The sequence below is a fragment of the Cryptomeria japonica genome, chromosome 3 (assembly GCF_030272615.1).
Source record: "Cryptomeria japonica chromosome 3, Sugi_1.0, whole genome shotgun sequence".
Classification (NCBI taxonomy): Eukaryota; Viridiplantae; Streptophyta; class Pinopsida; order Cupressales; family Cupressaceae; genus Cryptomeria; species Cryptomeria japonica.
Window position 1 is genome coordinate 555,788,879 of NC_081407.1, and position 72,089 is coordinate 555,860,967.

Sequence of the window (72,089 nt, forward strand, 5' to 3'; positions counted from 1 at the left end):
CATACATTGAAACTCAAATTAAAGTATAACACATCATAGCATAATATCTAAGTAAAATATCACCATATAATGTATCCACTAATATCCACTGAAAAAGTCAACTATAGTAAAAAAAAGTATCTAAAAAGTTTGATCGAGGGAGGGGTACTACATATTCAATATTATTATTATGCATATTCCCTTTTAAGCTGATTGTTATTCCACTTATAATGAATTTATTGTTGATCATGAATGTTGGTCTTATTTAACACATTAATTCAAATATACCTCTTCCTATATTTGATAGATATTATAGACCTTAGTGTAGTCACTTTCTCTAATTTATCTCCTTATAGATATGTGAATAAATGTATATCCAAGTCATTAATCAAAGTGTTTCCATTCTTAAACATAATCATTGTTATTAACAAAGTAGTCTCTACTCTCCATAATCACTATTGTTTATGACTTGATAAAGTATAGGATTTATTTATTACTAACAAATTAACCATTATAAAGTGTTATCTCAAAAGACTTCTAATTAAATTCAAAAAATCATGACAAATGTTGCCTTTGTGAATGTTTAATCACCACTTCTCATTCAAATATTATTTTTATATAATACATTTTCAATACTATTGCTCTGAAGCATGTTTTTAATCACTGCATATTAATTTGTTTAGCTATAACCAATAACCATTTTGATTGCTCCTTAAATTATATCATTGCCTTATTGATATTAATTATAAAGATATTGTTGCATATTATAATGAGTTTTTGTAATATTAATCACTCAAAAAATAAAGTTTTCATAATAATTGCATCCTCCAAAAACTTCCATCAAATGAAATAATTGAAACCTGCGTTTGTAACCTACCTTTGAAACAATTAGTGGCCTTTAGCCTTTATGCTTCTTTGTTAAGCAATAGGGTTATCACATTTTCCCACTTTAAGTAAGTGGATAAGTTATCACTTTATGTATTAAATCATAAGATTAAGACACGTTTCATAGCCTTATGCTATCATATGTATTATCTTGTGTTGAACACTACCAGATGTTGAGAGGGGGAGTGAATTAGTGTGCACTAAAACTTAATCAAATTCAACCTTTTACTTAACTTTTATTCCATACCATAAGAATGAAATTAAACAACTGAAACCACAAAAGCAACCACACAAAAACACCATTTTTTAATGTGGAAAACAAAAAATAGCAAGACTAAGGCACACAACCTTAGGGAAAGATATAATAAGGACTCTCTAAAACTAAAGAGCACTTCTTCAAGGAAAGATGCAAACTTTTGATAAAATTAAATTAGTAGGATTGAACTGCAAAGAACCACATCTATTGAAATGCTAATCACACTTCACTATTTAGAACACATCAAACATTGCCTCCACATTCAATTTTCACAACTCACACAACTTGTATATTTGTTTTTGCAATGATTCCATCCATTGTATATCATCTGAAATCTCAACAACATCAATTAGCTTGGCCTAATTAGATGTAACATGCAAACGAAAAATGGTCGGCCCAAAAAAAACTCCCATGCAATGCAGAAGACGAATGAGACATGTGAGGAACCACACCATGTTGACACACCTTCTTGTCAATCCTAAATCATCACCTATATATCTACATACAATTGCATGAACTGAAACATTATAGGCAATGTGCAAAAGATAACACTTTGAATGCACACCAACACATCTTGATCAAATTGCAATGTGGACCACCAAGGATACTTGCAAATTCCTAAGATAGCATCAACAAATATCCACAATGCTAAATAGTTGAGATACATCACCAAAATACTAGTGGACATAGGAATGCAACGTATTCGTGTACATAAACATTGGAACAATCATGCATGACTAAACTTAAACTATGGATCCAAAAAATCAACACCAAAGATTTGGAAACTTCATGATACATCTTTATAAATATTTTGAAGAAAACACAAATAGATTTCACACATATGCATGCTCATAGAGCTAACCCACTATAATATTTTTTATAATAGACCACATCCTAACTAGAGAACACTACTAAGTTACTCATCTAGATCAAAAAGTCTAACATCAAAGACAACAAGGAGTCATATTTGCAACAATATCTTTGTTTGCCATTGATGGAACCACTTGTGCCAAATACAAAATCATTCCTTGTTTGACATCAAAGACAAAGGGTGGCTTCTTACAACTAGAATTTAATTGTCTATATACAACTCCCCCCTTCTACAAAACCTCCTCAAAACTATACCAACATGTTTTAAAATGTACAAAATCAAAATTATACCGAAAAAAATACTTAACCACTTCACTAAGCCAAGGGTATGATATTTTAATGGTGTCATGCCCAAACTCTTGGGCACAAACGGGATAAAAAAAAAATTTAAATACTTAACTTAATATGACTAACTTAATTAAATTAATGCAAACTAGTTTGGTCTTAACTATGTTTTGAATAAATCAACAATTAAATTCATCGGCCGATAATTAATACAAGTTATAAGCGAGCTAATATTTCCCCAAAAAGTTATCACTAATCTCCATTATTAAATAATTAATTTTTCCGTAACAATTAATCTCACACGTAATACATGATCTTTAATTTAATTGACCTATAATTTCTTATAGATCTTCAACTATCTAAGGTCTAAATTTAATTGTCCTAGTTATTAAATTTAACATCCCCATTAAATAAAATATTCATTAACGAAGAAGTGCCTAATAATTTTCAAGATAAATGGACCAACAGGGCACTACATAAATCATTATGTTTTCCCAAGGGTTTATCCTACCCAACGTTTTAAATTTTTCTCACTAAATGCTCCTACATCCATTCTTTTTTTTTATTATTTAAAAGAACATTCCTTATCTCACAAAAAAAACATTTGATCCCAAGTACATATGGAAATTAAACTACTTAAATATATATATATATATATATATACCTATAATTTCTATACATATGCTTATGATTATATTCAAAAAGGAAGGTGGTTTTTTTTATTTTATTGTATTATTTAACCCCTTTTAATACATCCCACTCACACACATACCTTATTTCAAAATTCTAAGTATGTTTGCCCTAACCCAAAACTAGGGTTAGGGCTAGTGTGTTATAACATACACATCCTTTTTTTTTTTTTAAACTAATGGCATTTTGCCCTAACCCGAAAATTGGGTTAGGGCTTGTGAGTGTGTGTGTGTGTGAATGCAGGTTGGTGGCCAAAGGAGGAGCGGCGTCCATGATTTTTTCTAACCACGGCGGCGCACGGGGCCGAACCGAAGCGGGTTTATTATCTTTTTTTGGCATGGCGGAGGGTGGAAGGAAGCGGAGGAAGGGAGAAGGCAGAGCGGGGGTGCCGGCAGTGCGAGGTACCGCGGGCTGCAGACAGCGCCGCCCGCAGTCTGCGGCTCCCGCAGGCTGCAGACTGCGTCGCCCACAGTCTGCGGGTTCCGCAGCCTGTGGATGGCGCCGCCCACAGCTGCGGGCTCCCGCAAACTGTGGGCGCCGCCGCCCAAGGCTGCGGCCCCCTACACACAGTGCGATATTTTTTTTAAAACCCCTTTTTTTGGGTTAAAATAAAATGCGAAATTTCTTTTTTTTTATTATTATTATTATATTTATTTATTTATATATATATATATGTATATATATATATATATATAAATATAAGGGTATGACAATATATACAATTTTATTTTGAAATATACAGATTTCATAAATAATGAATGATATATATATATATAAAAATATATATATATTAATGAGCGCGATATATATATATATATATATATATTTGAATGGCTTGATTTACAAGTTTATTAGTTTTTCCCCCTTTTTTTTTTTTTTATAAATAGGTTTTCAGAATGAACACTTAAATGGAGTAATATATATATATATATATATATATATATATATATATATATATATATATATATTTTTTTTTTAAATTATAACTCACTTAGGCATTCTTGAGTTCATTATTGTTTTGTATAACCTTAGAATGAATGCAGGGATTTTACTAATGTTATTTGTAGTTTGATTAATGGGAAAGAGTATATTTATCTTTTTCTTTTTTTTTTGAACAAATTTGAAGAAATATATATGTTGAATATTCTATTTTTTTTTTGTCTAAAAACAGCATTCTACTTCTAGTATTTACAATGCATCCTAAACAACAAACTTAAAATATAACCATTCTTTTTGTAATCAAATTAAATCTAAGAACTAAATGCTAATCTTTCCTTTTGATTCGATAAGCTACTATCTTACGATTTGTTTTCTGCATTTAATGGAAAAATAATGACAGTTTTCTTTTATTTGCAGCAGCATTAATATAGCTAAATGAACATGTAGAAACAGAAATAAATTTTCATTTGCCCAACAAACATAAATGCAACAACATCTTTTTTTTTTGAAGATTTAAATACAAACTAATTCCTTTCCTCTTCCTTTTGCAAAACTAACCAAGTAGGAGAAATATTTATATTTCTATAGCAAATGTAAATACAAAGTATATATGAATACAAATGGGTTTAAAAACCCAAGAATATTTTTTTTCTTTTCATGGTAATATGAATAAAATGACTACACTTCCTTTCTTGAAAATGATTACAACATAGCTCACATTCTTTTTTTTTTATATACAAGCTACAACATTGAATACATTCTTTTTTTTTCAACACTTTCTGCAACACAAAATAGCAACAAGCTCTTTATTCCTTCTTTTCCCATCCCAAGCAACCTACAATAAAATACAACTTTGACCATGGAGAGCTCACCTCCCAGCCTAGGCTTACTAGAAGCCACCCCTGAGCTTGGAGAACCAAACACTAGACGGGTTACAAACAAGCAAACAACACTACAAAATAAGGCAAACACTCAACACACATCTTCCCTTCCCAAGCTACACTTTCACCACATTTTGTGATGATCAATTCCATGGGTGGAAGTGGACCAAGTACCATTGGGGAGATTGCAAGCCAAAATTTTACAATACAAGCCACCTCATGGCAATACAAAATACAACAAAAGATGCATCCACATACCTTATGCCCCCCAAAGGCTCAAAGGCCATATTTTCTCCCCTTATGACCCCCAAATGCATACACAAGGCTATGTAGCAAGGGTCACAAAGGACACCCTTGAGATCACTCTCCATAAGGAGAGCCTCTCACCCAAGGCTGTCATACTCCTTCCACCCCAAGACCATCCTACTCCCCCAAGAGTAGGAGGTCTTGGACACTCCCAAAACAAGAACACATAAACAAAAACATAGAAATGAAAGCTTGCACTTTTTTTTTTCAACAACAATTTACATAAACACATCTCTTTCAACAAGCATTTCTTTCCTTCAACAAAACAACATAAACAACATAAATAAGAGGAAATCAAACCAACCTTATCCTGCCAATAGGTATGTTAGATTTAGTTGGGGATGAGTTGCCCAATTCCACACAAACTTTTTTCCAATCTTTCCCAAAATTCTATTCTACTACTAATTTTCAAAACAAAAGCATAATCTCCAAAAATGGAGAGTGGGTGATTACTCACTAAGTCTCCAATTCTTGCCTAAGAAGGCCTCTCACACACTTCCCAACCCCTTAGGTGAGATGAGAGTTCCCATTGGTTGTTCTTCCCAAACTCTTACACATTACTAAAACTGGAAAGGGAAAAAGGTGAGAGAAGATGGGGAAGAGAGTTTGACATCAAAAGGGAAGGTTGTCTATCCTAGGAGGAACTTTCTAAGTTGAATTTTCGCTCACCTTGGAAAAACCACTTTTTGAGGTGACTAAACAGTCACATGGGAGTAGTCACATGTTTCAAAATACCCCTAACCCATAGGTATACCCTTTGGACCTTTGGAAAATCCCTAAAACTGACCCTAGGAGTCCTTTTAACCCCTTAGAAACCCAACTGAAGTTTACCTACGGGTCAAACCTGAGTTGACCACTCCCAAGACTCCCTACCCAAGGCAAATTTGGGACCACACTCATGTTTTTGAATGGCTTTGGTAGAAACAAAACTCCCTCCAAGAGACAAGTCAAAATCAATAACACTAATCAGCACATGTGTCAAGTGACACAATAAAAATACAATATAAAAATCACACATGGAATTTGTCTCTTGTAGGATTACACATATACATAAAAATTAATTTTAACACTCAAGCATCATACACTTCACAAATAAAATACATTACAAACGGGGTGTTGTCTCTCCAAATAGACAACCCCTGGCTTAACAAACGTACATTGGTCTAGGTTTGGTTCTCCATATAAATTCCATGGTCACATGGATAATTTTCCTACGCATCTCAATTAACACATTAGTAATTCCAAATAATCCCAATTATGCATAATTAAATACATGGATTTCATTGCACATCAAACACTCATACATTTGGCAACCATAATTCAATATCTCATTCATTCAAATTCGGTTCCACATAATTCACAAAATTGAACCATTCATAAAACAAGCATCATTTTTCTATCATCAAAATGAAGTCCTGCAATTCCAATAATGACATTCTCCATTTCAAAATAATTCTATTCTAGCAACATATATAGTTTCATAATCATCATGCATAAAATAAAGCATCAACATATGTCAATGTGATCCAAATCATGGAATCATATAAGTTCTAAATCCATAAAGCATAAAGTAAAGCACCCATAATAGTCTCAATATGCAAATAACTGAAAAATGTCAAACTGAGTCGGGGTAGGGCCTCACAAATGGATGAACTTTAGTTGAGCCCAAACAATATTCCAATCAACTCATGCATAGACCAAAATGTTATGTTGACTCTCCATCTTCAAAATAAGATTCTCTACCTCTTCACAACTTGTGAGAACCTTTGTGATTTTTCTTAGCTCCTGAGAGTCTTTACGAATATTCACCATACTAGTGAGGTTCATATCTACAATATCTCTCAGTCGATAAAAATCATTCTCGATTTGATCCTTCTAATTGATTAGTAGATTAATATTTATATACATATTCTTGAACTAATCTCTTCCTATATCATCTCCATCTTCATTAAAATTCACTAACTTGGACAAATCTACAATCTAAGTTTCAATTTTTTTTTATCTAATTTTGTATCTCTTAAGTTGAATCAGGCCAATTGTGGCAAAATTCATATACTACTATAATACTATCTACATTATTTTCAAAAATACTTATACTTTCTTGTAGTCAGGTGTGTGCATCTTCTCCTCTATCTTCTTCTCAACGTCCTTAAAAAATGTAGCTTCCAAATTAAGAGCATGATCTTTTATTTTCTTAAGTAGCACCTATAGATTCTCTACATCACTTAGTGATTCATATAAGGTAGCCTCTAGAAGTCTCTCATTGGAAAACTTCAGTGTATCATTAACCAACTTAGTGCACTCCACCTAAGATATAGTAAGCTTATTTCTCATAGTATGATGAAGGACATCAATCAAATGTAGTATATGAAAACGTGACAACTAACAAAGGTAAATTTGACATTGAGACATAGGTAGATGTAGTACCTCTCTAGTGACAACTGATATGAACTTCACTTGCAACTACATCAAATCTAATGTAGAATCTCTAGATAGTCCAAAGGATTCTCCAACAAAAAACCTTCTATTTTCACCTTCTACATCCTTCTCTTTCTCCTTATCTGTAGTACCCCTACCCTAATCAGACCCTTTTTTACCTCGTTGACCAAGGTTGACTTTTCAGTGGCTTACGTGGATGGTCGATTCATTATGATTGTGATGTATTATTCTGGTATGATGCCTTCGAGTGTGATTGGTGAATATGATTATGCATTATTTCTCATTGAGGAGTAGATATTGATTAGGCGTTATTTCTTTAAATTAGTTGTTAACTCTACTTATGCATTGTATTTTATAAATGATGAAATGTTAATTTAATTTACGTGTTACTAACGATGGACTAACACATTTACTTCATATGTGAGTTGCACTGTGTATATGTCATTATGTATGTGTGGAAAGTGTATGGGGTGCGAGGAGATGATTTCTCGTCACTCATTTTGGTGAGACACGGGAAGTCACGATTCTCCTTCATTGATGTGTTTACCGTCTTTGTACATATATGCATTTGTGGTTCGGTGATGCAAGAATTGCAGGTACAAGGTACCGACTCCACCTGGATCCACAGGTCTGAGCATACCTAATTAAACCGATGGAATTGGAGGAGATGGTTCTAAGGCCCCAATGTTAACCCTATCCTTTCTCGATTGTGAGCGTCGTCAGTCCTTTGTCAACCCTGTCGGATCGCCAAGTAGGTCATCATTCTGACGTTGGTATGTGGGTCATGTCTTAATTTTGTTTAAGTTGAGTGTTGCATGTTATGTGTTTTGTGTATTTAATTATTTTCTTCTTGTGTTAGTTAATGAGTAAATTAATTATTAATGTCATATGGTTATTAATAATTAATGTGTGACGTGTTTATTAAATTGAATTAAGAATTAAATTAAATTAAGAATAAATTAGATAATAGATTATTCTTAGTTTTCTAGTTAGAGTGATTGTTGAATTATTAGTGGAAAATTATATTATGGCTTGAGTATTTGTTTTTAAAAAAAAAGAGAGAGAAAAAATCAATTTTTACTTATTAGTTATTAAAATATCTATTGGCTTTTGTGTTAAAAGAATAATAGAATTGTTAAATATGTAATGTGAATGTTTTAAATAAAATTAGATTTTAAATTTTTATAAAAAATGAATTTGTGCCCTAAAATAGATTTTTAGGTGAATGGCTTTATAATTTGGAAATTTTTGAGAAAGAGGGATTCTTTCTCATGCTGGAGAAATTGTTCCTCTCTGCTGGTTATTGGGGTTTGGTGTGAACTATGACAATTTTGGGAGGATTGGGATGGCTCTTCCTCAAATTTCCTCAAGGAAAGCTTTTGCAGGTTGGTTGCTTGCTTCTTTTGCTTTGTTTTTCTTTTTAAAATTTGCATGTGATTGTGTGATTGTTTATTTTCTTCCTTTGTCTAGTTAAAAGAATTTGTTGTTGAGGATGCTCTTATAGCCGGGTTTTTATCAAACTTAGTGAAATTGGAAGAAGTGATTCCTTCCCTTTTTGGGCAAAAATTGGTTTTTGGGGTTTTGAAATTTCTCAATTTTCTGTTTGGGAAGAAAAAAATTTGACTTTGAAATGTCTTTAAAATTTTGGTATTTGAATCTTGGATTCAGACTATTAAATTAATATTCTGAATGTTTTACCATTCAATTTGTTGGAAAAATTTTATACTCTATTTCTTGACAGAGGACTGGGTTTTTTTTTATTTGATGTTGGAAATTTCATTTTGAAATTTTGGTTTAAAAAAAAAAGGATTATTAAAAAAAAAAAATCTCTGTTATATATCACAGAGGAGAAGTTTTTTTTTGTTAAAAAAAATTTGGGGTGGGGTTGTGTGGAGCCAAACGCCATGGCTGTGGGGAGAGGCTACCCACAATAGTGGGTGCCTCTCTACCCACAACAGTGGGGAGAGGCGGCCACGACTATGGGCGCCCCTTCCTCCACAACCATGGGGAGAGGCGTCCACAACGTGGGCACCTCTCTTCCCCACACTTTGGGGGGGGTAAACCCTCCCCAGTGTGGACTGCACGCCATGAAAAAAATGTTGTTCAACTTTTTTTTTTTATTCACCGTTAATATTAAAACTGTTGGCCAGTGCATAATTCGATATGTATAAAATGCGATATGTGTATGTGTGTAAATTTGTATTTTTAAATGGGAAATGGTGTTTAGTGGAATTATGAAGATTATTAGTTTTAAATAGTTGACTAAATATAAAGGTTTTAATATTTATATCTATATATGTATATATATACATATATACATATATATATACATATATATACATATATATATATGTATATCCATATATATATGTATATACATATATATATATATATATATGTATATATATATGTATATATATGTATATATATGTATATATGTATATATGTACATGCATATATGTATATATTTATAAACGTGAATTTTGGAATTTAGAAAATATCAAATGAATGTTAAAGATTGATTGGATATAATCGCAATTTATTTTGTGAAAATAAAATTTATATTGATACCCATCAATTACATTTTGTTAATATGATTTTTAATTGGAAAGATCTATTTGATTTAAATAATGATTTTAGTTTCCAAATGTATTTAATTGTTATTTCATTAATTAGAAATTTGAATGCAAATGGAATTTGTTTATAGCCAGATTGGCTTCAATTGAAAAGATTTATATTTGTTTTAATGATGGATTATTTAGTCTACGAGTTGCTTTTATAGGGTGTATGGTTTTTAAATCAAGCATTGTGCAAGTCTATTTGGGTGTATGTGTACTTAGACCCTTTTTATGCGTTATTCCCTATTGTGGATTTTCTTATCATGAAGGAGTCAATTTATTGAAAGAGCTGCAATTAGATATTATTAGTTTTTAATTATATTTGGAGTGATCATTATGATTCCTTAACATGGACGTGTTTATAGTGCAAGTGTACCCTTTTGAGTATTTACTCTGATTGGTGGATTATGGTGTTGATTTGAAAGAGTTATTCTTGTGTCTATGTTGGTATATTTTTTAATGCAATTCAATCATGCAAATTAAGTGTTTAAGTGTTAAGTGTGGTTGTACTTGCTTTATTTTGGTTGTGGTCTTGTTTTGTGAATAGACCAGTTGTCAGTTTCACACCTCCTATTGGTATAACCTTGGTAGAAGGTTTGTATAACCAAGTTGTTCTTCGGTTTTGTTTTTGAACTCCTTGTGCTAGTTGGATTTTGTGATTTTCCTTGGGGTTCTTTGGAGGTTATGTAGTGTCATAAGGAAGAGTGTCTTCTAAGTGGGGGTCGGGGCCCAGAGTGGCTGCCAGGATAACCTCTTGGAAGTTGAGTAATAAGTGATAACTTAATTAATAAATTGGGTTTGGGTTTCAAACATTAATCAAGATTAATTGTTCCCTGCTCATGGTTGAGTGCTAGTACAGACTCAAGATGCAATGGGAAGGACTAAAATGGTAAACCAACTACCTTGTCTTTATGAAAGGTTTGTTGGGTCCACATGAGTCATGGATGGGAGCCGGGGGTTTGGGAAAGGCTACTTGGATAACCCAAGATGGGGTCAGGTCTATGGAGGCCTGCTAGGATAACCCATACCATCTATGCAATGACACTCTTCCCTTATGTTAACTAGTGAGAAGTCACATCTTAGCTTTACTTGGAGTACTCTTGTGGAAGTCTTATTTGTATGCTTATGCCGTGTGTGAGTACCTGATGTACATGTTATACCATGTGATTATTTGTTGTGGCTTGCTTGAGGGCCTTATTACTATCTCCTAGCACAAAGGGGTGGTTCCTTTTTGGGCCACATGGTCGGGTGGTAGTGCCACTTTCCATTGGGTATTTTGTTTGTGCTTTCTCGAAAGGGATTAGCTTCGCAGGTGCTTCCGATGTTCTCTTGGATTTGCTTCATTCCCTTGCACCAATTGGATCCTTCTTATTCTTCTTGGATCATATTTTTATCTCTTTGACCCTTATGTGGTCAATTGTATCATATCTTATATGCATGTCTTCATGGCAATTGTAATTTGATGTAACCATTATGTATTTTATGAGACTTGATGTATTAAGTGCAATTCTAATACTAAGTTATCCTTGCAATGTAAAAGGAATGTATTATGATGTGAGTTAGATGTTAAGAATTCTATCTTCAATTAATTTATTAATGTAATGTAATAGAATGTTTTATCAAAAATGAAGTATAGAAATGTTAGTTTTATCTCGTGCAAAGAATGAAACAATCATTGATTAGTGTAACTAAGTTCTTAATGGTTAAATATATTTCTTAAGTGGTTAATTGATTGTAAGTAAAGTTTAGTTTAATTAAGTAACTCACGTTAGGAAACTATTAAGGAGTTTGAGTTAAGTCTTCTGCTTGTGCAACTTCTATTGTAATGTTTATCTTTTACATGATGGACTTGAAAAGCACTGAGAGGGGGGGGTGAATTAGTGACACCAAATTTAAAACTACTTCAGACAATAATCAGTAGATGAACTTAACAAAGCTTTTAAACACAATGCATGCAATCCAAAATGATATAACAACATCCACACAAATTAAAGCATCCACCATAACACAAGTGTTTATACGTGGAAAACCCAAATAGGTAAAAACCATAGTGAGATGGAACTCACAAGTTAACTATCTGCAGTAATAGATAACTGACCGGTTAAGGTCTACAAAGTGCTCTGCTAGGAGCGAATCTTGTTAGAGATCCCAAAGCTTGATTAGAAGCTTATACCCTATTAAAGGCGGTACTTTGTTAGGAGTAACCTTGGTGGAGGATTTCAGAATCTAAACTAATGGATCACCTTGTTAGAGGATTTTTACATTGAAGCTTGTTAGAGCTTACCCGGTTAAGGGATCTGATTCTGTTGTAATGGTTAGAAAAAAACAAGAATAGTTTGATTTGTTTTGAGTAGCACAATATTTTCTTGATCAAATCCTTCTAAGCACATTCAACACTACTATTCAACACACTCTTCATCTTAACACTTATCACTCTTTAACAAAAACTTTCACTCTTCATGCATACATCATTAATGAAAGATTTACTAAGATGTCGATATATAGACATTCAGATTTCACGTTAGCCTAAGGAATTCATAACACAATTTCCTCGGTGTAGTGTATCTGGACAAGTGGTCATCTTATCACAAAAACGTCTGCCAAGTAGTCGGCATTGGTAACTCATCACAAAAATAACAAATACGGGTTGGAACAATCAATATCAGTTTGAATAAAACATATGAATCATTGTCCTTGAATCTCCGCTTGATCTCCATCTTGATCTTCATCTTGATGCCGACTTAGTATAACCACAGGTTGTCTTTTCTGCACATACCGGTTGACACAAAGTACCGGTTAGATATTATCCACAAGGTATACCGGTTGACAGTGTAAACAATTGAAGTTACACCAGTAGTTAATATAATCATATGTGTGTGTGAGAGTGTTTCATCAATGACAACTAGTGATGAATATATTACAATTATCATCAAGCCAACAATCTCCCCCTTTGGCATTGATGGCAACACTTAGAAAATTTAATAGTAATATCGCTAAGTGTGCATACAACAAATTTACACATATACTCATGCTCCCCCTTAATGCATGCATAAATACAAAATTTTCAAAAACACACATACATATTTCTACTCCCCCTTTGACAACAATGCCAAATTGAAAAGGTAATATATATATATATATATATATATATATATATAGAGAGAGAGAGAGAGAGAGAGAGAGAAAATGTGTATCAAAATGTTCAACATATATAACAATAACTTTAAAAAAAGTTCATGCATTAGATAATCTCATAAAAATAGAATTGAAGCTCTTCTTCATTTGTGACAAAGCATTTTCCCATGATTCCAGTATGTTTGCAGTATACTCGAATGTAGACGTCGGTTGTGAATGGAATTCTTCCATTGAGTCTAGTGTGTAGGTTTCAGGGGTCGCAAGAATAGCTTTTGCATTAGAGTAGGCTCTCTAAAGAATGTCTACTTGTGATGTGACTAGACTTTTGAGTTTTTTAAGATATCAGAGTCTCTTTGCCTTCTCATTATCATAGCTATCCGGTCAGTTATGCAAATCATCTACAGATTTTCTAAAGGCATGTATGGAGTCTTGGAGTGGGACATATGCCTTGCATATCCTTTCCATTTCTTTCTCTGTTTCAACTTGACTTTTTGAAATGTCAAAATAAAAGAAAGTAACATTGGAGGTAGAGGCAAGATACTTTTCTCCTATTTCAATAGCTTTTCTCAATAGACTTTTATTGTGAGATAGAGCCATTTTGCCACTATCAATATCGTTTGCCAGTTTTTCTCCAAATTTCTTCTTGTGGCTCTTTTCAACATACAGTTGAGCAGCATCTTCTAGTGACTTGATTTGATCAGATGCATCTGCAACTAACTGACCAAGTTTGCTAATGGGTGTAGAAAGATGTGCTATAGATGTTTCTGGTAGTAGACCAAACAAAATTTCTACTACAGTCTGAAATATTTATGCTTCAACCCTTTTCTCTTTCAGTCTCTTCTTATGTGCCCTAGATTGCATAACATTAGCAATCTTCATCATTTCTGATGTGCTCAAATTGTTCATATCGATTGGTCTTGAGATACTTAGAGAATCATCATTATCATCTTCAAGTTGTTTCTGCTTTGCCAGTTCAGGGGATACAACCTTAATGATAGATTTCTCTGTATTCTTCTTTGTTTCCTGTTGTGTGACAACAGTTTCAGTAGGCTCCTTCTGAATAGCTTGAATGACCAGTGGAGATTGGGGTTTTTCTAGTTGTTCTGTTCCCAATGGATTGTCCTCTTTTAGTTGAGTTGCCTGTTGTTCAACTAAGGTAAGATGTACATCAAAATTTTCAAGAGGCTCCATATATGGTGCAGTGTTGTTTCCAGATAGGTCCACTATGTTCTGAACATCATCATCAACAAGATTAATGGAGTCATCCTTTTTCTTGAGAGGATAGACCTCATCAGGCTGAATAATCTCCTCTTCATCCATTTCCAGTCTATTAACATCATCATATATCTCTTCTTTATCCTTATTCTTAGAAGAATGGATGAGTTCTTCCATATTTTTGATTGCACAGGATATCTGATGTGTCTCAGTTTCAATAATTGCCCTTTTACCATTAAGAAGCTTCAATCTTCTTTCTTTAAAAGCAAAATGTGCTTTGTACTGATCAACTAAAGCACTAATTCCATCCATAGATAAATTAGGAAAATATTGTACAAATATTTCATCAATAATTTCTTTTTCCAATTTTATAGCATCCTCCCATTTATCTAAAAGACTATTATACAAAGAGATTGAAATAACATTTTCCAGATCATGTGGAAATCTACTTTTATGACACAAATGAGTGATTACTTGTTGAATCACTTGCTCTTTCTCATCTTCAGTGAAGGAATCAAAATATTCTTTGACATTGTCAAACCTATTCCTCCCTAGTGTCTTCATTGTTCTTTCAAAATGGGTATCCGATTCGTAAGCAACTATATCAATAGGTGTAGTTTCCTTTGGCACTACCTTTACCTTCTTGGATATTTTGTCAGTTGTCTTTTCCTTCTTTGGTTCTTCATTAGAATCCGTTCACTGAGACTCTGGTTGCAAAATTAATTTCATGTCTCTCTTCTTTGTCTCCTTCTTAGTACATACCTTGGGTTTTGGTTCCTTTTTGGTTAGGACACTCCTAGTAACCCTAGTACTCTTTGTTGTTGGAGATGCTTCATCAAACTTTTTATTCTTTCCTCTTGTACTTTTAACAGGTGGAGTATTGGTTTGTACAGACGCCTCTTGGACTGCCACAATGTCCAATTCTACCTGTTTTTTGTCTATATGTGATGCTAATAGGGTATTAGCATAACCAACCAGTAGATCATGGTTAACCTCATAACTCATGTCTTCTATTTCTTCTTCTCTTGGCTCAACTGCTTGCATTAAGCAAAAGTCAGTGGTACGGTGAAGATTATGTCCTTCTCAAAGTGTTTTACCACTTCTTTTGGTAGGCTCATTCTCATACTCATCTTCTTTTGAAACTCATTGAAATACCTATTCAAGGCAGCATGGAAAGTATTCTTTACAACCTTGATGTTGTTTTTTATTTGAGCCGAGACCGGTGAGTCCTTTGACCACTCAATGTCTCCAATCCCTGGTAGAAAGTTCTGAAAGTAAAAGAATAGACCGACTCATAGCTAAATAGACCAACTCATAGCTGACCATACTTGAATTTTAAACTGCTATCCTTCTTGATAGATTGAAAATTTAAAAACAATTGTCTCCTAATAGCTTCACAGAGATCATAGTCTACATTATCAACAATCATAATGTGAGTTGTGTGAACTACTGCAGATGGAACATTGTTAAGTCTACTGGAGTAAAATACTTAGTAGCCTATCACCATCGCTACTAATTTTACTGCAGGGTCCTTAATGTTGTTTACAGAAAAAGAATGCCCATCAGATGTAGAACTGGTTAAGCCAAAGATAATATCCTTTAAAAATTTCCTTAGCTCAGGTACTTTACCGGTTGAGAAATAGCCAGTCATAGCCTGAATGGATTCCTTTGTAATTATGTGAGTCCTTTCTAAGTACATGTTTTCCCCATGAACTCTACTCAAAATTATTCTGATATGTGCTTCTTCGAAATCATCAAGAAAATAAGAGGCATTACGAAAACCCTTTTTGAAAACCCTAGCATATTGTGTCTTAATTTTGCCATTCTTATCACAAAGTGATTTCAATTGGGTGTAGATGTATAGAGACCCTAAGTCTTCTAACTTGCAGTCAATATAACTGGACAAATCACCTTTGACCAAAACTATGCTTGGAACTTGCGATAATGCATTATATGACATAATCTTATCTGCCTTTTGAGCTTCCATAGGCTCAGAAGTGATCTTCAACCTCTCTACAAACTTTGAAGTAGATTTCATTCTAGATGAACAATATTCGAAGTGGTATGTTCAAAGAAATACCTTGTTTCACGCACGTTGCCCTGTTAACCGGTTAAAATGCCCAAGTGCACACCAGTTCGACCTTCTACAACCTTCAATTCAACTTAATTTCATAAATCACAAAACAATTTGGCAATTAACAGCAAAACAATCTTACTCAACTCAGCAAACACTCCAAATTTCTTTCTCGAATGCGTTAAGGTAAAAATGACAAAGTAAAACTCGCTTTTATCCTTTTTACTTACTGCAATAAATGCTCGTCCGTTAGCGTTACAAACCCTAATTTCACCGCTCAAGTGGAAAACCGGTTGATAACATGTTAACAAAAAGTTACCAAACTTTCATGTTTCAAAATTCTTTTGCTGCTCATTTTTCACAAGGGGTCCGGAGATGTTTTACCATTAATCTCCCCTTAACCATATTAAAAAGGCTTAAGTCACCGGTGCAAGGTTCTCTTCACTGGGTGAAGGAACAGTTTCTTCTTCGGGTGACTCATCACTTTTCTTCTTCCAAATTTGATTCATTTCCTCTCTGGTTTCTTCAACATTAACTTTCTGCTTTCCCTTTTGATCTTTAGAAGAGTTGTTTGGTTTGTTGTTTTTGGATCTACAAAAAATTTCTAAGTGCCCCGGTTTGTTATAGTGATAACAGGACATACCAGATGATCACCAAGGTCCTGCATTTCCTCTTCGTGTTCTTCTTCTATAGTTCATAGCCACATGACCAAAGTTATTACAAATGGTGCAAATAACATTTTCTACCTTTTCCATCTCGAATGAACTAAATCGGTTGTCATAGGATCTTTGCTAGTTCAGGTTTACCCGGTTATCAAAGTTCCTTATCCGGTCACCATTTGGTCTTGGATGCATGTGTGGTATAGGATTGTTTGCTCCATATCTGCACTCAACAGATCTATGTCCATACATTCCACATGTTAAGCAATGACCTTCAAATTTCTTGGACACATACCTAGCATTAGTATTGTAACTTGCATTTCTGTTAGGTTTGTCTCTACAAATATTTGTAGTGTGACCAGGTTTATGGCAAACAAAACAAACGAGTTTAAAGACCTTATTATCAGTAGGCTTATTAATCTTAGGAACATATTTGTTCTTAGGATTGTTTCTCTTTGTACCAGAGGATTCACCTTTTTCAGTTGTATGAAAACCAAGTCCAGAGACATCACCCTTCATTCTTTGTGATTGAATTTATTCTTCCAGCATGGTAGAACTCTTGATGAACTTCTCCAATTTCTCATTAGCTTCAGTAAGCTGTTTTGTGAGATCTTCATTATGCTTAGATAGGTTCTCTTTTAGAGATGATGCAAGTTCAAGATCTAGCTATAGGTTCTCATTTTCTTCTCTTTCAACAATCAAATGCTCATGCATAGTGGCATTTTCTTGTTTGATCTTTGTAATCTCTTGATCTCTTTCCTTGATAAGATCTTCAACATCTCTTCTAGCTTCCAGTTCCTGACTCATGCGGATAGTGAGACCTTTTAGCTCTCTCCTTAGATTCAGTTTCTCACCGTTTAACTATTCAATTTCCTCTGCTAAAGCATCAACATTGGCTTCATCTGAAGAACTATTATTAGATATCTCTAATAGTTGTTTAGTTAGCTCTCTCATTTTGACTTGAGAAGCTTTCAGTTTGACCCTTAGGTTTTCAAGCTCATTTATGCTAGCTTCTAGCTCTCTAGACATCTTGAAGTAGCTCATGTCCCCCATGGTGGTTTCAAGGCTCCCTTATAATCGGTTAGGCTTCAAAGAAGTTAGGCTCTGATACCAATAGATGGACTTGAAAATAACTTGAGAGAGGGGGTGAATCAGTGACACTAAATTTAAAACTACTTTAGACACTAACCGACAGATGAACTAAACAAAGCTTTTAAACACAATGCATGCAATCCAAAATGATATAACAACATCCACAAAAAGTAAAGCATCCACCATAGCGCAAGTCTTTATATGTGGAAAACCCAAATAGGTAAAAACCACGGTGAGATGGAACTCACAAGTTAACTATCTACAGTAATAGATAACTGACCGGTTAAGGTCTACAAAGTGCTCTGCTAGGAGAGAATCTTGCTAGAGATCCCAAAGCTTGATTAGAAGCTTATACCATGTTAAAGGCAGTACTCTATTAGGAGTAACCTCGGTGGAGGATTTCAGAATCCAAACTAATGGATCACCTTGTTAGAGTATTTATACATTGAAGCTTGTTAGAGCTTACCCGATTAAGGGATTTGATTCTAGTATAATGGTTAGAAAACAACAAGAACAGTTTGATATGTTTTGAGTAGCACAATATTTGCTTGATCAGATCCTTCTAAGCACATTCAACACTACTATTCAACATACTCTTCATCTTAACACTTATCACTCTTTAACAAAAACTTTTTCTCTTCATGCATACATCGTTAATGAAAGATTTACTGAGATGTTGATATATAGACATTCAAATTTCATGTTGACCTAAGGAAATCATTACACAATTTCCTAGGTGCAGTGTATCTGGACAAGTGGTCATAACTCATCACAAAAATGGCCGCCAAGTAGTCGGTGTTGGTAACTCATCACAAAAATAACAAATACCAATTGGAACAATCAATTTTGGTTTGAATAAAACATATGAACCATTGTCCTTGAATCTCCACTTGATCTCCATCTTGATCTTCATCTTGATGTCGACTTAGTGTAACCATAGGTTGTCTCTTATGCACATACCGGTTGACACAAACTACCGGTTAGAGATCATCCACAAGGTATGTCAATTGACAGTGTAAACAATCGAAGTTACACCGGTAGTCAATATAATCATATGTGTGTGAGAGAGTGTTTCATCAATGACAACTAGTGATGAATATATTACAATTATCATCAAGCCAACATTACGTTTATGTGTTATGTATTGTTTAAAAAAACAAAAATTGTGCTCTTTTCTTGTGTTTGTAGTTGTATCCTTTAGAGTTTCTTGGTGGGACATTACATTATCCTTCATAGGACTCTTCTTATTTCATTCTATCTTTTCTTCTATTCTCTCTTATATCTTCTCTTCCTCCCTTTCTTCTATTTTATCCTTCTCTAGATCCTCTTTCTTTTCTTCTTCCCCAGTGTCTTCCATAATCTCTTTAGTAAAATTCATTACATTTTGTTTGGCATTCATTTCATCATCTAGAACAATATTTGGATCAACATTCTCACTTTTCAACTCCTTTGTTCTCATTTTTGGATCTGCCTTATTACTTGTCTCTCTTGAACCAAATCCTATGTTTGTCTTCTCTGGATGAGAAGACAAATTACTCTTTAGTTGTTCCACAACCTCAATGGATTCATCTCCTATCTATTTAGCTATTCTTTTAATATCTTATTGATCTCCTCACATGATCAAGTTCACTCCTTTTGTTTGGAATGTAGTTCTTAGGGCTTGCTTAATTCTTATCCTTTCTTCCTTTGACAATGGAATAGCTACCATATCTAGTGCTTGAATCTTTTTATTTTATTCCTTCATTACTACAACCTTTCTCTTGTGTGTCAATACTTCCAAAATCTCTTTAGGCAGTTTATCTTCAATTTCATCTATAGATTTGTTAAAGGTAATCAAATACTTGATTACTGCCATCTCAATCTTCTCCTTGTCTATCAAAGGTGCATCTAGATACAACCCAACAAACAAATTTAATGATTCATGCTCACATACTGCTCTCACAAAAATATCAAGATCCAAAGGCTAGTCATCTTCAACATTCTTCGTTTGTTCCTTTTTCTTCTTCACCCATTTTTTCTTCTTTGTAGGGGTCTCTATCAGAGAGAAAAATGTTCTTTTTCTTCTTCTTAGAGGCACTATGTCCTCCTCCTCTTCTTCTTTTGCTTCTTATTCATCCTTATTTTTCTTGGTTCTCACATGGATAACAAATTCTTCCTTCTAAACTTCTTCATTAGTGCTATCACTTTCCACTTCTTCAAATTCTGGCTCTGGACCTTCCTTCTCCCTTGTTGCTTTTTGATTAGTTCACACCTTGGTTCTTTCTCTTGAGTAATTTTCAATTAGTTAAGGGTTTGAAAGGAGCCTATCTTCACTGAAGGAGAGTCAATGACAACCCTAGTCTTCATGTGCACATGCATAGAAGACCTTTCAATCAAAGTTGCTCCAAAAGCTTGAGATACAAGGTACAAACCAATACTTTGATATAATTTTTCCATCTTTTTTGGATTCTCTTTCCTAATCTTCTCCTTCCTCAACTCAAATAAGATCTCTTTTGCAGTGCCAAATCTAGGTACATTGGGATTTACCAAAATCTTTATTATTGTTGTAATATGTCTCTCTACTTCTTCTATAGACACTTCATAGGGTTAATTAAAATTGTCATCAAATTTCCACAATCCATGCTAATATTCACTTATTGCTTTTGCATTCAATTGTGTATACAATTTTTATCAATTTTGATGATAAAAATTGCATACACAATTGAATCCAAAAGAAATAAGTGAATACTTTATAGGGTAAGTTCAATACCCAACTAGTTCTCAGCTCAATAGTCTCTATATAACAATGATATCTACTAACTATAAACACAAACACATCTTTGTACTTCCAAACCACACCTATAGAAAATCTCTCCCTCTCTTGCATTCTACCCTAAAAATTCTTGAACCACCATGAATATTGGGTGTTGTATTCATCTCCACTTGTCCCAAAAGACCTAATGTGTTGTCTAATTTTAATTGTAATTAGTGTGAACTTATCCCACACTTTATCCATGATTCCTAGAACTTCATTCATGAACATGAAAACCAAACAAATAATCAAGGATCCATACCTGAACTGATATTTTAACTTCTTCATTCTTTCCAAGTTCTCCAAAATTTGTTGCCTCAAAAGTTCACAAATATCAAGTTTTTCTCCAACAACCACCATTTGATGTGCACTACGAATTGTTATTATAGTGGTATAACCCTCAGAGTTTTGGAAGTATACCTTGTACATCAAACACTTTGTTACATATTGAACTCCTAGATCAATAATGTCTACCACAATCATAGCCCTTTTGTCATACATTGAATGGGTAAACTACACAACAATATCATTTTTCACCATCTTCTTCACCAGAATATTACTGGTGGAACACAAACTAATCAATTCCCTAATGGCATCCTTCATTATTTTGTATGGATGGTCCATATACATCACATCATCATGATTATGTCTCAAAATGATTTGAACCCATACTTCAACATAGCTAAAATTGGGAAATTCCTTCCAAATATTCAAACCCATCTTCAAAATCATCTTGTACTGCTTCTTAAATGTCACTAGGTAAACTTTGGTAAGTTTCTTCCATACATCATGAAATTTCACATGACTAATCTTTACAATGGGGCATGAATTTATGCGCTAGCATCTTCTATGTAAACCACATCAATTGGAACCCTAAAAGAAACTCCTTCCTTGTCCTTCACCATTGTCACATAAGGATAAGGCTTCAAAATAGGTCATGGATTCAATTTAGGATCAACAACAATGGGTGTAGCTATTTTTTACTTTCATAGACTAAACTAAAAACTTAGGGTATGCATAAAACCTTAAAACACACTTGTCGCACAAGAAATTCGTTTGCACCAAAGAGCTCTTCAAATACACAAGATCACAAGTGATTGAAATGAACTCAAAAATTTAATTTAATTGTTGCAACCATCTACTTAGGGTTAAACTGACATAGATGTATTTTATGATTGTAATTCAAAAAGCTAATACTTTGTTTCATCAAAAACTGCAAACAACACTACGGATCGCCAAACACATCCAAAAATCTCTGGAAACACCTTCACAACCTCTACCATGTTGAAAACAACATAGCATCTAAATCACAATGGGGTCCATAGGATCTTCAATCGGTTCTCCCCCTTAGACAGTGCATGTTGTCTAATTATCGAAAGAGGAATTTGCACCATCAGTAGGTGCAAACCCATCCTCAATCTTTTCTTCCACCTTCTCATATGATTTCTTCACCCATGTCATCTTCGTCTTCTCTTTTTCTTCACTAATATCAATCTTCTTTATTGGACCAATAATATTCTCATTCTTTCCTTTGCAAAATCTAGCAATTTTTCTTGATTTATTTTAGTTATAACAAGTAGGAACATTTTGCAGATCATTTCCAATTCTTCTGATATCAGACCTACACTCAAAAACCTTGTGCCCAAACTTTTTGCATCCATAATAATATCCATTGAATGAATACACATTTCTACCATAGTTTGCATTCACATATCCATTCCATACCATCTTACTTTTGCACTCATTTTCTTTGTGTCCAAATTTATTACAAGAGTAGCACTAATCATAAAATGACTGAGATCTAATAAGACTTCTACATTCATTATCTCTATGCCAAAACTAATTACATGAAAAATAGATACCATTGAAGGTTGATGAATACCTAGTTTGAGTATGAGTCCTTCTGACATTCTTATTGTTCTACACTAGAATGAAACCTTGTAAATCTTTGTTAGTGTCCTTCAATTCATCCTTGACATTTTATTTTCTTTTACCTCCTTTGCTAGAAGTCTTGAATCTTTTACCTTTCTCAAATCCAAGTTTTATCTTTTTTTTTTTTTGAGCACTCAACATCACATCAAGTACTTCACTACCACCTTTAAGCTTCAAGACCTTGTCAATTTGATATTTTGCATTTTTTAGTTCTTTCTTCAATATAAGCACTTCCCCGTCAAGTCCGGTACATTCCTTGGTCTTTTCATGAAACTTCATTTCAAAAACATCAATGGTCCTTTCCACTTCAAATATAAAGTTTTATCTTCTTCCTTGTTGCATTTATTTTTTCTTTCATATAGATTTGCTAGAGCATGTCTCAATTCTCCTTCCATATCTACCACAACATCACTATCACACTCAAGTTTATCCATATTATCCAAATCTCTTTTAGAATCAAACATAGTGTTGAAATATTAGATCTACCTTAGCTATTAAGTTGTAACTTCAAGAACCTCACTCTGATATCGATTTTTGAATAGTACTAGATGCTGAGAGGGGCGGTGAATCAGTATACACCAAAAATAAATCAAATTTAACCTTTTACTTAACATTCATTCCATCTACCATATGCATGAAAGTAAACAACTAAAACCACAAAAGTAACCACACAAGATCACCAATATTTTTATGTGGGAAACCCAAATTGGAAAAAACCATGGTGAGAACTATCTCAATATAAGATAATCCAGTAACAATGTTTAGGCTAGAGGTCAAGAAGCTCACTATCCTTGAGATGACTTGCAAGACTAAGGCACACAACCTTAGGGAAAGATACAATAAGGAGTTGCTAACACTAAAGATCACTTCTTTAAGTCAAGATACAAAACTTTTGATGCAATTACATCAATAGGATTAAACTACAAAGAACCACATCCAGTAAAACGATGATCACAATTCACTATTCAGAATACATCAGAAAATGCATTCATTACTAATCTACTAAAATTTTGAACCTATACTGATTTACATCTCTTCACACAATTTGTATGTTTGTTTCCAATAATGATTTCATCCTTTATATATCATTTTTAACCTCAACAACATCAATTAAGTCAACCTAAAATTAGATGTAATGTGAAAATACAAAATAGTCAGCTCAAAAACAAACTCCAATGCAATGCAAAAGTCAAAATGAGATGTGTGAGGCATCACACCATGTCGACACATATTCCTATCCATCCTATATAATCACCTATATATCCAAATATAATTTCTCATATGAAACATTATAGGTTAGGTACAAAAGATAGCATTGTTAATGCACACTGACACATCTTGCTCAAACTACAATGTCGACCACCTAGGGTACTCGTGAATGCATAGATAGCATAAAAAAAAATGCAATGCTAAATAATTGAGCCACATCACTAAAATACTAGTGGACATAGGAATGCAATACATTCTTGTATACAGACATTGGAATAGTCACACATGATTGAACATCAATTGCAAATCCCAGAAATCAAGAGCATCTTCAAAAACTTCATGATACATATTTTTAAACCTTCTAAAGAAACCACAAATAGATTTCACACATCTGCATGATCACAAATGTAACCCACTATATTTGTATTGCACTAGACCACACCTAGACCAAAGATTGCTACTGAGTTACACATCTGGATCAACAAAGTTTTACCATCAATGACAACAAGAGCTCATATTTGAAACAGTCTGGCCTATATAACAAAGGGTCTCTTGTACATTGTGCATCCATTCTATTTGTATTCTTGATAGGAATATATTTTATTAATCTTCTCATTTCATTGTGCTTTCCATTAGGCCATTAGATCTTGGTGGCTATCTCCTTAGAAAAATATTACATGGTATTAGAGAAAGTTGGGTCCTTTAGTTAGTATTTTTGAGATATTTTGAGACAAATACTAGCAGATCTAAAACATTTGAGTATGGTCTTCCCTTGCATTGAATGGTGGCCTAGAGAATCTAGAAAAACTTGATAAAAATACCAAATTTTTGGGGGTTCCTTTTTTTGGCTTTGTAGTGTAGGTCAAAAATCAAGTCTTGTTGGTGCAAATTGAGCTCACCGTCATGTTCAAAGGGTTCAAGAAAGTCATTTTTTTTGTTTCATCAAAATGGGACACTAGAGGCCAGATATACGAGGGCTTGAAGTTGGGAAGTGATTACCATATCTAAAAGGTAGCTACAATTTTGGAGCATTTCAGGTTAAATCAAACCCTATCATCATGTTTAAGAGGCCCAAGAATCTAAAGATCAAGTATCTAATCATCAAAAGCTAAGAATTTGCCCCTAGGACTCAAAAAAAATTCTCTCCATGGTTGTAAATACACTAGTAAATGCCCAAAAGGGTATAGTCGAAAAAAAATAAAAAATAAAAATTTTCTTTCAAAAAATTGATAATATTTTATTAAAAATTTTAGGAAAAAAAAAGCTAAAACCATTTTTTTAAACTCGCGCAGTGCACTACCCAGAGGATATGAACCTTGCAGACATGCCACCACCTATTGGATTTTCACTAACACATGTAAACTAAAAATTCTAGTGTGACCCCTTCTCACACTAGCAAGTTAACCAGCCTAAGATTCTCAAGAATATTTTGGTGTAGAAGAATATAGTGTCTCAAAAATGAATATCTTGTCAACAAGCACTAGAAGAATATTTTTTTTAGGGAGAGAATATTCCTTATTGACATCAATAAGACCTTAATAATTCCCTCCCCCACCACACCTCTTTATTGGTAAATTTTGATTTGAAGCTCAACTTTGAAGGCTCATAATCATCTAGGCTCCTTTTTGTGAGAAAATAGTTTTATTGGGGATAGAATTTCATGCTCTTTGCAATAATATACATGGATTTTTATTTTAATGTTAAATTTTTTCAAAAATTGCAAATTCTCATAGGTGTTATTTAGTCCTTATTTAGGGACCTTCTAGGGCTCCATTCAAGCTCACAAACTAACATTTTTAGGTGCCCTTTTTTTTAAAAGCATGATTTTTGTTGTACTTTGTAGTGGTTTGATCATATTAACCTTATTATATGTAAAAAAATATACTTTGAGCTAGTGGCCAAATTTGAAAATCTATATGTGCCAAGATAAAGTCTAGTTGTTAGGTTTTGGCATCTAGCATCTATAAACACACTAATAATAAAGTACAAATCATGTATATTGTTAGCAGTTATTTTATTTAGTGAATTTGTGGGGATTATTATTGTGGTTGTGCTTGCATTCCTCTTAATTTGTGTTCTTGTTTCATCATGGGGCAATCTCTAATACCAATTCTAAGACCTTACAAGTATCCTAAATGAAAATCTTAAATGAACAAATTGCTAAGAGAAAAGATTGTATAGGATAGTTCATGAAATTGATGGTGAACCAAAATATAATGAAGCTAAAAAGATAAATTTGTTGACTAGTTGTGAAGAATCAATTAGATATCTATGCTTGTATGTCTCCCCTAAGTTGTTGGTTCATATTAAAAGTTTAGATACACCCATGGGTATGTAGAAAAAAATGTTTGATTTGTCCAAGAAAATAGATGATCAAGGACGTATGTTGGAAAATGAAATAACAAGTCTTAATCCTTTCAATTTTTAACAACATGCAAGAATTCATAACCAAATTCAAGTCACTAAGAGCACAATTGAAGGAGTGTAAAATTAGAAGAAAAAAACATAATTGATACCAAGTTTCTTCTAAAGCTATCACCAGAATTTTTACTATTTGTGTCTACTTCTTATGCTACAAATAATTCCTTTTTGAGTAAGTTTTTTATGCCTTAATTTCATGATTTTATATGCAACTCTCTAAGGAGAAAGATAAGTCTTCAAAATCACATGTCTTGATTACAAAGGATGGGAAATCTTCTAGTTCCAAAGATAAGAAGAATGCACTTAAAAAGATCACACAATCCACACCTCATTCCACATAATAACATAATAAATATTCTCCTAAGGAGGAAACATCTAACAAGGAGAAACGTACTTGTGCATATTGCAAGAAGATAGGACATGGAAACTATTATTATAAGAAGGATATTGATGAATTCAAACATCTTCTTGAGAAGAATAGAACTAATTTTCCATCTAGAAATCTACTTCAACTTCTTCTCATTCTAAAAAATAGAAATTAATATAGAGAAGATTCACACTTTTGGGACAAGTAAGAACAAAGGACAAGCTCTTTGTGCTTCTACATGGCATCGATCAGGAAGATGCCCTCTATGTTAAAGATCTTCTCATCATATGGCATCTTTATAGACTATGTTATCTTATTTTGAGCCTCGTAATATATACCATCTATTTTGATGGGAAATCATACATATATGAATGAAATTAGTAAGGTATCTATTGATATTGAGGATGACACCTTAAATGATGTTTTTTGTGTACCTCATTTCACAAAAAGTCTCATTTCCATCTATCAAATCACTCATGACAGAGCAGAGAAGAATGTGGAATTCATTCCTAATTCATTTATCATCAAAGACTTGGAGAGAAATGTAATGCCCCGCCAGGAAACCCCGAAGGGCTAAGCCAAAATTACAAGAATAGAGTGCAAATTTTTTTTTTTTTTAAAGTTACAACACATAAGATGCAACAAGATACCAAAGATTCAGATTGCATAGCGGAAGACTTCAACTAACACCTAGAGAGTTTCCCAACGAGATTACTTAAATTTCCACAATACACTTTACTCACACAATTAATCCAAAAGCTGAATATCTTAATAACGAGATAATTCACAATCAGGATAATTTCCTTCAAAGGACTGAAATGCAAATCACAAGCAAGGATTCATCAGTAAGATCCATTCATAATTCCTCATCCAAGCTTTTCATTTAAAATTACAACCCATACATCTAACATTCTAATACACTAGGATTTCATCATAACATAAGAGATCTTTCCAAGCATATTTACATTCCTTAACAACAACTGATTACAATTCATTACTCTAAGTTACATTCTTTCCATATTCCAACTTAATGCATTTAACGGACGATTACACACATACATTTACGATAAATCACATCTCAACCAATTATGCATTCGATCAACATGGCATTCAAGATAGAACTGAACATAAGCATTTAAAGTTAATTTCAATTATCCACTTAACCATTCTAACATAAGCTAATCATACATGATAAAGCTGAATAAAGGAAACATGAGAGAATACACCACATAACACCATAATGATCTCGGAGTTCACCCCTAAAGGGTTACATCTCCAGGTCTGCTCAACTGCAAGACCCCTCTGATAAATAATAAAGTTAAGAGTACAAGAGGTTACACTATACAATCCAGCCATCAAGGCGATACATAAGCAATATACAATGACCACAACGGTCAATAATACATAAACGATCCTTAAAAAGAACAGGATCCAGCTGAACATAGTCAAAGCTAAAACAAGAGGTCCAAGAGAGCATCCATAACACTGAGCCATCACCGCCCAAGGGTCTAATATGAAACCGACACTCACAAGGGTAGAGACAAAGGACGACTCTCAAAGGTACTCAAAACAGGACAAAATGACAACACACTAGCGAACGTAGGGACAAGTGTCATCACACGACCTGGTATGGATACCATGGCAAGTCTTCATAGGTCCCGGCCCATACACTGGTAACCCTGGCAACCTAATCCGAACTTTTGGCCCATCCAAGCCTCATGTGGACCCACACATCCTCTCGTGAAGACAAGGAAGATGGTTTGCCATTTCAGGCCTTCTCACAGCATGTCGAATCTATGATAGCATTCGTCCCATGTGTGAGGCACATTATCTTATTTATAAATTACATTCTAATCTATTTAGGTTATCACTTATTAGACTCACTTTCGACGGGTTACCCAGCAGCCACTTTGGGCGCGGCCCCCCAATCGAAAGCCACTTTCCCATACGACACTAGACTAACTCAGACGAACTCAAACCACGGAATACACATGGTAAGACGAACGGAGTTCAAGAAGGAGAACAATCATCTGGTCAAACACGACTCAAAGGTAATCACTTACTGACGGTACTCTAACTAGAGACCCGACCAACAACAGTCAACCACAATCATCATTCGACTCACACACAAGGAGGATATGATCAATTATGACAACATCACAAAACAACAGTCAACTCAAAAATCGAGGACTAAAACAGGAACACCAAATCTTCCATACGACAGGGTCCTACTAAACAAAGCAAAACATGCCATTTCATAATTAAAGGCGAATACAGAAATTAAACTCGCAAGACAATAATCAGAAAAGACAATATTTCCTCAAATTGATTTAAACATTACAAGGCGATCAAGTTTTCTACAAGATCCAAATCAGATTACAGTTATCTACCTCAACTGGGGATAAGTTGTTCTTGGTTTTCTAACTCCTAAGGTTCAAGCATTGAACAGGAAATTTAGGTCATAATGAGTTCTTAAACCAAATTCATAATAATCAATTTCAGACAACCATTAAACAATTAAAATAAGATATTTAATCTCCGACAAAACATCATTAACATACTGGTCTAAAACCGACCTCTACAATTTCGTATTTCAACGATCTTCCAATAATATATTATTCTCTATTATTTTTAAACAATACTACTTCAGTTAGCCAAGTGCTCTAAACTGCTAGAAGGTAAGATCTGGATTTAACAATCCAAGATCGATCAAAGTATAATCAATGATATAAAAATTGCAATATTACAGTTGAAAAACTTAATTAGAAGGGGGCAAGGTCTCGAAGTGCAGTTGAGTAATGCTTAATCGATAACCTCCATTATGAAATTAAACAATACCAATTTAACATTTATCCCTTCCTTTTTTTTTTATGCCCCTTAATCATAATTAAAAAAAAACTACTTAAAACTCTGCATTAAAATAACATATAACAACATGATATTACATATCATATGTTTTTTTTGAATGATAAACAAAATACATAAAAAAAACATTTTATAAACTATGTTTAAACAAAGGAAAATGCATAAGAAAATGCGGGCCGCCCTAACCCTAGATGCAGGCAATGGAGGCACTCGGGCGGCGCCCGCGGTGGTACCCGCAGGTGCCGCGGTGCCCTGCGGCCACCGCCGTGGGCCGCAGCCTCAAACACTCTGCGGGCGTGAAGCAGGGAACGGAGGAGGAAGTGGGGGAACGCACGGGGGAGGGGAGGGGAGCGGGTGGAGCTCCGCTCCCCGCTCTCCCAAACCCCGACCCGCCGTGAAACACACACACGCCCAGACCATAAAATAAAACATTTAAAATTTAAAATAGGAACACACAGTTCAGTAAATACCACAAACGCCCATCACGAAATTGATAAGAAATTTCGATTTAAAATCAATTCGATTTTAAAGGGACTGGTTCGGTAACAATTTCTTGGGGATTTCATCCTTTCCTAAACACGGAGGGGTTTCAACCGCCCAAGCAATCATGAGGAAAAACACACCTCAAATAAATTTATTTTTATTAATCAAAGAGAAAACCAGACATGGCAAGATAACCCATTTTAACATAATGATACAGCCATGCAATTTCTTGAAGAACACAGCTAAAACATGGATTTAAACTCACAAATCCAATATAAAACTGAAAAACAATCAAAGATTGAATTTGGCAACAAGCAATCCTTTTCACAATAACAAGGAAGAACGATTTGGACAAACCCTACCTTCATACGCAATCCCGGCATGGCTGAAGGAGAGCCCCCATCTTCAGCTCCCAAATCCTCCAATTTTCATTTCCAACCAAAAATCTTTTCCAAAAATGTCCATCCTCCATTTTTCCCCAAATTTGGGTTATATGGAAGAGTTGACCCAAAAATTCCATTTTTGGAATAAAAACTTTTATTTAAAAATAATATTCAAAAATTAATCCTTACTCACAATCACAACAAATTAACTTGCCTTTTCAATTCAAAATTCGATTCCTCATCTAATCAAATTTAACCTTTCAAATTATAAACGCCAACAGAATGCAATTAACTTTATGGGGATAAAATCTAAAACTTTCTTTTCCACAGCATATATAAATGCATTATTATTCAAAATCAGTCATTTAAATCGAACTCACTCCCAATTTAAAACAGGCAATTCATTAACAATGAAAATCGCATAACGAATACCTGATTAATTTAATCCATTAAACTCTAATGCACAAATACATATTTAATCAAGAAATTACTAAGGACTAATTAATCAAATTAACCAAACACACCAAGCACGCAAATCGAGAAAGTCAACCAAACAGACGACTCGCAAACCCAAACAAAAAAAGGGGGTAACCGACGACGACTGACGATGCTCACTAGAGCACGACTAAGGTCGACTAGGGTCTTACGACCACCTAATCCAACTCTAAGGATTAAAAAGGGTATGCTCAAACCTGCAAAACCAGGTGACGACGAACCTCGCATTCAAGCGGCATTGTACCTGAAATTTTCTGCAACCAAAGGATCATACATGCATACATATATAAAATTTACTGAAAGCGTTAGCTCGATGTTAATACCATGAAATAGGTACACTAACAACTTGCATACAACTAGAGAGAAAACCACATCCATAGCTATGCATTAAATCAAACATCTAACTATAACATAATATTAAGATAATCTAATCAATATTAAACCAAGGTTAGAGATCGATTACGGCAGGGGTACTACAAGAAAAGTAGTAATCACTACTTGAGTGATGGATCATGTATATCGGTTGTACTACCTTTTAGACTTTATTACTATTGTCGAATTTGATTATTTTTATGTCAATCATCACTATTGATAATTTTTTCACTTTCAAGTCTAAAATAACCTTGCATTAGGTCTAAGGTCTTGTTAGAGAAGGTTTGGAGGTTTAAAATAAATTTAAAGGCCTTTAATTTGTGTTGCAAGAAACAAAGCATACATAAGATCATTTGTTCTTAATTAGTGAGGGGAAAAAATATATCCTCCATGTTAAATTAAGTCAAAGGTAAGTCATTCTGATGTTTGGGAGGGAGATTTAAAATTTTGAAAAGAAAACAAATGTTCTTCCATGTTGTATTCCACATTGCATGAAGAGTATTAAGTTTGTAATATGCCTCAATCACATGACACTTTCTAATGTCAAATCCTTCTTCCATGTAACTTGGGTAGACTAAGGGTTTTTACGAAAAAAATTTTGTTATACAAAAGGAAACAACCATATTTTTCTACAAGTTTATCTTCACAAATCTCTATGATGGTGTTTAAGGTTTACAACTGAGACTTGAAGAGAATTTTCACGTATGCATCTACATGCAGCTTTAGTTGCAAGGATTTTCTTGCAATACATTCTCCAGCTTTCAAAGAGTTAAAATGACTGTTTAAAAAACTTCAATGTGAAATATGCATCCATGATGAAAAAGGTGTACTAAGGACTCAAGGCATGAGGATCATGATAGCTATATCATGCAGAGAGTTCATACATGCATCTCATGAGACTAGTTTAGAATATCTATATTAGAATATCTTACTAATTTTCCTATAAACAAAAGAAAGAAAATTCATTTATAAGGGTTTCTTTAGTTTTTATCCCTATGATGAAATCATAGTATGAAGGTATGAAAGGTCAATACAAAGCTTTTCAAACCATGACAATCATAATAGATAGGGTTTTGTGTTTTAAATGACAAAACCCTAGATGGTAGACAAAAACCTTGTATATTGGTATGATAAAAGATCAATGGATGATAGGCCTTATTGAATAATGTCCCTACCAAAAGCATGTTATTTAAATTGTAGACCTTTTGTTAAGTTGAAAACCTTTTCTATGATAAACAATAAATGAGAATGAAAACCTCTAATAAAGTATATCAACTGGTTAAGAAAGATTTCAAGGGTAGTGCACTAGTGATTCAAAAGATTTTTTGTCACCGTAATTAAGAAGGCTATGAAATTCCATTATGCCATGATAGAATTTGAAACAATGTCTACATGAGATTTATAATAGTATAAGTTTAAAGGACCTATTAGCAGAAAATGTTTTGTGAAGAGACACAAATGACAAAGGAGATAACAGTGATATGAATCATTTGCATCCAAACACAAAAGATCACTGAAAACCATAGCCTATGAACAACAAGAAATCAATATGACATCCCTAAAACTTAGTAGAAGTCAACACAACATGAAAATAAAATGACATTAGCATAGTCCATCAAAGAAAACAATAGTAGTGACATGATCTTATTGTTTGGTAGCAACCAAGAAAGAATAATTTTAGGGTTCAAGATAGCAAAATGTAGTAGGGAAAAAACAAAAAGAAAGACAAACAATCAAGTAGCTAGATTGAAAACATAGAGAACATCAAGGGGTTTTAATAGAGAACATAGACAAAAAGAAAAAGAAAGACAGACAATCAAGTAGCTAGATTGAAAACCATAAGACAATACAGAGTTTCATCTATGAGAAAGTTCATATCACAAAAGGATGGCAATCATGTCACAATCATGGTAAATGATTGACATTACAACGAGCCTAAAACAATGCTTATGAACAAGAGGTCATTGTAAAGGTTCAATCAGAGAACGTTAAAAAAAGAAAGGACAACTTCTTTCATGTAATGAGAACATTACAAGAATAGTCTTTTAGGTACATAGGATAGCTATGAGTAGCAGGTCATCAAGATTGTTAAAGAGAAGATAAATAGAAAAAATAGTTAGTCTTTAGATGGTTGAGTTACAAAGCAAATCAACGATAGTCCTTACAAAGATTCCTTTAGACTTTTCATTATCAAAATGTAGATACAAAAGAAATCTCAAAGTTGTATCAGTGGAATATTGTTCTTGGGTGAAGAGTAGCCCAATAACAGTAAAGAAGTAGATGTCTTTTGGTAAAAAAATAACAAGCATCCTCAAAGGAATGGTTGCAAGACACTAGGGTAGATATAGCCGAAATAAGAGAAATAGATAAAGACAATCTTCCAAAATATAAAGGGCCATAAATAACTTTTCTTAAAGGTTCATGAAGAGCATTCCTAGCTCATAAGGGTAGTCTTTTATCAAATATCACTGTCCAGAAAAGTTACAAAGATAATTAACAATCCAAAGAATACAAGCCTCAAGAATGGAATCAAAGGCATCAATGGAATGATAGACCTATGCAAAGATAGGGAGGATGATAGAGTTTGTTGCAACCAAGAGCCTTTGGCTAGAGGTTAGGATAATCATAAAGATGCGGTTATTATGACAAACTTGACTGATTTCAAAATCAATAACATTGCAACATGATATAGCTTAGAGAAACAATAGTAACAGAAACTTCATAGTAAAGAATGCTTTGGGACCACCAAAATGAAAAGGTAAGAGCCATGAAGGATATAATAATATTGCAACAAATCATAAAAGATAAGATCTGTGAAGGATTATCAAGGTGAATAGAGATAGTTTGCAGACATAAAATTTTAATGATTATGTAATAATGAGTTCTTCTATGCCTAGAGGCTTGGTGAATCTTAAAGTCAAGTCCTAGTTCTTCATGCCATGCAATAATTTGAAGGGTTCATACAAATAGTTCATAATCAATTGAAGATGGAAAGGTGGATTTTAAAATGCAATGAGTAGTTAGAGGGATTTTTATTGCAAACAAGGTAGTTCTACATCAGTTCAAGACCCCACATGGGTTAGGTACTAGTTGAGACAAGTCTTGGAGAAATTTGTCTTTAGTTTGCGACAGTTTAAATCCTTATTTTACATGATTTTTTATGACATCCGACCCAAGAGAGCTTCATCATGCAAGATGGAGAAGGATACAAGAATGAAAAGTAACAGTTCAAGCTAAATTTGAGGAGTTCAATCTTGGTCCTATCACTCAGTCAAGAACATTCTTTTCTATAAGTCTTCCTCTCTTCTTCCTTTCTTCTCTAGTTCTTTTTTCAACTTTCATACATCAAAGACAAATAATTCTAACTTGAAACTCTTTCAATTTTTAAAAGCATTTTGTAGAAGAAAAGACTCCTTTCACATTGAATAAACGCAATGGAGATTTTCTTATTCTCTTGTTATTGACCAATGATCTGATTTAATTATTATGATTTGCTTTTAAATATTTTAATTTTGTCGTATTCTTGCGATACTGAAACAAAAAGATTCATTAGTATTGTTGATTGTATGTTGTGTTTAATCATTTTCTCAATGAGTTAAAGTCGTGAAAATTCATTTCCTATCTATTGTCCTCATTTTTGGATTTTCAAAAATGTGACAACCCCTACAAATTTTTGCTCAAAACATGTCGTTTTTGTCTCCAAGGAAGGTTTTACGAGGTTTAAAACTCACATTTATTACTATAAAATTATTGGGAGTTGTCTTTGTTGCAATTGTCCAAGTTTTGGTGAGTTTTGTTCTTCATTTTCCTAACTTTTTGTTCAATTTCGGGTTTTAGAGCAATCACTACAGGTTGAAGATTTTACTCTTAAGGAATGATTCTTGAGGCAAAAAAATCCCCTTGGTGAACTATACTAATCTTCGTTCAATCATAAATTCACGTTTCAAATTTTATCGCGTTTCGAGTTCGTTTGCTATGTCTTTCCTTCAATTTCGGGTTTTTTCTTCCTAACTGCAGGTGGGAAATTTTCCTTCTATTGCAGGTTAGGAGTTTTCTTTTGTTTTTGTGTTGTAGGAAAATTTTAAAACAATTACAAGTGCACTTTATTTAAAACTTGTAACTTCTACCTTACTTTTTATTTCCCCCTTGCTTTTTATGTCTTTTAAGTTGTTGTAGGAACTTTTTGGACAAATTACAAGTGAATTTAAAATTATAAGTTTAATGAGAACTTGTAAGTTCTCATAAAAGTTCCCACTTTATGTTTTAAACTTGTAATAGCAATTTTTTTCCCCTATTACAAGTCTTTATGTAATGCCCCGCCAGGAATAATCTTCATTCAAGATTTTCATTAAAATACAAGCCATACATCTAATATTCTAACACACTAGAATTTCATCATAAACATAAGAGATCTTTTCAAGCATACTTAATTTTCTAACCGCAACTGAATAGATTCCATTACTCTAAGTTACATTCTTTCATATTCCAATTTATTGCATTTTAAAAGACGATTGCATACTAGCATCTACGATAAATCTCATCTACACCACTTATGCATTCGATCAAAATGGCATTCAAGAAAGAACTGCATATAAGCATTTAAGTTAATTCCATTTATCCACTTATCCATTCTAACATAAGCTAATTATAATCTTAAACAAACACAATTCGCACTTTCAGATTCAAGACAAGCACGGACCAACCCAAATGGATTAGTCTAAAGAGTACAACACTCAATAAGGGAAGGTACATACGACTCTCCTTCAGAATAAGAGTAATCGTAGACCCAGACATCAATAAGCAAACAATGCACATATAAACACTCAAACACCAACATCAAGAAGGTGAAAACAAGGTGTGAACACACACACGTTACACACAAGTTAAGGTCTACTCAATCACTCACATGCAAAAGGAGGACAAGCATACACATAAGGTCAATACACCTCACACCAATAGAGGGCACACGCGACACCAGAGATCCCAGTGTTTGCAACATGGGCTCTGATACCAAATGTAAATAATCATTTCCAAAATCCAAATACTACTTCCTTACGCACGTATAGAAGAGTCCAAAATTAACTGTTAATTAATGAGTATATTTATCAATCCATGATAAAAAAAAATATACACAATTAATAACTAATAGTGCACAATCACCCAGTTAATTATTAGTTAATATATAATTATTAATCTTTGTTAATAAAATATATTTTACCAATAATTAATGGATTGCACATATTTCAAATTAAATATCGATTAGTTTATACATATATATAAATTAATTTCCATTAATACTATATATATATATAAAATAATAATTAATTGAAAATTTTATTTTAAACCAAAAATACTTTTAATTTAATAAATTTATTTATTAATTTTTATTTTTTTTAACTGAAAAAAAATAATAAAAAAATGCAAATTAAAAAGGGGGGGGGTTTCCACGTGGACCCCACGTGGTCCCCCAAGGAAAGCTCATGCAGCCCCTAAGGGAATGCGCTGCTTCCCAAGGGAGCACGCAACATTCCCCTAAGGGAGCGTTGTTGTTCCCAAAGGGAAGCACGCAGCACCCCTTGGGGTGCGCTGCTATCCCAATGGGATACGCAGCTCCCCATTAAAATATTTATTTTTTTTATAATTTTCTCTTTTTTTAAAAAAAAAAACGTTTGCTATAAGTAAAATACATACACAGCAAAAAAAAACACAGTCTCACAGAGACTGAAATAAAATATTTTTTTTTTTCTTTTATTCTTCAATTGAAATTTTAAAATACCCAGATCAGGAAAGGGAAAAATTTCTCCAAAACCAACAGCATATTGGCCTAATAAGATTGATTAACATTCATATATCAACCAACAGGAAGATATTTCTGATTTAAAACTTGAATGAGAAGGCATTAACTTAGAATTTTAACAAATTTCATTGAAGAACAGCCATTCTCAAGTTTTTTTTTTTTTTAATTTTAAAAACAATCAGAGCAACCATAATCCAGAATTGAAATGGAAATAGAACAAGAAGGGATTGGATGGGAATTACAAACACAACTGTATCATTTTTCCCCAATAGCTAAGATTTTTATTTTTTAATCTCCACAAACAGATTTCCTCAAAATCCAAAACAATTTCTAATAAACAAAAAACCAAAATATAAACCAGAATCTTACCTCTTATAGCAATCCTGGAAAAGATTTAGTGAGGAGCCCAACCTGCAGGCTCAAGAAATTTCTCCTCCTCCAAAACCCCCAATTTTTCATCCAAAATGTTTTCCCAAAAAAAATCCATCCTCTAAAATTTTCCAAAAGTCTAGGTTATAGGAAGAGTTGACCAAAATTTCATTTTTGGAATTTAAAACTTTTATTTAAAAATAATTCCCAAAATTACTATTTTCCAACTATAACAACAAATCAAATTGCTTTTCCCATTTAAAATTGATTTTTTTCTCACTCAACTGAAATTTAACCTTTCTATATCAAAATGCCAAAAGATTAAATTAATTCTATTGCAGTTAAATTCAAATCTTTCTTTTTCAACAGCATATACAAAATGCATTTAATATTCAAAATCAACCATTTAATTGAACTTACTCCCAATTTAAGACGAGCAATCCAATAGCAACGATAATCGCATAACGAAACCCTGATTAATCTAGTCCATTAATCTTTAATGCACGAACACATATTTAATCAAATTAAATACTTAAGGACTAATTAATCAATTTAACCATACACACCAAGCACGCAAATTGAGAAGGTCAACCAAATAGACGACTCGCAAACCCGAACAAAAAGGGATTACCGACGGCGACTGATGATGCTCACTTGAGCACGACTAAGGTCCACTAGGGTCCTGCGACCAACTAATCCGACTCTAAGGATTAAAGAGGTACACTCAAACTTGTAAATCCAGGTGAAGATGAACCTCGCACTCATGCGGTGTTGTACCTGAAATCTCCTGCAACCAAGAGTCATACATGCATACATATATAAACTTAATGAAAGAGTTAGCCCGATATTAATACCACGAAATAGGAATACTAAACAACTTGCATACAACTAGTGTGAATACCACATCAACAGCTATGCATTAAATCAACACATCTGACGATAATTATTATATTAAGATAAACTAACCAAGATTAAACCGAGATTAGAAATTGATTAGGGCAGGGGTACTACACTTTATGTGACTTTATGTTTTATTTTCAAGTTGTAATGAGGATTTTATTTTCCTATTACAAGTTTTTATGTTTTATTGTTGAAAGTTGTAATAGGGATTTCATTTCCCTATTATTAGTCTTTTTGTTCTTTATTTTTATGCTTTTCTCTCCTAGAAACCTGAATTTACATAAATGAAGGAAAAACTAAGTCAAAAAGAGTTTTTAGAACCCGATTGCATCTTTGTGGGCTGCGTTTTTTGCTTGTAGTCAGATTTAAGAATCTTGACCTGTATTTTTCTCTCCAAGAAATGTATTTTTCTTGGCTCCTTGTTTGAATCCGATTTGCAAGGGAGTGGGACGTTGAATGCCAAGAGATGTGGGAGATATTTACTCCTCCATTTGTTGGCTCAAAGCTCCGCATTGAGCCACATTTTTGCCTCTCCATTCAACGTGGAGTGTTAGTCATTTTTGGTGCCACAAGATTCTTGCAAATCCTTTCTTCTTGATGCTTGGGATATCAACGTGGTTGCATTATTTATCTATTTATTAATCATTTCAGTTCATCCCCAAGCTCATTTGTCTTTGTTTAGGGCATTTTGATCAAGCAAGATATTTATTTTCAGTTTTGTTCTTGCTTTCTTTTGTTGTAAATATTTTGTTCTTGTATGAATTTGGATTTTAGAATGTTCTTCCTAGTTGATAAGTCATTTGCAATGAAAGTTGTGAATGTGTATGATTTTCCCCTTTTCATTTTTCCCTATTTACTTGCAATCGGGATCTTAAAACCCAATTACAAGTGCAAGTTGTAATGTTCTCTTACTTGCAGTCAGCCTTCTAGAACCCGAAATTGGTCCAAAATGCACTCAAAAATACTTGAAAATGAGTCTCTAAGGTCCAATTACAAGTGCAAACTTGTAGTTACCCATTATACATATGAAGTTGTGTGTTTGTTCTCCATATTTGCAAGTCAATGCTCTTATTTTTTAACACATGTAATGCAATTTCCAGAACCCGAAATTCACTTGTGAGCCCATTTTTGCATCAATTTATCCTCCTATGTCAGTCTTGTTTGCACACACGACCTACCAAACCAATAAATTAAGGCATGGGCCTTATTTTGAAATCATATTTTAAAATTGGAGGATGATACAAAGAAGAGATACAACAACAATTCATGGATGCAAATTATAGAACGCTTTCAAGGCAGAGATGGTCATAACATGAAAAGAGGAAGGCAACCCTTTCCCTCTTGAAGAAATGGTACTACCCCAAGCCTTTGAAAGGTTGGAGTTCTTTGGTTTAAGACACAAAGACTAGGTGCAAGTTCTTGTTCTAGTTCAAGATGTCATTTATCTCGATCACAAAGCATCCTGAAGCAGCATGAAAATTTTCAAAATAGAGGATGATGTAGTTAGAGTCATGTATTTGAACACATAGAATAATTTAAATTATGCATTTGTAATTTTATTTTGACAAGTTTCATCTAAAAAAATAAAACTTTGTAATTGCAAGTTAACCCATCACTTGCACTTTTGTAATGACATGTAAAGAAACTACAAGTTGAGTTCAATTAGGATTGTAGTTGGAATAAGTCATGGTGGTTGAGAGAATTTATCAAGTTAGTTAGGATCCTCCCACCTTTTCCTCAAGTTTCCTCTCCTATAAATGCTTGAGGGGGTCTATTGTAATTTTTATCTTTTGGCAATGCAACAAACTCTGTCAGTTTGTATGTACACTCTAAGACTTTGAGCTTAGATGTAAATCAAATTGCTTTCAATAAAAGAGACAAGTTGTGTTGAGACTTTGTGCCAATTCAAGTTGTTATGTGATGACATTTTTTGGAGTTGATTGTGATTTTTGTTCTATTGTTCAAGAGGGATTTAAATTCAATCTTGCAGACTTTGAGCTGCTAATTATATTTAGAGTTATACATTTGGTTTTCAAACTTGGTCTTGCAGACTTTGAGTTGCTTATCGTATTTGAAGGTAGTGTGGAAAGCTCAAGTGGGAAGATAGCTTGTGGATTTTGTGTTGCTTCTATTTTTAAGACTTGTGCATGAAAGGAGAAGTGCATCATATAGACATACTTTGAGTTGTTGTGTGTTTTACATTGTTATCATTTTGAGAAGGTTGATAGGACAGTAGAAGTGCTGAAGACTTTGTGCTTTCAATGCTTCTTTCTCTTTCCGGGAAAGTGACAAAGGTCTTTGTGCTTTCATGGAAACTTTTCTTCCCTTTTTGTTCCAAAAATCCTACAAAAAAGTCTCATTTATGTATTTGTTGTTATATATTTCCAATTGCTATTACTTTTGTATGAAGAGAAATGAGTATAGTTTTTCTTGAAAGAATAAGAAAGACTATTGTCTCACCCATATTAGATTAGTTTAGTTTACAGATAGGGGGATCCTTCCCTAAATTAGGAGAGTATCATACTCACTCACTGTGGCTGAAACCACAATTTTGTACATCCCCCAGGTGTACAAAATTTTCAACCAACACTATCAAGTGAACATTGGAAAAATAGGACATCTGTATGAAATATTCAAGTACTCTTGATTCAGATCAAGTTGTGAACAAATATAGGTCATTGTGAATCAGATTATAAATCAAATCAATAGTTTCAGAAATAAAGCATTGGTGTATCACCTCCTATTAGCTGTAGAATTTCATTTCAAGCACTCTCTCTCTCTCTCTCTCTCTCTCTCTCTCTCTCTCTCTTCTCTCTCTCTCTCTCTCTCTCTCTCTCTCTTCCCACCAAGTTTAGTTCAATTTTAGGAGGTTTTCAAAGGGGATACCAACCCATAAACTAGAGGTTCATTCCAATTTTAGGCAACCTACAAGCCTAGGAGTGATCCTATCTTGTACAAGATTGTTGATTTTTAAGAACATGGCATTTAGCTCAATCCTTCGCTATAACAACCACACTTCTAGTATGGATTTTATTTTAAGGAAAAATTTGGTTAATTGAAAATGGGTATTCTCACAAGTGATCCAATTCTTGATCCTTGCACTCAATCTCCTAACATTACCATAACATCTATTGTTGCACCTGAACATACTTGTGTTCCTCAATCCATGAATTTTTATGATTTTATGAAACATGATATTCATTGTCTTATAGATAAAGTGTATTGGAATGAATACTTAACTAACATTGTAAGTTTTTTGTGGAGTCCTATCTTTAGGTTTGGGAGACATTATTAATGACATTTATCTTCCCTTTGATGGAGACAATCCTTCTTCAATTGTTGTGCATGAACACTTTGACCCTCTTGTTCATTCTCTACATGATTATTCCTCATGATTTGACATGAGTGTGTATATTTTGGAACAACATTTAGAGTAGATATCTTTATCTTTAGAGGAGACACTTGAGTCTTTGGACTTTGTTCTACATTATCTTCACTAGATTATAGAATGTCCTTTTTAGCAATGTGGTCTAGAACACCTAATTTGAAAGTGGCAATTTTCATAATTGACATGAGGACACTTAAGTAGATTTCATAGATTCCATGAGGACATCATTCACACACCTTTTGTTTTATTTCTTGCTAAGGGGAGGAATGTTGTTCAACAATTGTGGACCATCCTATACATCCAATTTTGAGCATCTACCAATTGGTACACATTTCAGATTGAGGGGGCTTACATGATCTTACTTCTCTATTATGGGGGAAATTTTTCCTCATATGGGTTTTTGTCCTTATCATTCTTATTTGAGAGCATTTTGTATTTTTTCTCTTTTAGGAAAGCATTTTTTTCCATTGGTTTTTCTCCTTTTTTATGTCTATAAGAGATTTCATTGCATTACATGAGTATCCAACATGGTCTAGTAGTTAGGACCCATCTTGCATTATTTGAATTTTTGTACATTCTCCCAAAGTTGCACTTAACGAGTGACGTTGGTGTGAACATGTTCCTAATCACATATGTTACTTAAGTTTACTTAGATACCACTTTAAATGGATTCCCACTTTAAGTGGATAATTATCACTTTTCCATTGTAATTGGAGAAGCTATCACTTTATGTCTCATATTAGAAGATTATAAAATTTGACATAATCTTATGCTATCATATGTCTCACCTTTTTCTATATAACCAAAGGTATCTTATACACTATACATCCATTCTATTTGCATTCTTGATAGAAATACAATTTATTCTCGTCATATTGATATTGTCATTTCATTGTGCTTTCCATTAGGCCTCTAGATACTAGGTGGCCATCTCTGTAGCCAAATATTACACTATTTCCTATATTGGCTTGACATAGTGTTCCAATGTATGAAGTCATGAGTCTTACTATTGATTCTATTAGTTCTTCTACATCCAAAAAGTCTTTATCCTAGATAGAGCCATCTGTTGCCTGAACATGTGTCTATAAATTTTTAAATCATTTTTTTTTTCAAATGTTTTCGTTTAAGAGTCATTCAATATTATTTAGATCTCATCATTTTGTTAAAAATTTCCCCTGATGTCTTATTCCAAGTTTTCAAATAATCCTTTGTTTTCAAAAAATATCAGAACCTTTATTTCTATAAAGAACTCTCTTGTTAGAGGGATTGAGTCTACATAAAACTCCTTTGTCAGACTTTTTTGATTTTTTACCCATTGGAAACCTTTTGATCGATGATTTCTATCTCTAGACACCTAAAATTGTCATGTCTAATTAAATAAATATCTTTATTTATTTAATTATCTAAGCCTAATTCTTCTCTTAATTAAATAAATCTTTATTTATTTAATTAATTCATTTATCCTCTTCTAGCCTTATTTCTCATTTAAATAAATACATTTATTTATTTAAATTATCCTTTTCCTAAATTAAATAAATATCTTATTTATTTAATTGATCCCACTTCCTCTATTAATTAAATAAATCTTTATTTATTTAATTAATTCATTAGCCTTTTCTACCCATGACACATGTCATTCATCTCTTAATTCATACACTACCTACCCCTTTCATTATTTTATTATTTCTTTTACCTACCCTCTAATCATAGCTGACCTCTTTTACACCTCTCAATCTTATCCCTCCATTTCTTATAGTGTCTTCTATATAAGGAGATGCTTCCTTCATTATCAAACCCTAACTACCCGACTACTTGATCAATTGAGTACACCACACTTTTGAACATATGTGATCCTACTTGCAACCACATTTCCAATCTTTGTTGAGCTCTTGTGCACACATAAAATCTGAGAGCAAATATATCTAGCAAGATCAATGGAGATAGGAAAAATGGAGATTCAAACCCTATTGGACATGTGATGGTATAATCTTTGTGATTTCATTTGATTTGCATTGTCTTGAGTAATCTTCATATGTTATGGTGGATCTTTGTTGTTGTTAGGCTAGGGTTTGGTGGTTGAATTCATTTAGTCTTTCAATATTGTCATTGTTGTTATCCATTTTCTCCATATACATTTTGGCACACCTGGTGGGACCCTTGTCCCTTTTGCATTTAACATCCTTGTTGCAGATATTGTATTTTGAAGTTGCAGATCTGACATTTTTTATGGCATTTTGGTATTTTCACGTCTGCGTACTTTTTGATCGTGTTTATGGTGTTTTGCCACGTTTGCGACATCTTGGACCGCGTCTACATCCTTAACAGTATTTTATTTTTTTGCAGATTCTAAAAACTGCGTCTGTGTTCTTTAGTCACGTTTGTGGTGTTTTTAGGCGCGTCTGTGTCCAGAAGCTGCGTCTGCATTCTGAAACCACGTGTTTCACAGAAGTACGTCTGCATCAAAGAGCCACGTATGTGTTTAGGGTAATCGCATCTGTGTATACTTATTTGCATTTCAGATTTTTATTGATTCAAGTTTTTAGTCATTCGGTTTTATTTTTAGATCTGGTTTATTTTGAGCTAACATTTGCAGATCTAGCTAACGAAATTGGTGCAGCTTGTCTTGAAAGCAAAATCGTTTTGTTAAAGGCCACTATTTTCACAAAGTCTTTGGATCTAAAATTTACCTAACTTGTGTGCTTGGAGGAAGGGGTGACTATTTCAAACAATCCAAACTACTAATAAATCTTTGTTGCAGGTCCTTGGCAAGGGTTTTTGGATTTTTATTGTGTGTCTTGTTTTCATAGACTAGCAAACACTTCAATTGGTGCACTAAAATTGAACCATTGTCTTTTGTGTCTTGACCAATAGGCTCTTTTTGTTTCATCTTTAGAGGGCCTGTCTTCCCGTGTGGTCATTAGGACTACTAGTGAGAAGAGAACGACCCAAGTGGTAGCGAGGAAAACCCACCTCTTCCAAACCACTATAAACAACTGTATTCATGGTGAAAACTATGAATAACATGTGCTGATTAGTTCATACCGACACTATGTCTCCCCATAAACCCGTTTGATCAAATTTATTTGATCAGTTGTAGGGAGTAACCCCTACTGGCTGGGAGCCTTCTGTATTTACAGAGCTGAAAGTGTCGCATGTATGGCCACATGAGCGGATGCCCTTACTAGCACCTTTTTGTTTTAGAAGCCAAAATCCTTCTAGTTGTTGGGGAAGGAGGTCGGACCTCTGGTAGCGGCCCACACACATACGGTTCTTAGTAGAGATACAAAGTTCGCCACGAGGAGTTTTCGTGGGGACTGATGCTTGGCTGACCTGAGAAGTGAGTGCCGAGGGTGGAGCCAGTGAGGTCAAGCATCTAAGTATCCACTCTAAATAGCGTAGCCTTAGGGGTAAACCCCCATGTGGGATCAACAACTATTGTCTTGGCCAGCCATAAGAATTGTGCTTGATTTATTTTAAACATTCAAAACATTCATGACCAAACAGCAAAACATTGTGTCTTTTGTGTCTTTTGTGTCTTCAAGTGTATGCAAAACATTTTTACATCAAACATCACACTTTCTTTGAGTCATTTGAGTCTAAACACTTGCAAACATTGAGTCCTCATCAACACTGTGTCCTCTTGTCACGAAAAACAGTCAAACAGTCAGATTTGGTCACAACAAAAAAACTTCACAGATTGGAAAAAATTGCACAAATTTTGCAGAAACGCGTCTGTGTCTGACATAATAATGTCTGTGTCTTATAACCGCGTTTGTGAAGGGCAAAAACGCGTCTATGTTTCCAAAATCAACATTGCATTGACAAAATCTTAGAAACGTGTATGTGTTAAATAGAACCATGTATGTGTCAGGAAATCGCGTCTGTGTAGTATACAGGCACGTCTGTGTTCAGAATTGAAAAAAAATTTACAGTCCAGCAAACAAACATAGTCAGTTTCAGAATTCTTGAGCTTCCTAGGTTATTTCTACAGGGTTTTATCTAGCATTCAACCTGTCTTTGGGTCTCACATAGTCCATCATTGCTTTACACCTTATATTACATTCACATTTGTCTAAACTTGAGTCAAAAGGTCATTTTCTTGTCCTCATCATACTTTGTCAACACACTACATACAACAACATTTTGCTAAGTGGTCCCTCATCAAGGTCTATCACCTTTGGGTCTCATTTGGTCTTACTTAGAGTCAAGGTCAACTTACCTCATCAAGAGAAACTATCCTCTCTTTGGAAGTCACACCTACTCTACTACATACATACTTGGTCTCACATTTTGGACATTGCAAGTAAACCTTAGATTCATTTACATTCCATCCAACTCTTGGTCTTCCATACTCTTTTCCATTTTCATCTAGTCTCACACATCTTGGTCAATACCTAGTTCATGGTTGAAACCCGTTCCCAAAAATCTAGGAGAGAAACTAAAGAGGCTCAAGAGTCCGCAAACATGAGTTCCTATGAGTATGACAATGATATCTTTTTCAATTATGATCATACTACATTACTTGACATGGATGCCTATAGAAACATTCCAAATGTTGAGAACATGGACACTACAAACAACAATGATACACACAATGACAATATGGACAACTTCTCCATACATTCAGTAGATGTGGAAGAATCCAGTATGGATCCCCATTTCAATCGATTGATTGAGGAAATAATGAGGAGGGATAGACAATACTTCTTACAAATGATGGCACAAAGTGGACCCAAGATCCCTCGTGATTTTGACATGTCTCAAATAATGGAAAATAGACCTTTGCAACAAACTCACTCCAACATGGATCAAAGGAGACCTAATAGTGGAGGCAATAGAGGACCACATCTTGTGCTGGAATCACCATCATCTTTGTTTCAAAAACCAGAGGTCCCATACACACATGGTCAAGCATATGATACTCACCTTCACAGACCATTATGGAAATCTTATGCAGAAAGATATGCTCAGTCACATACCAATGCTAAGGATCAACCACCAAAGCAATTGGATGTTCAAAGGCATGCTCAAAATTTGGACACAAGGAAAACCCGTGTCAAATTTGGGGGCAACACATTAGAACATGACATGCCTGTAGAGTATGGTATACATGGACAAAGCAAATATTTCATTCCTCAACATGAATCTATACCAAGTGGTCCATATACACAGCATCATTATAGACATCCTCCATATGAACGTGTGTATGATCAATATCATCCATATATGCAACATGCTCCTCCTCCAATTGGTGCCTTAAGCATGGGGTATGGTCCAAGGAGTCAATCTCCACCTAAGAACAATTTGGAGCAACAAATTAGGGACTTACAGAGGAAAATGGAGGACATAAATACACCAAAACCAACATACACAATGAGAGACATATGTCCTTATCCATTTGACAAGAGCATTCCAATGCCTCCATTTCCTACACACTTTGTGATGCCTAAATTTGATAAGTATAGAGGAAAAGGGGATCCTAAGGCACACATAAGATAGTTTTTCACAGCTTGCATTGAGGTAGCAGCAGAAGAGACATATTTGATGAGATTATTCCCACAAAGCTTAGGTGATCAAGCTGTGGAATGGTTCTCCCAACTCCCACCTAGAATTAAGTCTTGGGGTGATCTAGCAGAGGCATTTATCCAACATTTCTCATACAACATAGAGACAGACATATCAGTCACTACTTTGTGCAACACCAAGCAAAAAGATGGAGAGTATTTTGCATCATTTTTACAAAGATGGAGAAATCTAGCCAGTAGATGCTCTAGTGAAATTCCACAAAAACAAATGGTAGAGATGTTCACCCAAAATGTTAACAAAGACATTGGCTATGATCTAAGGAAAGCTTTTTTGTCCACCTTCAAGGACATCATTGAAAAAGGCTTAGCAACAAAGAAGGTCCTAATTGAACAAGGAGTCATTAAGATATTCAAGGAAAACAAAGAGGACTTTAGAGGAAAAGATAAGCCAAGATTTTGGAATAAAAACAAGAACACAGTCAATGATGGTGTTGTTGATGCCAATACAGTGCGACCCAAATTCATTTTTTTGGGATCAAGTTCTACAAACAATCAAGTGAACACTCAAACAACTTCTAGATCACGAAGGAAGTATAATCCATTGGGAGAACCACTTGAGTCAGTCTTCAAGAAGCTAGTGGCAAACAAAGTAATCACAATTCCAGATTTTCCTCCATATGAGCCAAAGGTTAAACCAAATTGGTGGAATGATGATGAGTATTGCGAATTCCATAAGAGTAAAGGTCATAAGACAGGAAATTGTCATCGACTGAAGAACATCATACAAGATCTCATTGATAGAGGTGACATTGAAATTGAAGGACACTCATCCAATCAATAACATGAGATGTTTAAGGAACCATTCCCAAAGCATGACAAGGGAAAAGATGTAGCCACAGATGACCAGACCAACTATACCAGAGAATCTTATAACTATGATTCAACTATCAATCACATCTCGATGGATAATTATGTCTCTACCATTATCATCAAGGACAAAACCCCTAAGAATTCTACCCAGAGACCCAAGATTGTTTTGAAAGGCACTGGATCTTCTTCTGAACCTACCTCTGAATGTCATGTTACAACCCATCGAGGTAAATTCACTTTGCAAGGTGCTCTAGCTAAAAACATCACTTCTTCATCAACCAAGCCTGAGTATGACCTTTTAGAACAGTTAGGAAAAACACCTGTGCTCATCTCCATCCTTGAGCTCTTACGCATATCCCTCGCACATAAAGCCATTCTTGATAAAATCTTGAGAGAAACTGTCGTTCCTACTGATCTGAACATGGACCAGTTTCAAGCCATGGTGGGATACCTTTCCATTCCACACTGTCTTACATTCACAGAAGCCGATGACACCTCTGTAAGCCAGCCACATAATGCACCATTACACATTGAAGCCTTCATACACAAGCATCGCATAAAACGAGTCCTGATAGATGGAGGAGTAGGTCTAAACATTTTTACATTAAGCACTATTAAACAATTGGGATATTTTGACAAAGCTGTGAATTCTACAAATAAAATCACCATTAAAGCATATGATGATGAAGAGTGTTCATCCAAGGGCACAGTCACCTTACCTCTCAGAGTTGGGCCGATTACAAAGGATGTGGTTTGTCAAGTACTTGATCTTGATCTCACATACAACATATTGCTAGGACGTCCTTGGATTCATGAAATGAGGGCAGTACCATCTACATATCACCAATGCATTAAGTTTCCTCATAATGGAGTTGAAATAACAGTTAATGGTGATCCTAATCCATTCATATATTGCAATAACTTGAGACCAAAAACTAAGACCATCATTCCCAGAAATCGCGAAGCTATTCCTTCTTCTGCGTACATTGATCCTGAGTCATTAAAACCTTTGACATCAAAACAAGGTGAACTTAAGGGTGAATTCCAGGACAAAGGCATGGGTGAATACACTTTGAATCAGACCATGTACTTACAACAAGTCATGAATTCACCTAAGGAATATGGACGACCACATCCTACTAAGTGGGTATCTATCATTACACTTGAATGGGATCCTACAATCTTCCAAAAATGGGGTGAACTGGAAGAGGAAGACTTATACAAAATGGTTTACAAAGACCTTGCAAATGATACACAAGATCACATCAGTTTACCATGTGAGAAGTATGGCAAAGGGTTCAAGATTCTACAAAAATTTGGGTATGATGGCAAAAGTCCTCTTGGGTTAAGAAAGGAAGGCATCATTGAACCTTTACAACCTGAATTGACATTCAAAAAGGAATGCTCCAAAGGACTTGGTTTCATGACTTCCAAGGTTCATACTAAAAAGATAGAAGAAGCATTACAAATCAAAGCTGCCAAAATTCAACAAGAAAATCGCTATTCCACAGACTCCAATGAATGGGAATGGGGTTCAGACAAATCCTCTAGTGACTATGAGCTCACTGAGACATTCAGAGAACCAAGTGAGCCAACAGAAGAAGAGGAATTTAATAGGAAATTCAAAGTTGGTCAAGAAACAACCCTAGAGGATTCCACATAGTCCTTGTCTCTAGGTCATAGGTTGAAATCACATAGAATGAGAACACCTGTTCCAGAATGAGCTACTAGTGATGATAATTTGGATTCGTTCATGATCGAGACTGATGAGGAGAGTGCCAATGATGACCTCGATAACTACCTCGACATACTTGAATATAACTGCATCTTCACTCTTAGCCCTGCTCACTTCAAAGACATTAAAGGCCTTCCTCTTGTCCACCACCAACTTATTGATTGGGATCATGAAGGACCTGCACAGTTTGACACATTCCAAAATGATGAAGCTTTTATTTACTATCTGGGCATATGAGATGATCTTCCCCCCGGGGACCATAAAGCGGGATACACCATAGAACTAAATAGCATGGCATATTTTGGTGAGGGTGTTGGGCCTTCTAGTCGCAAAAATATGAAAATAAAAACAAACCAAGGGTCTTATGGCAAAAACCACACTGTGACACTGTTTGACCCCAAAAAAGTAAAAAGAAAGGACGTATATGAGGGTGAAAACCTCTCTAAGGCACCTGAAGATGGAAGGCTCGACATTCTCCCAACATCATATGAGGAAAAGTCATCCATGTTGGCGGAGGAGACTATCAAAACAAACATTGGTACAGACGAAGTTCCACACAACATATTCCTGGCTCAATCGTTGACAGAGTCAGAAAGGTCAAAGTTCATAAGTTTCTTCAAAGAATGACAAATCAACTTTGCATGGTCATGCGCTGATATGCCTAGATTGGATCTGGATTTGGTAATGCATCATTTGACAGTTAAAACAGGGGCAAAACCAGTGAAATAGAAATTAAGAAAGATGCATCCACAAGTGGCATTACTAGTCAAAGCAGAACTTGAGAAATTATTGGATGTTGGATTCATACACCTAATTGATTATCCCGAATGGATCTCCAACTTAGTGCCTGTCAGTAAACCAGATCGGAGTATTAGAATATGTACAGATTTCAGAGACATCAACAAAGCTTGTCCTAAGGATGATTTTCCATTACCAAACATAGATTTGATTGTAGATCTCACAGTGGGTCATGAAATGTTATCATTGATGGATGGATTCTCTGGTTATAATCAAATAAAGATCGCGTCTGAGGATCAACACAAAACATCATTCACTTGTCCTCGGGGAACTTTCTGTTGGAATGTCATGCCCTTTGGACTAAAAAATGCAGGCGCTACATATCAAAGAGCCATGACTACTATCTTTCATGATCTAATGCACGTAACTGTGGAAGATTATGTTGACGACCTCTTGGGCAAATCAATAGACAGAGATACACATTTGGACATACTTTCAGTCGTCTTTGATCGGTTGGAAAAATACAAAGTAAGATTAAACCCCAAGAAATGTGTCTTTGGAGTAACCTCCAGGAAACTCCTAGGATTCATTGTATCAAAAAGAGGAATCAAAGCTGATCCAGCAAAAGTCAAGGCCATCCTAGAGATGCAGCCACCAAGAAATATCAGTCAACTTTGATCTTTGCAAGGGAGACTCCAGTCCATACGAAGATTCATAGCACAACTTGCAGATAAGTACAATCCTTTTCAGCACTTGCTACATAAAAACATCAAATTCAAATGGGATGATAACTGTCAACAGGCTTTCCAGATACTCAAAGATTATCTTTTGAATCTGCCAGTTTTGATGCCACCAATTCCAGATCAGCCTCTACTACTATACATATCAGCTACTTCAACAGCACTAGGGGCACTCTTAGCACAATAGGTTACTGAAGGCAAAGAAAAGGTAGTATATTACATCAGTCGCACATTGGTGGGATATGAGCTAAACTACACACCAATTGAGCCTGTATGTCTCGTCGTGGTCTTTGCTTCACAAAAATTATGACATTACATGCTAACTCATAAGACTAAGTTGGTTGCAAGGATCATTCCATTGAAATACCTTCTCAATAAAGCAACACTTACTGGGCGACTAGCCAAATGGGTGATGCTCCTGAGTGAATTCGACATCAAGTATGTGGACAGAAAAGCAATAAAAGGACAAGCTATCGCAGATCAGTTAGCCGATGCTCCCATGATAGATGATGTTCCTCTAATTTCAGAATTTTCAGATGAATCCATTTTAACAGTGTCACATGCAAAACCATGGCAATTATACTTTGATGGCTCATATACACAGCATGGGGTAGGAGCTGGCATCCTCTTTATAACTCCTCAAGGGGATTCTATACCAAAATCATATCAATTATCATTTCCTTGCACTAATAATATAGTAGAATATGAGGCATTAACAATTGGATTACAGATTGCAGTTCAGTTGAAGATCCAGGAACTTCGTGTTTTTGGGGACTCTCAACTAGTAATTCATCAAGCAACTGATGATTACCAAACAAAGGATGATAAATTAATGCCTTACAAAAGAATGGTGGATGACCTGAAACAACATTTCACAAAGATAGACTTTGAGCAGATACCAAGAGAGCAGAATCGAGCCACAGATGCCATGGCTACAATTGCTTCACTGATTGATCTACCTCTGAATGAGACCCGCTATGAGTTCTTGGTGGATAACCTTTTGGTTCCTTCATATGAAATCACTCCTACTGAGATGATATGTGTCATTGGTCCTGAGTCCCAGTTATATGGTTCCATTTTCACATACCTTCGTGACAATACCCTACCTCCGGATCTATCCAATAACCAACGTCGCACTTTCATTCGCCAATCTTCTCGATACGTCATTTTAGCCAATATCCTATACTGTCGAGGTCTAGATGGTACTCTTCTTAGATGTTTAGAAAGCGATGAAGCTCAGATTGCGTTATGTCAAGTACATGAAGGGATATGTGGTCCACATTCTAGTGGTCCTACCTTAGCCAAGAAAATCATTAGGACTGGATATTACTGGTCCAATATGGAAAAAGACTCATATCAGTTTGTCAAGAAATGTAAGCAGTGTCAACTTCATGGAGACCTCATCCATGCGCCAGCACAAGAACTTCAACCAATTGCAACTCCTTGGCCCTTTTGTTAGTGGGGACTCGATCTCATAGGCAAGATTCACCCTCCATCCTCCAATGGTCATAAATTCATTATCACTACCACAGAGTATTTCACAAAATGGATTGAAGTCGTGCCTCTCATGCAAGTCACTGGAAAACAGATTGCTACGTTCATTCTCAACTATATCATTTGTCGATACGGTATTCCTGTTTCCATTATCACCAATAACGGGCGTCCCTTCAAAAATCAGGATGTTCATGAACTATGTGATTGTTTCCATATTACCCATCATTTCTCCACACCATATTACCCCCAAGGTAATAGTCAAGCTGAGGCGTCTAATAAAACAATTCTTAAAATCTTAAAAAAGACAGTTGACGACGCTGGCCGTAATTGGCATATCCAACTTAATTCCACACTTTGGGCCTACCGCACAAGTGTCTGCACACCTACAGGAGCTACACCCTATTCACTTGTCTATGGCGCTGAAGCTATCTTGCCTATTGAGGTCGAGCTACCCTCTTTACAAGTCTCTTTGCAAAACATTATCAATGATGAAGAATACAAGGTCTCTCGCTTACAAGAACTTGAACTATTGGATGAACGAATACAAACTTCTTTTAATCATCTCAAGGCTTATCAACAATGAATGAGTCACATCTACAATCACAAATTCAAGCCTAACACATTTGAGCTAGGTGATTTGGTTCTCAGAGAAAACCCCAAAAATCAGCAAGACAGAGAGAAGAAGGGCAAGTTCGAACCAAACTGGCTTGGTCCTTACATCATTACAACAGCATATGGATCTGGTGCATATCAACTCTCAACCACAGAGGATGAACCTTTGGAGGATCCTATCAACAACATGCACCTTCACAGGTTTTACACAGCTCTTTTCAGAATATCCTAATTCAAAAATACAAAAAAATACAAAAAAAATAAAAAATAAAAAATAAAAATCAAAAAATCGAAAAAAGTAAAGAGAAATAATTTCGTCCAACAGTGAAAACCACTTCAGTGGTGCCCTAGGCAAGTAACATGGTGAAAAATGGGTCACTAGCGCCATGCATAGAGACATTGCTCCTCCCTCCTTCAGGATTCACTTTCATCATTTCACTTTGACACACTCACAACCTATCCATTCATAATAAACTTACCCATTCCCATCATGGTTTGTTATTGATCTACCCAAGATTGGTTAGCCATTCATAATAAACCTCCCTTTTCACCCCTTTCCATTCATAATAAATCAGATCTTATCTGTGGCTAAGGCAAATCCTACATCTAGTGATGGGTGTGGAACTAAGAGCATCACATGTTTCGAGGAGTATAGTTTCTTCCACTTTTCTTCAGTCTATCCATGCACAATCTGCAATAAAGAAGCATTTGCATCGCCAATCCGCAATAAATTTCCATCTTCTCCACAATAAAGTATCACTTTCATGGATTCAGTCAGTTTCAGATGAGACACAGCAGCAACAAGGGGCTTCAACAAATCAAATCTTTCAACAGACTCAGACAACATATGGTTCAGTGCGATCTATCATTTTTGTGAAAGTAAAAATTGTGACCACAATCAAATAAGACTTATACAAGTGACAAGAGACACTAAATTTGAGGACTACAGTGGATGTTGGTGTCGAGTCTTGGTTTTCTTTTGATTTTATCTTTTGGTGACATGTCTTTTAGCTTTTCCAGGATGTCTTTGACTAGAGATTTTATCTCTAGGATGTCTTTGACTAGAAAGGCGAGGATGGGGTATCGTCACCTATTTGTATTTGTTGTCTATGGATTGTCTCTTAGTAAAGCTATGACTTGTCCAAGGATATGAGGACACTGTGAGTCTAGTATGAACTAGGGCATTCATTGTTTGCGACTGTCTTATCTCCATGCAAACAGGTACAATGACTTTCTGGGTCTAACATATGCCTTGATTGTCATAACCTACTTGCCATAATAAAGCTCAATGATGATAACGCACAAAAAGCTCTTTCACTTTCATATCTTTTGTCTTCCATCCCCCATTCTTGATTGACCTCCATAGTCCTTCTTGAGTCCGTGTAGCTTGCTATCACATGACTGAGTATAATGACACGCCAAAAATATTTGCATTTCATGTAGTTTCACCTACATTACCACATATAAGCATTTCATACATACATAAAGATATCACAATTGCATCACATCCTACACACAACACATATTAGCACATTTTACATTCTCATCATGTAAAGAATCATTTGCATTATCATATTCATTGGCATTTCATACATTCACATTTGCATATGCATAACATATAAAACATAAAAGAACAAAAATATGGCATTTCATCATGTACATATTTGCATCCATGACATAACCATCACATAGGTATACATGCATATAGCTGCTGCAAAAAATCATCTCTCATATATGTATAATCAAAAGTGTCATGATACAATGATGTCAAAATCATATGGCTACAATCACCCACAGGTGTCTACATCATAATACAAAATGGTACAATACTGATACATAGGGAGCCCTCTATGGCTATGATAAACTCCCTCCCTCGGAGCCGCCTGGCCTCAACGGAATCTGAGCCCTGGAAGGACCCGCCTCAAGATCATCTCTCCTGTCCCCTCTATCTGGTGGTGGTGGAGGACCCATAACCCCACCACTGGACACCTGTCGCCTCTGGCTCCCTCCCGTAGCTATCCTTGTCCGCGATGGTCTGCGGAAGCTCCTCGACCACTGATCTGGTGGCACTACACGATAATATAGATCTCGCCAGTAGCCTATCTCCTCTCCTGCCCATAGGACATAGGCATATCCAGCCCCTATGTCCTTTGTCGCCTGCCTCCCAGCCCTTAGTGTTGTCTCAGCCTCTATGTAGCGTTGAATGGCCTGGTCCCGCTCCCGCTCAGTATCTCTGAGCTGTCTCCTCAGTCCATCCCTCTCCCTCTCCAGCTCTTGGATCTCATCTACCTGTCCCTGGCAGATCTCCCTCAGCTCAACCAGCTCATCCTCCTCTGCCTCGGCCCCCTATGCCTCTGCCTGTGGCTCCCCCCATACGGGTGCCTATCCCTATGCCTATGCCTATACCTGTGCCTGTGCCTGTACCGGTGGTTGTACTTGTACCTGCCTCTGTCCCAGTCCTCGCACCTGTCTGGGACCCTGTGCTGCTGGCACCTGTAGCGGCAATCCACCATGACCCCTCACAATCTGAGCCTGTCTATCCTCTCCACCCTCCCTCCGCGGCGCCACCCTTCTCTCTCCAACTACACCCCGCCTCCTCCGTCGGCCTCTCCCCCCATCATCTCCATCATCATCACCATCCCCACCACCATCTCCATCTAGCGGCTCTCTTGGATCTTTCAGGTGTGGGAATGGATGCTCAGCCCAATACGCTGTGTACTCTACATCCATGTCGGCATCCTCGATCTCTAGCCACATGTCCTAGGGTAAGGGCATCATCTCCACTAGCTATGTAACAGCCTGATCATATGATAGCAATGGCCCAAAGTGCGCCTGATCCCTGACCGTCCACGCATACATACCTGAACCCCGTGGCATCCACTGGATCCTACCAAACTGCTTGCCCACCCTGTCAACCAGCTATCTCTCCAGTACATAGGGCATCCGCCCAATCAGATACCTGCTCCGAAAGGTGTAGGGTAGCTCTACTACATCATCCTCCCACTGTTCGCATCCCAGGTATGGCCTCCATATAACCATATCAATCTCATCTATAGCTCGTCGCCAGTACTCCAACCTGCTAATCCATGGCTGCGAGGTGATCATATCGTACAAATGCAGAAAACTGCATCCATGGCCCCTGCCCCTGAAGTGTATCAGTCGTGTCACTGGCAGATGCTCGTATGCCCACACCTGTAGCAATGTCACTCCGCAGCCCAATCCCCCTGCTCCGTGGTACACAAACTGATGCAACTCATAATATAAATGTGCCAACATGCACAGTCCCCAGGCATATCTAGTGTGCTGAGTAACTAGTGTCTCCAGTGCACCTCCCCAGCCCACAACCAACCCTCGTGTCGCTCTGTCCGGACACAAGAACCCACTAATCACTCCTCCTAGTACCACTGGTAGCGCTAAACCTGTCGCTGCCATGGTATCCCAAGCAACATGTCCAACCCTCATCTCCAATGCTGGATCCTAGAACACTTGTCTCAGGGCATCCCTGTCTCCGTCTCCATTGTAAGGAATCAACTCCCCATCGATCAGTATTCGTAGAATCCTGTATACATCCTCCAAGGTGACTGTCATCTTACCCATTGGCAAATGGAACGTGCAAGTCTCAGAGTGCCATCTCTCCGCCAGTGCAGTCAACAATCCCATGTTCGCCTGAAACTCAGGCACATACAGAATATGTCTCAATCCCATAGCCTCAATCGCAGCTCGGTCCTCGAATGTCAACTCAGGTCACAACCTCTGAGTCGATGGAAATCTCTCCCGTGACTCTAGCATAGGCAGATACTCCTGCAGTCAATCAAATCAATCATGTTAGTCATAGTGGCATTCCCTATTCATCACAAAATGCTACCTTTTTATCTAAGTGCATATGGTACTCTATCCTAGTGACACTCACTGTTCATCACAAAGTGTTGTTTCTATCCTAGTGACACTCATTGTTCATCACAAAGTGTTGCTTCTATCCTAGTGACACTCACTGTTCATCACAAAGTGTTGCTTCTATCATAGTGGTACTCCCTATTCATCACAAAGTACTATGTGTTTTGCACTCCCTGTTCATCACAAAGTGCTGCTCACATTTGCACTCCCTGTTCATCACAAAGTGTTGCTCGCATTTGGTACTCCCTGTTCATCACAAAGTGCTTCTCACATTTGGTACTCCCTTTTCATCACAAAGTACTATGTCTTGGTACTCACTATTCATCACAAAGTGCCTTGATCTATCCTATCCTAGGGCCTCTGCTTGAGTGAATCCTCTTGAGTAGTTTCCTAATTGGCAACATATGTTCTATCACAGAATTGTCAAACCTAGCCCTATTTGCTATCCTAGTCTTCCCTAGAGGACCTACTTGAGTGTATTGACAGTGTATGTTCATCACAGAACTGCCGATTTGACCTAGAAGACACAAATTCACATTTTTAGACACAAACGCTCCTTAATGACATAAACGTGCTTATAGACTGCATAGACACGCCTCCCTTACACAGACGCGCCTAAAAAACATAGACGTGCCTATGCTCTGCATAGACGCACCTCCCTTACGCAGACGTGCTTAAATTTCACAGATGCGCCTGCATGACACAGACGCGACCGCATCCAACGCAGACGCGCCTGGCACCAATGCAGACGTGCCTAGCGAGCATAGATGCGCATGGCACCTACACAGACGCGCCTAGACATTTTTGACATTTTTTGGACCCTATCCTAGAGCGCATTTATTACCCTATCTAGCATGCATTAATGACAACAATAAATGCAACAAAGTACAAGGAGGTTTTGTGGTACTTACCGGCTCTCCTGCCTTTGCTGGCCTTTCAAATCGACGAACGCGATCGAATCTGTGAATCATTGCCATCGCTACTGAATGCTGCTACTCTATCTCACTCTGCACTCTGATCTCTTGAAGGTGTAGATGACAATGAGGATGTTTTCCCCTCGTGGTTTATTTTATAGCTTACCCTAGCCCTCGTTTCCCGAGTCAATCTTCATTATCCCGTGACTCTATCACCTTATCTGGTCACTCTATTCTAGCCATTCTTTCTTATCGAGAGATTGTCTGCGATCTTTCCAGACATTTTCATCCAATCTCTCGAGGGGGCATATCATTCCCATCTTGGGGCAACTTTATATCAGTTCATATTATCTTCTTTGAAACAACGTGACAAGCCGCATTGTCTCAAAGAGGGGCAAAATGTAGACACCTAAAATTGTCATGTCTAATTAAATAAATATCTTTATTTATTTAATTATCTAAGCCTAATTCTTCTCTTAATTAAATAAATCTTTATTTATTTAATTAATTCATTTATCCTCTTCTAGCCTTATTTCTCATTTAAATAAATACATTTATTTATTTAAATTATCCTTTTCCTAAATTAAATAAATATCTTATTTATTTAATTGATCCCACTTCCTCTATTAATTAAATAAATCTTTATTTATTTAATTAATTCATTAGCCTTTTCTACCCATGACACATGTCATTCATCTCTTAATTCATACACTACCTACCCCTTTCATTATTTTATTATTTCTTTTACCTACCCTCTAATCATAGCCGACCTCTTTTACACCTCTCAATCTTATCCCTCCATTTCTTATAGTGTCTTCTATATAAGGAGATGCTTCCTTCATTATCAAACCCTAACTACCCGACTACTTGATCAATTGACTACACCACGCTTTTGAACATATGCGATCCTACTTGCAACCACATTTCCATTCTTTGTTGAGCTCTTGTGCACACATAAAATCTGAAAGCAAATATATCTAGCAAGATCAATGGAGATAGGAAAAATGGAGATTCAAACCCTATTGGACATGTGACGGTATAATCTTTGTGATTTCATTTGATTTGCATTGTCTTAGGTAATCTTCATATGTTTTGTGAATCTTTGTTGTTGTTAGGCTAGGGTTTTGTGGTTGAATTCATTTAGTCTTTCAATATTGTCATTGTTGTTATCCATTTTCACCATATACACTATCATACCAATAAATTTCTTTAAGTTTCTTTTTTTAAAATCCCTCCAAACTCTTTCTTTGTCAAAGGTATTATTGATGAATGGTACCCCCCTTATAAACCCAAACACACAATAATAGAGAAATAAACAAAAAATATGAGAGGAAACACTTGCTTTTTGTTATCTCAATGAAATGAAATTACATCATTTAGAAAATAACATGCAACATCCACATGGGCATTCTCGTTACAATAATCTGCAAGCCAAAGCCACAATCTACACAGCTAGAATTATCCCTTTGTAACCCCCATTTGCCTTCTTTATATTGTGAAATTCAACTTCCTAGAATGTTTTGGAAAGTGTAACTCCCCCTTTTTACACTGACCACTTTTGTACCCTATTTCCCTAAATTGGAATATGCCAAGAATATGCCCAAAATCGGTTTTGGCATTCATTGGAATATTTTGATAAAAATAAAAATTAAAATTAAAGTAGCACAACTTTTGGAGGCCATATCTTTTAATCTAATTGTTGGATTTTAAATTATCATCTTTTAAGTTAGATATGTACGATCCATGTTGGTATTATGGATATGTTGCTTGGTTTTGTCATTCATGTCAACACTTATCAACATTTATTCTTCTGGAGATCTTTGATTATGTTCACCAACAAGTTTAGTGACCTATGCACAGTCACCGATATTTGGTTCACCGACAGGTTATATTGTTCACCGACACTGAGGATAACTTGTTATCATCTAGAGATCACTTGGTTATGTCGAAGATATGGTTTGGACACTTGGTTTTGGAGATTTGATTATTGGTCTAATCGGGTTGACATATTTGTTGTTGCCAGCAAATTGGTCTACATTATGGACCGGCATGCATTATCTATTCCAAATCAGCATGACACATTATGGAGATGGTTTAATCAATTAATATTATTGTTGAGCCGACATGATGCATCACATCTTGACTTGTTGTAATTGTTTTTTATTGTAATATTCTTAGTGAGTGGACCTACACATTTGGTCTTAGGTTTTGGTATATATTTAAGATCTCAATTATGAGATTAACATGGTATGGGTATGGTATGTAATAAGGTATTGTAAGGTTATATTCAGTATATGCGAATATAAGCAGAGCTACTCACGCAGACATCATTTGAAGATTCAAGGAAGGTTTGAAGAAGACAATCAGAGCTTAACCGGTACTGAATCCAACATAGAAGATGCCACTTTGAGCTATACATTATCATTGGATTTAATCATCCATTTTTGTAGTCAGTGTGACTCCCATTCTGTGATTAGGCAGTGAGCTCTAGGTAGCTGGCCTTTCTGCATGTGCAGACTCCATTTGTAAACACATACTATTTGTAGTAGTATCATCTGATTGTGGGTAAGGTTTCCCACTGTGGTTTTTCCCCTTACAGGGTTTCCATGCACAAATATTTGTGTTATGTGTTGTGGATATTGTTTCTCTTTCTGTTTCATGCATTAATCTTCACCGGTACTATTATTAACTGTTAATCTGTTTACCAATATTTAGTTTGGTTTATCGGTATTTTGCATCAATTTTGATTAAGTTATATTTGGGTTAAAAATAATAGATAACTGATTCACCCCCCTCTCAATTGCCTCCGGGTCTTAACAATTGGTATCAAAATGTAGCCCTCTTTTTGCAGAAGTTTAACAACTTGAGAAGATTCTATGGCAACTAACTATTTCAGGAAGGATAGTCTGAAACTTGATGGAACTAATTATGGTATATGGAAGATCAGAATGGAGACACATCTGAATTGCATTGGAAAAGACATATGGGATGTTACACAGAATGGTTATGTTGGTCCTACACCAAGTCAACCTAATCCACCTACATTGGCTAAGGATCAAGAGAATGATTGTAAAGCAAAAGAAGCACTTTTGAGCGCCTTGTCAGATCAACAAATCAAGGGTCTATCAAATCGATCTACTACTAAAGCTATTTGGGATAAATTGGAGACATTGAATGAAGGTGATATCACTGTCAAAATTGCAAAAGTGGAATGCTTCCAGCTCAGGTATGAAAATTTGAAAATGGAAGAAGATGAAAGAATTTTTGCTTTTATGGAAAGGGTTAATGAAATTGTTTTGGGAATACAATGTTGTGGAGGTTCCTTAAGTGAAGATGAAATTGTTTCTAAATTTTTAAGAGCATTGCCACCGGTATACAAAATGAAAGTAACTGCTATTAATGAGTTGAGAACTATGCCTACTACATCAGTATCTAGAAATACCTTGGTTGGAAAACTTTCAACATTTGAGCTTGAGGAGTTTGGTCATGTTGCTACAATTAAGACATATTTGGCTTTCAAAGCATCATCATCTACAGCATATTCATCATCAGCTGATAAATCTGATTGGAAAGCACTCTATGCAAGAGAACTTGAAGACATCAAAAGGGAAAATGAAGAACTTGAAGAGCTTGAAGCATTTTTTGTAAGAAAAATGTCTAAAGGTCCTATTGGAAGTAAGTATGAAGGTAAAGAATCTTTTAAATGTTTTAACTGTAAGAAAACTGGTCATATGGCATCTAGATGTCCGGATAGACATGCAAGATTGAGAGAAGAAGCTAAAGAACATATAAGCCTAACCCTAAATATCAGAGATACAGATTTAAGAAGAATAAAGACAAATCATGTTACTATGTTGATGGAGTTACTGATGATTCTGATGAAGAACCAGGAGACAATGGATGGGCTTTTGTTGCAATAACTAAACATCAACCGACACCTACTATTCCACTAGTAGAACAGGCCCTGGCAGCTAAAATTGAAGAAAAGGATGAATGGATTATAGATTCCATATGTTCACATCACATGACTGGTGATAAAAGTAAATTATTATCTTTTCAAGAATACAATGGAGGTCTAGTAAGATGTGGAGATGACAAAGCTTGTTTGATCAGAGAAAAAGGCACTATATCTTTTGATAGTAAGCACAATACTGACAATGTTTATTATGTTGAAGGTTTGAAGCACAATCTTTTGAGTGTTGGCCAATTAGTTGAAAAAGGATTTTAGTTACAATTCAAGAATGGTAAATGCGAAATCATGAATAGAACTGGTTTGGAAGTTGCAACCGGTAATCAGACTAAAGATAATATCTTCCATTTGAATAACAATGAGAAGACATACTTGATTGCACATATGGATGAAAGATGGTTATGGCATAAGAGACTTTGTCATGTAAATTTTGATTGCATTGCAAATATCGGTACAACTAAGGCAGTAAGGGATTTACCTAAGATTGTAAAACCTCACAATCCAGTATGTAAGGAATGTCAATTGGGAAAGCAATTTAGAACAACTTTCAAAAGCATTTCTGAGAAAACCAATAATTTTCTTGATTTAATTCATACTGACTTATGTGGTCCGACAAGAACAATAAGTCTACAAGGAGATAGATATTTTATGCTAATCATTGATGATTATTATAGAATGTGTTGGGTTACCTTTCTCAGGGACAAATCATAAGCTTTTGGGAAATTCAAATTATTCAAGGTACTTGTAGAGAATGAAACCGCCAAGAAAATCAAATGTTTAAGATCAAATCAAGGAGGTGATTTACATCTAAGGAGTTCAATACATTTTGTGAAGTGAGTGGAATTCGAAGACAACTATCAGCACCCCGGACACCTCAACAAAATGGAGTTGTGGAAAGGAAGAATAGAACTATTCTGGATGCAGCTAGAAGCATGATATCAGAACCAAATCTACCTCATGTATATTGGAGAGGAGCAGTGAATATAGCAGTTTACACTTTCAACAGAGTTCACATCAAAGGTGAAACTAGTAAGACACCCTATGAATTATGGTTTGGTGATATTCCTACTCTTAAGTACTTTAGAATATTTGGAAGAAAATGTTACATTAGGAGAGATGAGTATATTGGCAAATTTGATCGTAGAAGTGATGAAGGAATATTTCTTGGGAATTCATCTAAAAGAAAAGCATATAGATGTTTTAATAAGAGATTGCAAAAAATCATTGAGAGTGCAAATGTGAAGATTGATGAGCACTTTAGAAGAGATTCAAGGTCTATGGACTCTGAACCGACAATTGAGATAATCACAAATGAACCTATACAGAATGCACCGATATAGAATGTTGATCTAGTCACACCGACATCATCAGAGAATTCCACAGTGACTGAAGAACAGTAGCAAGTGAACACACCTAGGTATGTTAGATTGAATCACTCTGAAAGTCAGATAATTGGGAATAAGTATCAAGAAGTTATGACTAGAGGAAGACTGGAAAATGAAGAGGTATGTTTAATTTATCAAATTGAACCAACATCAGTTAATGAGGCATGTGAAGATAAACATTGGATTAAGGATATGAAAGATGAATTAGAACAAATTGAAAAGATCAATACATGGACACTGGTTCCCCGACCTAAAAATAAAAATGTAATTGGAACTAAATGGGTATTCAGAAATAAACTTAATGAAGATGGTAAGGTAATCAGAAACAAAGAAAGATTAGTGTGTAAGGGATATTCACAGAAAGAGGGAATTGATTACAATGAAACCTTTGCACCGGTAGCTAGAATTGAGGCAGTCAGATTATTTCTTGCATTTGCAGCACACAAGAACTATAAATTTTATCAAATGGATGTTAAATGTGCATTTCTGAATGGTGATCTTGAAGAGGAAGTTTACATTGAACAACCTAATGGATTTTCATTAACAAATGATAAAGATATGGTTTGCAGGTTAAGGAAAGCTTTATATGGATTGAAGCAAGCTCCTAGAGCTTGGTATGCTAGATTGGAAAAATATCTTTTGAAGCTTGGTTACACTAAAGGTAATGCTAACAGCAACTTATATTTCAAAGTGACTAATGAAGACATTCTGGTTATTGAAGTTTTTGTTGATGATATCATTTTTGGAGGAGAAGATGGATTGTGTAAAGACTTTTCTAATAAGATGCAGGAAGAATTTGAAATGTCTATGATTGGGGAGATAAAATTCTTTTTAGGATTGTAGGTTTCTCAAACTGATAAAGGTATAATCTTATGTCAATCAAAGTACTTGAAGGAATTACTAAAGAAATTTGGTATGGAAAACTCTAAACCGGTAAGTACTCCTATGACAACAACTGATGAACTATCATTGAAGGATGATTCGGTCCCTGTTAATCCGACAAGATATAAATCTATGATTGGAGGTTTACTATATTTGACACAAACAAGACCTGATATTATGAATGCAGTATGTATTGTTTCAAGATTTTAGAGTAATCCTAAGGAAAATCATGAATCAACAATGAAAAGGATTTTCCGGTATTTACAAAGCACAACAAATCTTGGTATATGGTATTCTAAAGATGAAAATTTTGATTTATGTGCATACACTAATGCTAATTAGGTAGGAGATGTAGATGAAAGAAAGAGCACCACCGGCGGGGCATTCTTTCTTGGTAGCAGATTGATTTCATGGTTGAGCAAGAAACAAAGTTGTACATCATTATCAACAACAGAATCAGAATATGTTGCAACAACAACTAATTGTACTCAGGTATTATGGATTAAGCAAATGATTAAGGACATAAAGGTAAAATGCAAAGAACCTATAATCATCTATTGTGATAATTCAACAACAATTGATATATCTAAGAATCTAGTATTTCACTCTAAAACTAAACATGTTTCTATCAAATACAATTTTCTAAAAGAGAATGTTGAAGAAAAAGAAGTGAAATTGGTTTATGTGAATACTAAAGAGCAGATTGCAGACATTTTTACTAAGCCTTTGCCTAACGAAACCTTTGAATATCTCAGAGAGCATCTTGGGGTTATACCCTCACCGGTAGAGACTTAGATAATTGGAGATTGGCATCAGACCGACAAGAATTTATAGAGAAACCTTTTTTCGGCTTTGATGGAGGAGAGATACTTCTGAGGGGGAGTAGTTGAATAAGTTGGTTCTATGAACTGGTTGTATTTGGTATTTATATTACTTTGGCATTTGATGTCAAAGGGGGAGAGATATCTACGGAAAAACACATTATCCTTTGGGGAGAGATCATTCATTAGGGGAGAGATTTTTACTCTCTGCATTTGTACTCTAATTTCTGGTATTGATCTATTCTGGAGATTGTTGGTTTTTGGTTTATTGGCATTTCTGCTTTGGCACTTAGATGGTTTTTCCATCTTGTGTTGCCATCAATGCCAAAGGGGGAGATTGTTGGTATTATGGATATGTTGCTTGGTTTTGTCACTGATGTCAACACTTATCAACACTTATCCTTCTGGAGATCTTTGATTATGTTCATCGGCAAGTTCAGTGACCTATGCACAGTCACCGATATTTGGTTCACCGACAGGTTATATTGTTCACTAGCACTAAGGATAACGTGTTATCATCTGGAGATCACTTGGTTATGTCGAAGACATGGTTTGGATACTTGGTTTTGGAGATTTGATTATTGGTCTAATTGGGTTGACATATTTGTTGTTGCCGACAAATTGGTCTAGGTTATGGACCATCATGCATTATCTATTCCAGATCAGCACGACACATTATGGAGATGTTTTAATCAATTAATATTATTGTTGAGCCAACATGATGCATTGCATCTTGACTTGTCGTAATTGATTTTTATTGTAATATTCTTAGTGAGCCGACCTACACATTTGGTCTTAGGTTTTGGTATATATGTAAGATCTCAATTATGAGATTAACATGGTATGGGTATGGTATGTAATAAGGTATTGTAAGGTTATATTCGGTATATGCGAATATAAGAAGAGCTACTCACGCAAACATCATTTGAAGATTCAAGGAAGGTTTGAAGAGGACAATCAGAGCTTAACCAACATCGAATCCAGCATAGAAGATGCCACTTTGAGCAGTACATTATCATTGGATTTAATCATCCATTTTTGTAGTTAGTGTGACTCCCATTCTGTGATTGAGCAGTGAGATCTAGGCAGCTAGCCTTTCTGCATGTGCAGACTCCATTTCTAAACACATACTATCTAGAGTAGTATCATCTGATTGTGGGTAAGGTTTCCCACTGTGGTTTTTCCCCTTACAGGGTTTCCACATACAAATATCTGTGTTTTGTGTTGTGGATGTTGTTTCTCTTTCTATTTCATGCATTAAGCTTCACCGGTAGTATTATTAATTGTTAATCTGTTTAACGGCATTAGTTTAGTTTACCGATATTATGCATCAAGTTTGATTAAGTTATATTTAGGTTAAAATTAATAGACAACTGATTCACCCCCCCCCCCTCTCAGTTGCCTTCGGGTCCTAACAATCCATACTTTTTGACCTGATATGGGGCTTCTAAGACCCTCTAAATTGCATTTAAAATTTGTATTGGTGAAATTTCTCAAAAAATTGAATAACTCCCAAACACCACAAGATATTGGGATAATTCCTTCACCATAAGCTCCAATTTACTATCTAGGAGGTCTATGTAATATTTTGTGTAAAATTGACAACTTACTAAAACTAGTAACCCTGCCAAAAATAAGCCCTTATTAATAAATAAACAATATTTTTGGGTGATGCAAGATTGCTCCTACACCCTAGATGTTCATGCATCAATTATCAATTCCAAGCAATTTTAAAAAATGACAAATTCTTGATAAGAATTAGAATAAAGTAATATATATGGTCACTTCTCATAATACATGAAAGGAAACGCAATGGTCTTATAAAATCCCCCATCCCTTATAGTTGTGATCAACACTAACATGGAGCATAGGAGAGGAATCAATATTCTTGCATCATGGAGCTTGAATTAGTGTGAGAGACTACCAAATATATAAAATTTGTTAATAAAAAGTGTAGGGACTTCAAGAAAGTGGTATATTTGTTTCCACTAGGATTGTCTTATTACAATCATCCATCATAGGTCTCTAGGGAAAATAACCATGAATTATTATCACATGAGTAACCTTATGACAAAAAAATTATGTGAAGAATAATTTATATTTGAAAAACAAAATTTAACATCATTCTCATTTAGAAGATTACAAGAGAATCGTGAAAGTGATTTTGAAGTGAGAAAAACAACTAGTCTAAATTAACTGAAGAAGTTGAGAAATACAACTTTAGAGATCCCAAGAACGCCTACAAGCAAAATACCTGTCATAAGAGAAGAATGGAGGCAAAAAAACAATAATGGCTCTAAAGAAAAATATTATCATTTAGAGAGAGAATAAATAAAAATGTACAATACAATCCTTATAAAAGGAGATTGTGTAACCTTAAAGATGTGCAACCCTAAAGAAACCCTAAAGGGATAATGTGTATTTAATAATTAGAATAATTATTAAATACCTACAATATTATTAAATGCCTAAGTTTAGCTTAAGTGTAGAGGATAATAGACTAATAATAAATAATTATTAGCCACAACATGATAACTCTAACACCCCCCCTTAAGATGAACATAGGGGTAGCTAAAAACAACCAAGGACTATAAAAATGCATGAAAGTAGCAATGGGTCCTGGAAACTAGGCCTAATGAGGTACCCAAGTACAAAGGATCTCTGTAAAGCAGAGAAATAGAGAAAACCTCATGGGAAAAAAAAAATACTCCAAAAAGAGATGTAGATTAGTGAAGGACTTAAGAAGCCTCCAAACTAGAGAATGTTCCAGAAAACAGGAACAAAGGATGAACATGAAAAACACCACTGAAGCATGAAGCTGCAAACACTGTCAAGAATAACTGTCGATCTGAAGAACCTCCACTAAAATAGAAGACGATCAAGTAGAGAAGAATGTAATCTACATGAGTGCTCTCAAATAACACTACTCGAATCAGATGGCAAGCAAAGGGAAACAATTGAATTCGAAGATACAGATGGCAAAAATTACCAAAGTTTGAAGAGTTGATCAATCGAAGATGGAAGGTTGCCTCCAAAAATAGGAATGAAAGAATGTCCATATGGTAAATGATCCATCTCACTGAAATGCATAGGTAACCATCCATTGCATCTTCCTAGTACATAGGAACAAATACTGAATACATAACTCACTCCAACAAACCAATGAAGCATTAGAATCAACAACCAATAGGAGAAATACCCCCATAATGCTGACAAGAGAGAGGTGATAGGTACACTAAAACTGAATGCCAAGAAAAACTACATGATGAAGAACTAGGAACATCGAGAGTGAAATAGAAAGTAAAAACAAATAACTTTAAAGGCTAGTGTCGTGGAAGGAACACTCGACACACATCATGAGGCTAATGTCGTGGAAGGAACACTCACATGACAAAGGTAAATGGAAAAAAAAGGCAAACATCAAACCCTCCATGGCTTTCTTATAATGGAGTGTGAGTACAATAAGGCACAAGATGTGCAAGATCCCAAGCATGCAAAACATAGTGGCACTTATCTCAGTGTGTTTGCAAAAAGGAAAATGCTTACAAAATGATGTATAAAATGCTCAAAGAAGACAAAAGGTTGGAAATACATGAAGAACAACAAAAAACAAGTCATCCCACATGTTAGCACATATTTTTACAAAATACTTTGTACTATAATAGATGCCCCTTTTCTTATCATTTGAGCATTTACTATGAGTGTTTTATATGCAGGAGCATACTGAAGAAAATGGAGTTGTCCAAAGATTAACTGGCATCGCCAAGACCCCCAAACCTATGCATATAAAATGGTGGAAAAGGCTTTGGAAACTTTCAAGTGTGTTGCGCTAGCAGAGGGAAAGCCTTTAACCCACATTGTTTGTGGGATAAGCTCGTTTTACTTTTAAATCCAAAGCGGCCCGTATGATAACTGTCGAAAGACAAAAGGCTTTTGGCGTGAAGAAGGCTGAAACTGATGGACCCCATGCGCGCGTGTATCCTAAGGAAACCAAAATTTAACAATAGACTGGCGAGGATGGAGGTTAAAGATCGAGCAAGTTTGACTAATCAGACGGTGATCGCGGAGGATCTGATGGTCGTCGATATGTCACAAGGCAAAGATGCACGCTGGTTTAAACCCGCGACTTGGCGACTAAGCACGTGCAGAAAAGGGGAGGTTAACGAACATGCAAGTTTGAAGTGGATCAAAAATTGTCGCTATACCGCAAGATGAAGTTGCATGACCTATATCCCCCATGACATAGCGACTGCCAAGGTGGCAAAATGAGGTGTCATCCAGGTAGATCTGCAAGCAAGTCAAGATGTGCCACATGGTGGAGGGTAGAAGAAGAACCCAGGTCCAGTGGTGAATGAAATGGCAAGACAGATCAGGTCCAGTGGTAGTCGAGGTGGATCCGCGGGTGAACCAAAAAGCGACACGTGGCATGGAAAGACAAAGAAAATAGAGAGCCACTCAAGCAGGGTTAAAGGGTGAGTAGACGAGGACGATAAGACCAATTGATCCAAAGGTGGTCACTATATTGTGATCAGAAGGTTCTCGATGTATATTCACCACGACATGGCGACTGAGTGGTGGGGCCCGCTAAGGAAACAACTCAAAAGACCAAATTCCAGTGGTGAGTCTAGGTCGTGCTGAGGTGGCATGATAAAGATCCCCAAGCCAATCAAAAATAGACACGTGGAAGAGCACAGAGGGAGGAAGATCAGGCAAAGGACGAGCAGATTAAGGAAGTTAAACGAAGGTTAAGGGGCAAGCAGGTTGAAAGAGATCCAACATCTGTCGCTATACTGCAATGGGAAACTGCTCGTCAGCTACCCATCGCGACTTGGCGACTAACCGCTAGCGGTAGGTGATAGAATGAAATGGTTGAAGTGAAACAATCTAGCGGTACTGAGCTCATCGAACAAACGTGGGTTGTGATAGATCTCAAAAGGAACTCACTGAAAGCAGCAATTTCATCGACATGAGGTTCATCAAATAAATCAGACATGGTCCCATCGAAAACAAAAGGTATCGATGAAATTGTAGAATCGATAAGACCTGCGAACAATTCGCCGATGAGGAAGTTTGGCTGATAGATAAAGGGTGATCCGCCAGTGAAACACAAGAGGATACGTGGCACGAATGGATGCGCAGCAAAGGGGAAAATTCCTGAAAATAATAAAAGGGAAGTATATTCTCAGCTTTACGTTATTTAAAAGTGCATTAAAGATAAAATTTATTTATATTTAAATGAATGCCTTGAATATACATCTTAGGGTAAAGTATTATTTTTTATATAAATGGGTGTTATATTCGCAGAATAATTTTCTTAAAATATAAATACTTGGTTTTACTGGACTATTTTAAACCAGTATTTATACAAAGATAATTGACTTTTCAAAATCTAAGGTGGAGTATACCTAATTTTCAAAATTAAGGAATTTGATTGGCTTATCTTGTGTACAGGAAATAATGAGAGGACGATGAATATTTGCTAAAGATTTTTATCGAGACGGAGAATAGAAGACACATTATTAAAACATCATTTAGTATTTTTAAAGGTTCTCATTTGTAATTTTTTGTTAAACCAAAGGGTGTGTCGTTTGGAGGGAAATTGTTTGTGTATGAAAGGGTGTGTCCTTTCATGTATGCCTTTTGATTCAGATACTTATAGGGAGTCATTTTTTATGTTAAAAAAAAAAGGGTCACAAGAACAACATGTTGTAGGGATTGAATATCATTCTGTATCAGAGAAGTCTATAGGAAGAAGAAATATCATTTTGTGCAAGCAATCTGTAATGAAGCATTTACAAGTGCAGCTTATGTATGCAATTAGTTCCTGAAGATTAATATACAAGGTTCATTGTCTCTTTTCCAAATATTGTGTACACTTTTGTGTTCATGAGTTATCTTTGTCCTCTTGATAAATCTATTTATAGGTTTTCTATGATGTGAATCACATGTCGTTGCATTAAGTGAAAGATTGAGTTATTATTGTTTGTGTAATGCATACTGAACCTTCATAGTTGATGAAAAATTGTCTCTTGATTTGATAAGATATTTTGTCCACAGAGTGTCATATATATCCCCAGATAGAGGCACTAGTCTGTTATTGGTCTTTTAAGGTTTTGATCTGTATGCATTCAAGGTCCTTGATAGAGAAACGTTCTTCCCAAATCCTATATGAACTGGTCTATGTAGATTTTATTTAAGTCTTGAAAGAAATCTCATTTTCAATATACATTCATAATCATTTATTTTCAAAGCATTCAGTTAAAGCACATAATAAAGCATAGTTGCAGAACAATAATTTGTCAATTGTGTAAACTTGCTAAAAGGTTTAAATCCACTATAAATAACCTCTTTTTTTGCTTGAGGGGAAAAGGCACACCCACCTAGGTTCAGTGGAGCCTAAAGTGCAGAGGGATT